Here is a 62267-nt window from a genome sequence, read left to right as displayed (position 1 = left end):
AGTTCTTCACTTCCACGTACACCAGCCGATTACCTCACGTTTATAAATGCCGACTGTATCTAGCAGTTTTGTAAATATATATTCATCATATATGCATGCCATGATCTTCTTGGGCATACTGAATTTCAATCTACCCCTATATATATATATATATAATATGATGCAAGTTTCTTTGTTTTTTATTGTACAATATCGGATGTGAATGCACCCTTAATTATGATAGGTAGGTACTCATGATGATATATAGTTGTGAACTTATTAAATAGACTACTTAAATTCATATATAACTGATTGATAGACATCAGATTAGTACTGATCATTTATAATGATCATCATAAGATTAATATATTATATATATTATAAGATAAATCATAAAAAATTGCTTATAATTATAATTAATTGCCAAACGACTGCATGGTAGCTAGCGGCCGGCCAGCTAGCCTAGGGATTTAAGCTGCAGACAAATTTTGCCATTTTGAAGACTTGAACGCTTATTTTCGCCGATTAATTAACCTAGCGGCCGTTTCAGTCTGCTAGCTTAGTCTATTCCAAACATTAATTAACATCTCGCCCTCATGATACAATATTAATGCATGTATTATTAATTACCATGTAATATATAGCCTGTGCTCATGCACCTTTTCGATTGATCATGATCAGTTGCATATGCATGCATGCAGTAGTACCAGTTCGTATTAATACTGAGGGTCGGAATAATTATATATATATATATATATGCTCCAAATGTATAAGCATCGCACATGTATTTTATAAAAAAAATGAATCTCATTATGAAAAAAATATGAAAAACTCACTTTTTCTTAATAGAATCTATTTTTTTTTATAAAAGATTAATTTATGCGAGACTTATTTATTTAGAATTTGTCTCTAACATTATTTCGGGGTGAGGGCAGAAAATCTTCTGATCATCTTCTCATCGGCCATTAATGCCTCACCATGTATGTAAGACCCACATTCCTATGCATGCATGCATGCCATGCAAATCATGTATGTCTCCCTATGTTGATTATTTAATATTGTCTCTCGAATTATACTACATACATTCACTTTTATTTATTTTTTGTACATTTTGAGAATGTCATTGGCTACATTATTTCTTTTATATTTTAAAAAAAGTGCAAACAATCATATCACTAAAGTGTATAAGAAATATGTAAAAATGACTTCACACAAAATTTTTATTGTCTCTCTCATTATGAGAACATACTAAAATGCATGTTCACCATTACTAAGTGCCTTAATCAGAACTAGTTTACATAGTTTTTTAGAGGAAGAATATACTAAATAGTTGGAATCCCATGCAACTGCTTCAGAAACCAGCTGATAAAAACCAATGTACTCGAGCCTAGAGAATAAATATAGTTAATTAATTAACCACCCCCTCTATATATACATATATATTATATTATATGGATGGTTATGGTTTTTTAATATTAGTTATAGTCATTATATTATTTTAGGATTTTATGTGGACTACGTGAAAATCTTTAATTTTCACTATGAACCAAGGGACCAGAGAGTAGAGATAAAAAAGAAAATAAAAATCACAAAAAGAGCAAGATATATGTATTGAAAGGTCCCTTGTGTTTCAAATTGCAGCTGCAATCAGATAAAAAATAAATAAATAATCATTTGTGTTTCGAGAGTACTGCTTATGTCTGGTGGCAGACAAGAAGGCCCGGCAACACTGGTTGATCACATATAAAATGACACGTATGTCGGCTAGCTAGTGGAAACTGAGGTGTCCACTCTCTGATCCGTAAAGTGAGGAATGGAGATAAACTCTTCCACGTCATCATTATCCATGCTGCAGGCCAGGCAAGGGACGAGAGCTCTTTGGCGAACCTACCTAAGAAAAACAAGACGAGAGATTAGTCACCGTAGTATATTTCACACATTATGATTTTGTTCGATCGGGTCGATATAGAATTTTTTTTCTTTTATAATCCGAACGTAATTAATTAGCTAACACGAATTGACACCCTAATAAATAAATCTACAACACACAACTCATCTCAAAGGTCTCTTTACAATCCACTTCTGTCAATGCAAGCATGAAACTTTTCTTTGTTTTGTTTTTTGTTTTTTTTTTTCATAATCCATAGTAGCATGCAAATCGGCCGGTAATTAAGCTAATTACCAGGATTATATATAAGCTAATTAACTTAAGCTCAAAAACTCTGAATTCAAAGTATAGGTTGCGTTGAATGAGAAATGTTTAATTACAGTACATAAATCTTAGAGAAGAAATTCATGTACACACTGACATGTTTAATTGGATCCATTAAATTATAAAACTCTTTCTATTATAAAATAGTATAAAATAGTGGATTTATTAAACCACTTCAGTATGCAAACTTTCTTGTATAAGACTTATGTTTAGATTTGACACTTCTTGATTGAGTTGTGTTGCTAAAGAAGAAAATAATTACTACAGATGAAAAGAGATTCTATAAAAATAAACTTACAAACTGACGTAATTTTGTTTTAAATTTACTTTACAATAAAAATAACTTTACAATCTGATAAATCATATCAAGTCACATCAATTTGTGAAATTCTTTTTGTGTAATTCTTTTATAGTTAAAGTATTTTTTTCTAATTGTTCTGGTCTATAATGTTCTAATTGTAAGGGATGATGAACAATGCTGTAATATGTTTTCTAGTAATGAAGCACTATTTGCGGGGAAAAAAAGTATTTTTTCTAAAGAATAAGGCCATATTTGAAATTTAGATTTAACTGAAATCAATTCAATTCAGTCTAATATCAAATTAAGTTTAACATTTAAACATCTGACTCTCAAATTACTAAACTTATCTCAACTCGAAATCTCTTTACAAATGAGAACTACAATTTTTTACAACCCAACAACTTTATACGAGAGATCCACAACTTTTTTTAATTTTTTATAAATATATCTAAATTTATCTTAACATTCAAACATATCTAAACTTTTTTAATTGAGTCTCACAAAATTTATTTTACTATCTCAATTTAATATTATTTATAAAAAAAATTAATTAAACTCATCATCTAATTAAACGGAAAATAAATTAACTTAGATAAGGAATCGAGCCAAACCTCATTACCTCATGCAACAATTTATCAATGAACCCAAGTCCACACAAAGGTAACAAGGTTAATGGTGAAGTAGGCTAGTCTTGATTGGGCTAGCTAATAAAGATGAGCCCACCCCACTTACGTTTCTTTTCATCAGTATTCTCAGGCACGTACGTGCTTAATTATTTGCACCAAATAGTCATAAAAGGCTGCGGCATCTTCCACTGTTTGTACTTATTTTCTAACATACTGCTCATCTCAGCTTGCATGGCCTTCTTTCTGCCGTAGCCGAGAACTTGGATGCCAAAGTTTCAGCGTCACCGAATTAGATCACGAGCTAATTTGAACAGGAGGCTAGGCCCGTGTTTGCCTAGTCAAATCTAGCTACAAACGATATGCGATCTTGTCAAATCATGCATGCATGCACCTTGGCCACCAAGTTTCGTTACCCCCAAAGACATCCTCGAATGGCAATGACGGTTTTTTTCAGAAGGTGCGTAATGACCTATGTACGGAGGGCTGGCTGACTGTTGGCTAAGGTTGGAGATCACCCAGATATTCAAACGCTGTAAACGGTCAAATCTCAAATGGAACTCAGATCAAGCTTTGTAAAAGTACTCCTTGTCATCTTGGGAGTAATATTATAGGAAAAATTTTTTTACCATCTTTATATTTTATATATTATATTTATTTTAATTTTTTTTTTTATTTTTATAATAAATATATAGTGTGTGAATAATATTATAATCTTGACAGAACGGCAGTAATATCAAGAGAATCTGTCAAACTTTTTTTTGACCTTTCCCAAAATAAAGTTTGAAATTCTGGTTAATCAGCATTAATATGCGGTATATAATACATGTCCATACGCGTCATTCGATCTCAACTTCCCCCGGCCAGCAACTTCCTCATCACGTAACCTTGTATTCAAGGTATATATTAACCTCTTAAATCATATATATATATGTAAACGAAAAATGATATTTGTAGTCTTAATTGTGTAAGCGGCATGCAGTCGATTTAAAAAAAATGAATTAATATAGAATTCGCATGAAAAAAAACTAATTTTTTAATCGTGGGCCTCACTCTTTTTCAAAGCGATTACGCGGCATTTATAATTTCACGACTGTATGTAGCATTGCCGTATGTAAACTCCTCCATAGATCCTACCTAAAAAAGTTCACCAATTTTAAACTTCGCTATACACTATCATTTGAGAGAAATCTACGTACGTACCTGGATTATCATAGCTTTGTAAACTAACTCATACTTTTAATTAGTCAGTCATACAATATTTCTCAGACATCATGGGCGTGAACAAGTGGTCTGTGCTGACTCGCCTTAGCAGGGCAGTGAGGAAGGTGATAGGCCGTGCTTCTTCAAACACTAACTGCCGACTAAGTTTCAATGATCAGCCAGGCTTGAGAGCGTACACCGACGATAGGTTTGATTTAGATTCTGAGGATTCTGGGTCTTCAACTAGGCCGGGGCTAGCGCTACGGAAGATGATGAGTTATCCTAATTCCGAAGATGATGTTGATAAGAGAGCTGAGATGTTTATTGCTAATTTCCATCACCAACTTCGGATAGAGAGGCAAATTTCGCTAGAACTTCAATATTGTCGAGGAAATAGCTTCAAGGCAATCTCTCCATGACAGCTTTTTCTTTCACCCAGTTCTGATATGATGTTGTTTTCGTTTTTGTCCGAAGGAGGCATGTTTGATTTTTATTAAAAGGTCTCAAAACTGTTGTATATGGGGATTTTGATTTTGAAGAATCCTGCGTCCGTTTGGTGGTCAACATGATATAGGGAAAGGCACGAGAATAATAGAACTTCGCAACGTCGAAATTTTCGAGTTTGAATTCAAGTGCGGCCTGCATGCATGGTTGTGGGATTCCACGTTATGTTCTTTCTTTCCTGATGTAAATTAGGGCACCGTCGCACGTTAAAGAGCTTTCTTAGGTATTTATGTAAATTAATTCCAATTTAATCTGTGATTTGGTTAAATTGGTTTCGTTTTTCTTTTTGTTTTTTGCTCTTTCCTAATTAGGAAACCTTCAGTGAATTATGTTCGATGCATGCGTTTTTGCCTACAGCTTGGAATTGTTTTCTCCAATAAAGCATTTATAATTATTCTATTATAAGTCTTTGTTAACAGCATTATATATTTAATATAAACATTATAATTTATACCATCCACTTTGACTTTTTGAATATTCTCCCGCATGCATGCATGCTCTAAGTTATAAAATTATTGGCCATCAAATTAAAAAAATCAGGTTATCCTTTCAAGGCTTCAAACTGCTTATCCGCCATAATTAGATCATCAACTTGTGATTATATCCAATATATATTCAGCAACATGACCCGTGATGTGCATGATCAGCTCCACTGGGGAGGAGATTGATTTCAATTTCAAACATATATAAGATAAGATGATGAGCTTCGTACTTTGTGATTGACCTGTAGATTAATTTCTTATATCATTATTCAAAACCAATAAATTTCCGTGCGGAGTCCGGAAGATTTTTAATTCAACACGTGTTTCCAGAGCCCTATTCTGGGCTGGGGTAGAAGTACCAGCATGCATCAGCTTGATCTTGGATAGATATATAGCCCGTTTTCAAGGTAAATGGCATTGCTTTTTATTCAAGTACTGTGAGCAGTAAGTAAGCTAGCTGAAGATATTGAGGCCACCCATGTTCATGCAAAGACGCCTAATTAAGTAAAGTAGACCGAATCAGTACTTTGGCAATGTGCTAGCAAGACCAAAGTAGCTAATAATTCATGACTGTCCTTTTCGAGGCTTGGATTTTTTTGGATCATTGAAATTTTTTAGAGTTTTTATACGCATTTTAAGGTCAAGCATGAGAGTACTTATCAGTTATCAATTAGATACATAAAGTGAGAATAATGTTGTATACAAGTCTCAAATAGATAAAATTTATATATACAAATCCTTTGTAATAAAAGTGGATCCCACTAGTAAAAAATAGTTTTTTTTTTTTTTTACACTTTTTTTTAAGTGTGGTTCACTTTTTTACAAAAATTTACACTAAATTTGTCTATTTGAGATTTGTATAAATCATCTATCTAAAATGAGTTTCATAATATCTATCAATTTTGGTATAAATCTTTGTATATGTTAAAAAAAAAAAAAAAAGTAAAAACTTCAATACGAGTACAACTAAATACGTATATATATTTATATGACAACTCATGAAAGGTTAGCTAGCTCAGCGATCGATGCTGCCTTCTACCATAATATATATATATAGAACACATGATGGCATATGTCGACGTATCATATTATAAGTAAGTTTATTGATCAGTCCATGCCTTTTTCCCCTCCATGATCACCTCGATCCCTTACATTAAGGAAAGTCAAAATGCATTGTAGCTAATCTTATTTGCACGAAATTGACAACTAATGCATATGCATGCGTTTCATCTAAGAAATTCACGAATGGCCCTGCATTCAAAACCTATTCATACACGACACGTATATATATACACGCACAGTACCTCTCACTGCTTAAACCATATCAGTTCTAATATCTGAAGGGTTCAATTGTCAAATAGAGTCATAGATCAGATGAAGAGCACAAGGCTTGACCCGAGACGTTCTGTAGTTTCTGCTTTCTTCTTGATCACCTTGTTCCTTTGCATCTTAGCGTCCATCAATGAAGTCCGATTTATTAGCCTGTTGAAGTTTTGTGCTCTAGCCAATTACATGCAGCCCTCACAATCCTATTATAACTCATTATCATCGGAAAACTTGTTAGCCTCAAATGCTAATTCCTCGGATGATATTCGAATACTCATTGGCATTCTAACACTTGCAGACAAATACCACCGCCGTCACCTCCTCCGTCTCGTCTACGGCACACAGCAAGCTCCGGTGGGTGCCAAAGTTGACATCAAGTTCGTGTTCTGCAACCTAACAAAGGAGGACCAAAAGGTGCTTGTTGCATTAGAGATAATGCGTTATGACGATATCATAATCCTCAATTGCAAAGAGAACATGAAGCAGGGTAAGACTTATACCTACTTTTCAAGCTTGCCAGAAATGCTAACCGACAGTACTACAAATGTTGGTCCTTACCCACCATATCATTATGTCATGAAAGCCGATGACGATTCCTATTTCAGGGTGAACAATTTGGTGGAGTCTTTGAGACCATTGCCTAGAGAAGACTTGTACTATGGTTATGTTATTCCATGTCCGAGCATGGATCCCTTTGTGCATTACATGTCGGGGATGGGCTATTTGGTTTCCTGGGATATAGTTGAGTGGATTAAGGAATCTGATATTCCTAAGAACCATACGATAGGATCTGAGGACAAGACTTTTGGGGACTGGATGCGAGAAGGGAACCGTGCTAAGAACAGGCACAATGCTAAGTGGTCTATGTACAATTTTCCAGATCCGCCCACGAGATGCACGCACGAGCTTTGGCCAGACACGATCGCGGTTCATTTGTTAAAGGACCAGGAGAAGTGGATCCGGACATTGAAGTATTTCAATGTCACTGCTAGTTTGAAACCATCTAAGTTGTATCATATCCCAGCTTATAGCATCAATTCCTGATCACTGGCTATTTTTGTTTTGTTATTTTCATTGGAGATTTCTATTCATAGAATCGGGTTGCAGTTATGGGCTTTTGTTGTCCGAATTTAGTGATTGTTTCAAGGGGTCCAAATCTAAAATTTCTTAGCCACGTTTCTGGTCTCATAAGAACCACGCGAGTGCACAGTGTATATGGTTGATTAATGGGACGACATGAAATTATGATAAAAGTTCATTTTATCCTTATTTTCAACAAGTGAAGTGACTTAATGTGATTCATCATATTGTAAAGTTATTTTTATTATAAAATAGATTTAATAAATTGCATAAAATCACGTTATTTTGTAACTTTATTTTTATATAATCGTTTTGTATCACATGTACGTAGCACTTATTTCTTATATATAATTATGTTTTTATGATTTTTTAGAGAATACTTGAATGGGATAAAATGAAAAATTTGTAAATAGTAGTAAAATAGTTTGAATTATGATATTTTATAGGATTTTGAAGAAGAGAGGAGAAAAAAAATTGAATAAAAATATTATAAAGTTAAAATATTATTAGAATATATATTTTAATATTATTTTTATTTTGAGGTTTAAAACTTTTAATTATTTTTTATATTTTATTTAAAAATTTAAAAAAATTGTAATGATTCTTTTGAAAGTTTTTATTTTTTAATAATATTTAAAAAGAAAATAAAATGGAGTTAAATCAAATGAAACAAGATGAAAAATGTTATCAACCATCCCCTTAATCTAATTTTATTTTATATAAATGTGTGAACGAATCCTTAAAAAAAAAAATTTCAGGTTCCACAATTATTTTAAGGGAAATGCTACACAACCTCCCAACACTCTACACTTCACTTTTTTTCAATTTTTTAATTTTTTTTAATATTTTTTTTGAATTTATTCTTTTTAAATTAATTTAATTCTTTTATTCATTATTTATATATTAAATATTTAATAAAAGATAAAATAATAAAAATTAAAAAAAATGTGGAGTGTGGAGTGTTGGAAGGTAAGTACGCGATGGTGACTTGGCAGTCTCACCGACCAATTAAGGCTCTTACTGTAATTACCGTTATCCAATCAAAGCTCACGCACTCGCTCGCTCTGGGGCGATTTAAATAAATAGACGGCTCTTGCCTGAAGCGGGGTTGCCTACGCCGCATCAGGGTTTCTTCGACGGCGTTCACTTCCAACTCCGTTCTTACAGAAATTACACCGACTTCTCCCTGTATGTATTCATATCTCTCTCTGGGGCGTGTGATCCTAATGTGCGAAGCTGCTTTCGAAGTGAATAGATTTGAAATTTTGAGACTAGTAGTTTGGAGCTTGCTCTGTTGCTACTTCTTTTACGATTATATGTGGTTATGCTGATTGATTAAAATTGGGGTTCCTTGTATGGCTTTAGAATTCTCCAAATCAAGTGTCAGTCACCATTTTCACATCCAAAAAACTGATTTTTTGATTATCCGATTTGCTTTCATTGCGATGCACCTGCCGTTTTAATACGTCCTTTGCAAAACATTTTTATGGGTATGTTACATCGCGCCCAGTCCATCTTAGTTCATTACTTTACCCTCAGCTACATTCTTGTTGAAGGAAGTGCCATTTGAGCTAAAGCTACAACTTACGGTATATTATGACATTTTTTGGCACAGGGTGTGGAACTAATCTCGTTCTAATTGAATATGGCCAGTGGTCCAGCATCATTTTCAGATATAGGCAAAAATGCAAAAGGTATCCCCTATATGAAACCGTCCTACAGGGTGTGTTCTTGTATGTGTTTTTGGGCTTTAGATTTGGTTTATATGGGCTGTAGAGCCCTTTATCATTGAATTATTAGGAGATCTCTGTTGTTTCATTTCCTTGCAATTTTGCCCACAGTTTAGAAGATCTATTAGTGCAAACATTTTTTTTTAAAGTTGCATTGTTTATCATGTTCTATAAAATTTGATCTTGTGGCATGAGTAGCATTCTTGAATTGGTTTAAAAAAATTGACAGTTAGTTGCAACAATGCAAAAGTGACATGTCGTAACAGTGATAGATTCAGCTGCATATTTTATATATTCTATCAGGAGGATGGAACCTGTATATAATTTTGGAGGTTTTAATTTTAGGTTTACCATGGATAGAGTTTCTTTTCTTTTTCTCTTTTCTCGAAGGCAGGGTGGGTAGGTATTGTAAATTTTAAGGTAATCTAGCTGAATAAACCTCCCAGAATGTATCGATGAGACTGCATTTTCCATGTTTCTAATGATTGTAAGGCTGAGGCGGACATTTGGATGGAGTAGAAGGTAAAGTAAACAGGCGTTAATGCCCCTGCATCTAACACCCCTGTAAATGGTAACTGTAGTTACAAATGACTCATGTTTCTAGGAAAGAGAAAGAAGTTGCCAGTAGCCGGCCAAGTGTTCAAGTGAATTCAACAGCTAGCTCCTGTCTTAATTCACAGATCGTTCTACTGATATAATATTGCCCAAATCAGGCCTAATCCAATTTGTCGAATTTTCTGCTTGTTGCATCTGATGAGCCGCCTCTGAAAAATATATTTATGAGTTCTGACTGGCAAGACTTGACCTGTAAAAACCAAGTAAATCTGCAAGGGTTTGAACTTTTGAGAAATGTGATACGCATCCTTGTAAATGGAGCATATACAATATTTGAGCCTATGCAAAGTAATGTACTATATGATTGGCATGTAAGTCATGGTTGTAGAATATTATATAGTTGATTAATTTTCTGTGGGCAGGAAACTTTGATGGATAGAAGGTACATAAAATAATTTTTAAAAAAGGAGAGTCAATAATAAATGTATATATAAATATATTAACTAAATTTGTATGGCAAGGTTTGAGCCCAAGTAAATGTGCAATTCTGATTTTGAAAATAAATGGCACAAAGATGGTAAATTACATGTTTGAAAAGCCTAGCATTATCATTGTGTTAATGAAGTAATGAGAGTCATTGCTCTATGTTGTGAACCATTATCAAATAGACTCTTATATATTCTATTATGCGTCAACTTGGAGACCCAAACCCCTAAGGGTTGGCTAAGTGGTAAAGGCCTTGGTCTTGGAGGTATGCTCCCTCCAAGTCTAAGGTTTGAATCCCATTGGATGCAAACAATCTCTAAGGGCCATTGGACTAGGGAAAAATCTCCTTAAATTACCCCAAGTGCACTTGTGGGAAAATCCTGGCCAAGGGCCTGTGCACCTCCCGGGATTAGTCAGGACGTTGTTCTTGGACACCGGGTGCCAAAAAAAAGAACTTGGGGACTATACAAAGAAACCAATCCCATGCATAATTTTAATCCTCTTTGATATTGCATACACTATGAAGAGCCTTACATCTACATCGTTGGCTCTGTGCTCCCATGAAATTGATTCCTTTGTTGCTGTGTGCCATCATGGATTATTTTGGAGCATTCAAACTTTGCGGTATCTTGCCTCGACAATTTTAATTGTGTTTAAATTTGCACCTCTATGCAGACCTGTTGACCAAGGATTACAACTTCGATCACAAGTTTACCCTGTCATTGCTGAGCTCTACTGGGCTGGTATTGTGTGATCCTATTTTCTGGTTTTAGGTTCCTTATTTTCCAAAACTTATGTTTTTGGTTAGAGTGGTTGACTTGTTTGCTAGAATGATCTGGATTATTTGTTATTCAACTTGAAAGTTCTCGCATTTCTTGAGGATCTAAGTCAATATTCTGGATGTGTATTCTTGTAAACATTATATCCAAATATGTTTTTCAAAAAATATTTGGGATTTGTATGTAAATATTTTATCTTCTGAGTTTTGGTCACCAAAGCCAATTATTTTGAACAATGACTTTTCTTTTTCTCTTTTTCTTTTCTTGAGCATGAAGAATGACGTTTCAATTGGTCATTCCTCATGTTGTGGGACCTCAATGCGAAAAATACTGCTCTCTCATTTCTGTTTTCTTTTGCAAGAACAGTTTTTTAATCTTCCTCCCTCTTGCATATGATGTTGTCTACCTTACCCTGTTTTCATACTTGACTTTTGTATGGCAGGGACTTACAGCTACAGGTTTGAAGAGGGATCAGTTTTTTTTAGGTGACATAAGCACCCTGTACAAGAGTGGAAACACTACTGTGGATGTGAAAGTTGATACTTATTCTAATGTAAGAGGCTAAAAACCTGCCTTACGACAATTTTTTTTTTTCTTTTTAACTATCGTTGTCAGGGTACTAGGTGTGTCCATTATTGGCCCATATGTTGTATTACCAACATCCGTTGTCTACTCCCAACAGCTTTAATGTATTTCTAATTTACCTATTCACAGGTGTCTACAAAAGTGACTGTGAGTGATATCTTGCCAACCACCAAAGCAGCAATTAACTTCAAAATCCCTGATCACAAGTCTGGCAAGGTCAGTAACATACAACTGAAAACGATTTGATTGTATTGGAATCATAGGGTTAGTTTATTCATAGATTTATTACTAGTAGGTGGTTGGATAATGTATGGATGTATAGGTAGTTTTTTCCATATGTTTCCTTCCCTTACCTGTCCCATGGTCTTCAATATGTCATTTTATGTTATAAAAGGTTATGTTTTAGAAACCTGTAGGAGCTTTTAGAAGCCCATTTATTTTGGCTCATATTAGCTATTGTTTTAGAAAGTCTTAAACCGGGGTATGGATTTCTATATAGATGATTTTAATGATTAAATATAAAATTCGGTTCTAAGCTACTCTGGAAATATTTGACATTTTCTCTGCATTGTACCTCAGCTGGATGTTCAGTATCTTCATCCTCATGCAGCAATTGATTCCAGTATTGGACTGAACCCAACACCTATTTTGGAGCTTTCAGCTGCAATTGGGAGCAAGGATCTCAGTTTGGGTGGTGAAGTTGGATTTGATACAGCTTCTGCTTCCTTCACTAAGTTCAATGCTGGGATTGGCTTGAATAAACTCGATTACTCTGCGGCAATTTTACTGTAAGTGTAGAAGAGTTCTTATTTTCTTTGCTTTAAGTATGTTTTTCCCCATGTTTTTATGTTGTGTGCGTGTGTACTCTTGTGTTTCAACAAAGATATTCTCTGGTTTCAGGCTTACATTTGAGAGAACTTAAAATTTGGTTGGTTTTAGTCAGATCCAGAAACCTGCCAAGAAACTGTCTCAGGGTTACCTGGAACTCTTTTGATTTGTTTTGGAAAGTTCTGAACTGGTTGAAATCTGGTTGTTGAATGTTAATATATACCAATTCATCACTTCAAATTAATTATTCATGTGTACATGTGGCTTATGACGATTGACAAGCACCCAGTCAACGAGATATGAATTAGACCTTACCAGTGAGCTGAAAATAGGAAGAAATTCCACTCCATCGACAGGATTTTGCATGCCCATAATACTTATAAACCAATTGATCAGTACGGCTCTTTGGAAGTCCAAGCTGGCTAATTTGGTCCACGTAGGTGTCCATAGAGAGTTACAAAAAATGAATTTTATGTTGTATTGTCAGAAAGTGGTCCCATTGATGAGTGTTGTGTGTGTTGGTTAAAATGAAGTGTTGCTTAAGATTTATGACTAGAGGATTATGTGGATAATTTCTTTGTCGCATCCTTTTGCTCAGGTGAAGCGGGAAAAACGCCTTACCTAATTAGGATTCTGTGTATGACCCTTGCTGCATTTGTTGAATGATCACCAAAAACTGGCGGTCATGTAACTTTGATTTCTATTCTTTTCCCAAACAACTGTCCTTGGGAGCATATCATTTTATTTGAAAAGGCCTGCTTAGTATTGTTTATGAACCAGACCCTCATGTTTATGCAGGACGGACAGAGGACAGGCATTGAAAGCATCTTATATTCATTTGGTGAATCCTGTCAATGGAACAGCAGTTGCCGCCGAAATGACTCACAGGTTTTCTACCAAAGAAAACAGTTTTACGATTGGAAGCTCGCATGCACTTGATCCGCTAACTGTTGTAAAAACACGCTTCTCCGACAATGGGAAAGTCGCAATGCTCTGCCAGCGTGAATGGAGGCCGAAGTCACTCGTTACTTTCTCAGCCGAGTACGACTCAAAGGCCAATAACGTGGCCCCAAAGTTCGGTCTTGCCCTTGCCCTGAAGCCTTGAGATGGGCAACTGTTTTGGATCCTTGTTTGGCAATTTGAATTTAGCAACTTCGACACAATTCCTGTCTATTTCTTTCCCAAAATTCCATGAGGGTATTATGTGTAACGTTGAAATTATAATAATTAGTTGGTGTAACGTTAAAATGATTTGAAACAGTGATAGGGAAAGTGGACCCATTTTTGGAGGAGAAAAAAAAGGAAATTATAATGATAATGATTTATTTTTCGGTCCCATTTTTCACAGTGCATAATTTGTGTTGGAGTTGGGAATAGGCGTTTTTCCCTAAAGCTGAGCTTTCAAGATGAGTAGTATATTAACTTTTTTTTTTTTGTTTCTCTCTCTTACTTTCTTGATTGAGTGATATTTGAGCTATATCACTGGCTTAGTTGCAATTTAAAATGTATTTAGGGCTGGTTTGTATATACTCTCCCTTCTTATATAATAATTATAATTTTATTAAATTTTTACATAAAATATAATAAATAATTTAATTTTTTTAAATTATAAATAAAATTAATATTAAAAAATTATATTATAATAATATTTTATTTAATTTTTAACAAAACATCTTATTTTATCTTACCTATATAATTAAACGAGTTTTAATCCTCCCTAAGTATTATTATTTCATCAAATATAATAATTTGATATTATATTTTTTATTTATAAAAACATCATAATTTAAATATATAAATATTACAACTAGAGTTGGTCTTCGTTTTATTTAAAAAAAAAAAAATGATGGTAATTCTAACACTTTATAATTCAGTAAGAAAACGACCAGTCCTCTCCTTCCCGGTTCTCTCTCGCTAGATCCGCAACAACCCTTCCCTCCCAAAACCCAAAAAACTCCTCAGATCCGGTAGCGTCCCTTCACTTTCCCGAGAAAATCACAGTAGAAAAAAAGATGTCCCACAGCGACACCGTACCCCTTCACCCTTCATCCCAATCCGACATCGACGAGATCGAGAACCTCATCCACGCCAGCGTCCAATCCGCCCCCGCCACAGTGCTTCCTGCCCGACCGCCCAGCCCGCCGCGCGCCTCTATCCCCGTTGTCTCTTCCTCACCATTCTTACAGTCCAATCTCCCTCCACCACCGCCACCCTCTTCCAACCAAAAGGTGCCATCTGTCCCCGAACCTCCTCCTCTGCCATCCTCTAGTATCGGTGGGAGTGGGTTCGGTCCGGCCCCGAACACGCTTACGGAGCCGGTATGGGACACGGTAAAGCGCGATCTGTCGAGAATCGTCAGCAATCTCAAGCTTGTGGTGTTCCCGAACCCCTATAGGGAGGATCCCGGCAAGGCGTTGCGTGATTGGGATCTCTGGGGCCCCTTTTTCTTCATTGTCTTCTTGGGTCTAGCTCTCTCCTGGTCTGCTTCCGTAAAGAAGGTCTGCCTGTTTTTTCTTTGTTTCTTTTTCGGTTTAATCAGCCTTCCAGCATAATTTAGCTGCCACCGATTCAATAATGATATATGACTAACATGGTTTAGTTTTTTAAATTAGTTCATTGGTCAACGAAACCGAGCTGACACAATTAATTTTAAAGATGGATTTGGTTTTTATATGAGGTTCTGAGCTTAGCGATCAATTATGGTGAGGTAAATGAATGTTACCTGGGAATGAGGCTTTGTCATTCAATGGTAATGGCAGTTTAGGTTGGCGTAGGCTGTAAACGAACTGAGCGAACAGCTCAAGCTCAAATGCCATAAACTTCAATCTAGATCCGTTCGTTTATTAGAACTCTCTTTTTTTTTTTTTTTAAGTAAACGGTAGTATTAATAATAATAGGCATAGCCCAAGTACACAAGAAGGTATACAAGAGTTAAGACCTATCTAGGTGGCTATAGTAGTCACTAGAAAATCATGTACATTTAGGGCATTAAAGTCTATAGCTAGAGACCACAGGAATAAAGTGCTGAAAAATAAGATACGAAGCTCCTCAGTTGTCTGCTTCTTATCTTCGAATGTTAGTTCATTATGCTCTTGCCAAATATACCACATAATGCAGATAGGTACCATCTTCCACACATCTTTGATTTGTAGATTGCCCCCGGCATTGCCCAGCTGGCTAATAATTCAACTACTGACTTCGGCATCATTCAATTTATCCCTACTTGACTGAATACTTCACACCACAAGGCTCTAGTTGTCTCACAATGTAGCAGGAGATGATTCACTGACTCACTAGCTTTCTTACATATATAACACCAATCATTAATGATTACCCGACGCTTCTGCAGATTATCGGTAGTCAGAATCTTATCCAGGGCTGCTGTCCAAATTAAGAAAAGTATTTTGGGCGGTGCTTTATTCCTCCACAATCTTCTCCATGGAAACAGAGCATTAGGTATAGCTGTAAGGGCCTTGTAATAAGAGCAAACCGAGAAAGTACCCTTACCCGTAGGTTTCCACCACAGCTTATGTTCATGCAATCCATTCGGCTTCATAGAGTACACTAGTTTGAAAATATCCGTGAAATTGTTTACTTCTCAATCATGTGCGGCTTTACAGAAGGTGACATTCCAATGAACTTGATCCCTTGAGCGAACCAAAAGGTCCGCCACCGAAGCTTCTTGATCGCAAGCCACTTGATATACAGATGGAAAAGAGTCCTTCAGTGCCTCCTCCCCACACCAAATGTCCCTCCAAATCTTATACGAGTGCCCCTCCCCCACCAAAAGTTTATTATGGTTGGCAAACGTCCCCTATCCTCTTCTTATTTGCTTTCAAATCCCCACTCCATACGATCCATATTAACTTAATTGAATAAATTTTATGATTTTTAAAATTTTATAATAAAAACAGGCTAAGTATTTAAAACTATGAGAAGAAAGCATTTTCCTTATGTGGTATGCATTTTCCTAAAATAATTTTTTACGTATTATATACATATGCATATCTATATGCTATAAACATCTTATGTAGAATAAAATGGGATTGTCAAAATTAAGAACAATCTCATGAACACTCAAAACCGAGGGGAGGGGATTGCAAGTTACATCCTCTATCATGTAAATGCTCAAGAACAACAGAGTTAACAAGCAAGGTTGATTAGCGTCATCTGCTAAATTACCTATAGCTGCTATGTGATCATCTCCATTGTAACATTTTGTGTGAGTGGATGTAGCTGCTATAGTAGTAGGTTGAAGTCCATATTGGAGCCAGTTTTTTTTGTTTTTTTTTTAAGTTAATTTATTCATGATAATTAGTATGCTTTTGTCGTTCAACTTTATGAAGACCCTTTTCTTTTGTGATTGAGGTCATGTAGGCATAAAGGGACATTTTCATGAGCTTTTTAATTATTCAATTCGGTTTCAAAAGAAATAAACTGTGGGGTAACCCTATTTTTCAGTTTAAAGCCTAAATAATGACAAAGTATTTTTGAAGTGTTACTTGTAAAAAAGAAATGTATTTTTCAAGTGTCTTTCGTGGTAAGCTTGTATATTAAGTGATGGTTGCTTGTTTCTGATTTTGTTTATTTCATCATGTTTTCTTCTTTTATTATAAATGCTACATGCTAAGAAAATAAATCAGTAAGCATTTGTAAGTATACTAATCTTGCTTATACATGCTATTTGTAAAGCTTTCCATCAGATATTTGAGTCAGGTTGACCAAGGGAATGTATTTTATACAATATTTTCGAAATTAGAGGCTTTCTTCCAAGAACTAACACCATTACTTATTGGGTTAACATCTTGCCATCTTGCTCTTTGGTATTGCAAGATACCTATGTATAACCAGAAATGATTGCATGAGATGATGTAGATGATGGTCAGGATGGTACTTTCTTTTTTCTTTTATTCTTGAATATGCGAGGAGATAAATGATGATACTAATAAGTATTTAGGGGATTTTAGGTTCAGTGTACTGCAGTGACAAAATGTAGAAATGAGATTTTCATGGTTTATTCTTTATTTTTCATGGAGTATGCAGAATTTTTATTGATGGCCTCAATGTTAACATAATTTTTTCCTTACAAAATACAATGGTGATTGTTACACTCTAGGTTTACATTTTGAGTTGCAATCCTATGACAATTGATGGTAATAATCTTTGAATATGTAAACAGTTTTTTTTTCTTTGAATATGTGAGGAGATAAACGATGATACTATTAAGTATTTATGGGATTCTAGATTCTGTGTACTGCAGTGTCAAAATGTAGAAATGAAATTTCATTGTTCATTTCTTTTCATGGTGTATGCAGAATGGTTATAGGTAATTAAGAGGTTTTTTTTCTTTTATAGGTAAAAAGATGTAGAAAATGACTCACAGATTATGTATATATGCCAATTAAGAGTCGTTTTTTTTTCCTTTTATAGGTTTAAAGAGGTAGAAAATGACTCAGATTATGTATCTATGCCAAATAAGAGGCATGTCTTCTTTTCTTTTTTTTAGGTTCCGTGCTTCTTTACTTATCGTATATCCTTTCATTTATTTAAAGTTAAATCCAACTCATAGTAGTTAGCTCACTGACTCATTAAAAAAAATTGTTTGCTCACTACCAACACTCTTCTATATTCTCCAGTCTGAGGTTTTTGCAGTTGCATTTGCGGTACTTGCTGCTGGTGCTGTAATTCTGACGTTGAATGTACTGCTACTGGTAACTCTCTCTCTCTCTCTCTCTCTCTCTCTCTCTCTCTCTCTCTCATGCTGGGTTAACTTTTGGTTTAGTTACAAGTCTCCTTCCTGCTAGACAAAAAATCATGAGATTTGGTGATCTGGTCTTTGATTCTGTATACAACAAGTTTATGAAAAATACCCAGATGTCTTTAGATTGAATTTTAGAGAGTCACATGCTTGCCTACTTTCCTTCAGTAAATAATTAAAAAAAAATGAAAAAGACCGGAAAAAAATTGACACTTTGGCTGAGGTTTTTACATTCTTTTATTCAGGGTGGACATATAATCTTCTTCCAGAGTCTGAGTTTGCTGGGTTACTGCCTGTTCCCTCTTGACGTTGGAGCCCTAATCTGTCTGTTGAAGGACAATGTGATCCTGAAAGTGATTGTGGTAAGTGTTACATTGGCGTGGAGCTCCTGGGCTGCTTATCCTTTCATGAGTTCAGCAGTCAACCCCAGGAGAAAAGCCCTTGCCCTCTATCCTGTTTTTCTCATGTATGTATCTGTCGGTTTTCTCATCATTGCCATTGATTAGTACACGAGCTGTGCCCGCTATACAGATTCCCTTGAGCATTATAAATTCAATTTGGGTTATAGAAAAATTCATGTAATGAATTGTTTTCTTTTCTTTTCTTTTTCATGGTACTGTAATTTTTTGACTTCTGAGTCATGTTTGGAGGCAATTCTGTGAATATTCCGAACTAGCTATATGAAAAGGTATACAATTTGCTTTTAGCCTACTCTGTTACGCTTTGAAAAGGGGAGATCTGAAAGGGGTCTATCTCAATATTTTTACGTTGGTGTGGAGTTTTTCCCATTGCTTATTAAAAAAAAAAACTTTTTATGCTACCATTCGCAGCACTTAGTTTGTAACTAGGCTCTCTTTTGTATACTTTCTAGGTACTCAGGTTTTGTCTATTTACATAGATCAATAAAATTTTTTACTTCTAAAAAAAAGAAAAAAGAACTTTAAAAGTTTCTCCTATCGATCTGGGTACCTAAGAGTGCTCAAGATTTGGGTGTGCTTATGGGGTATGGGCAAGCAAATACTGGAGAGTTGGTTTGTCCTCTGAAGTTCCGGCCCCAATAATGTAGCGTAGCTCATGGAGTTTCTGGCCTCATTAAGATACATGCCCAAAAACATGACCTTGCAAGTCATTCGTCAATGCTAACAAAGCCATATAATTTAATATACGTCCCGAAAAGATGTAGGCAAAATAAGAAGAGATGACTGTGTTTCGAATTTTATTTTTTAAGTGGGTTCTATTGTTAAAAAAATAATTTTTATTTCATATGAATATCAGATTATTTATGCATTTTTTTTTTTAAAGAGTAGGTAAGACTGCACATTCTTAAAGAGAAATTTTATTTGCAGTTCTCACATGGGAACTGCATGTGCATGTCTTTTATTAAAAGAAAAAATATATCATTTTAAGAGGGATATTTTAATAATTTTAAAAAATTTTAAAAATAAAATTGTCTATACTTATATTGCAATTTTCAAATAAGAAGATTATACGTAGCATTGCTCCATTCTAAAATTATAAATAGCATTTATTATATTTAATTTACTTTATATCAACTTGCTTGTATTCTTTTCATTCCTCCCTTCAATTAATTATTGTTTGCCTAGTAAAAAAGAAGTTCAAACAGACATTTTCAACATTCAAATTAAGTTTCAGTATTCTAATTTTCCACGTTTACCAAAGAATTAAAACAATTCTAAAATGTCGTGTGGATTAATTATATCCACATCTATTATAAAACGACGGGAAAAAAAAAAGTCAAAGTAGGAGAAATATTTGTGGATATACATAGCTTGAAAATTATGCAAAGATGACCATAGAGATCATCAATCTAGTTTTCTATGCCCCAATGCAAATGCCTTCGCCTCCGTGATCATAGACTAAATATATCATTATCCTTATGTTTCATTGTCAACCATCTCCCCATGATCAGTTCGTATTATGACAGCATTAAGAGAATTTTCAACATAACATATATCTACCAATGATGCATGTAAAAGTAAGCAGGTCTCAACATATATCTACTAATGATGCATGTAAGAGTAAGCAGGTCAAAGTTTCCAACTCCAAGCAATTATCTAATGGATGTTTGGGGTTACCAGATAAATTTATGGAAGGCTGGATTGTCCTATCTAGGCTATTTTTGAATATGTCAAAGTAAATCCGAAAGAAAAGTCCTACAACTATAAAAAAATCTTATAAAAGTAAAATTACAAATTAATATTAATATATAATAAAAATAATTTTACAATTTAATATATAATATCAAATCAAGTTAAGCTGGGAATTTACTTTTATGAAATCTTGTTGTCGTGACTTAAAGCATTTCTCTCTCTCATACAACGCCAGGCTTAGCAGTTGTTGCTGTACTGCTGTTGGGAGTTTCAAACTATTTGTGTGTCGATTTTCTGAGTAATCATGTGAAACAAATAGAAGAAATATTTGGTGATTGATAGGCACCAATCTGTAATTCATGGGGGGGAAAATATGAAAAACCAAACGGTGATTCTGTATCTTTCAATAATGCTGACATACGATGATGAAAAGATTTCTTTCTTTCGGGAAGAGTAATATCGAGCAGTACTTGTCGTTTGACAGATGAATCGTACGGATTTAAAAATCGTGTAGCAAAACGTTGAGATTGAAAGGATAAACTAAAAGGAAAAAGATTCTCTTGGGTTAATGTCCGAATTCGATGATCATAACTTATATATATGGTTTGTAAATACAGATTTCATACGCTAGCTACACAGTGACTGCAGTGTAGCAGACGAGACGCATGCAGGACAAAAGGAGCAAGTGGTCTGGTCTGCAACTGCAAATCGCAATTCATGATCGATCAATGACACAGTTTTAACGTAACTAATGTTTGGTTTACACGGACAGGGAGATGTACGGTGAATCGTCTGTGATTTGTTTTTACTTTTTTTTACCGTTTTGTTAAAACTTCTTTTACTGCATGTCTGGCTGGGACGACGAATAATATTGTGACCACCTCTATGGCTTACTTACGTGTGGGTGAAGGCTGTAACTTGTACGGCCATACTGAAAGAAGACAGAGAGGCAGGGGTTGCCAGGGAACTGAAATGCCTGCTTTCGCTTATTGGTTGAGTCTCTCACCAGCTGCTCGGCTGTACCAAAATTCATAATTATGCAAAAACAATTCAAGATAATGTCCTTGCATGTGTCATTTTATTAAAAATACTAAATTTTTTTGTTTAAAAGATTTTGTAGATAGGAAAAATGTCAGACTTCTCATTATAAATGTCAGACTTGTCATCATACTAATTTGATATGATATTCTTAATTAATTTTTAAATTTATTATAAGTATGTAAACAATGAAAATGAAGGTGAAGAAACACGATTCCTAAACAAAAAACCTTAAAAATGGGTTTGACATGATCTGTTTGCAACTCTACTCTTTACCTGTTGCCAAAAGAAATCGGATAATTGGAGCAAGTTTTGTTGAAGGAGACACCGTTAATAGAATGCTGTAAATCATTTATAAAATAATCTGGAGATGGAGCCTTCCGCATCTTCCTCTAAATTCATCCTCAATCATACGAAAAAATTAATCTTAAAATCATACTTTTTAGATTGATCCAAGAAGAAAACCTGAGGCTCTGTCTCCGACCATTTATTGTTATCTACTCTTTTTATTTTTTGTATTTATGGCAATGATACTCAATGTTGTCATTGTTGCAACTCTGTATTCATTATCATCATAAATACCTGCCCCTTATAAATAATGGAACACCATAACAAATCTATGCATTAATGGGCTCTACACGAGGGAACAGCACAATATACCCAATAAGAACAGGACATCTGTAAAAGTCTTTTGGCAAAGCTTTAGGCCTCGAAGAAAGGGTATTTCATGTTGATTGGTATAACAGCCATCTTAATTTAAAAGATTTTCTCCGGATAGTCAAGCAATCCGGCTCTATATATATACATAAAGAAAGCTTTGAAATTTTAGAAACCGTGTATTGCAGGTAAGCCAAAACATCAAAATGGGGCTCAAGATATAATAGTCCATTTGTGCTTTAATGATATTCATTTCTGTTTTTACTATCTCATATGTTAATTGTCTAAGTTGGGTGCAAGTTTCACATGACAAATAATTATCATTAAAAAAAGGACTGAGGTTCTTAGATCGTGGACACTGTTTTTATGCATATATCCATCCACTCAAGTGGTTTTTTGTTGGAGTGTATATTGTTTTGCAGGTCTGCAGCTCAGCAGTAATCCTCTTTTCTATCCCACATTCATTGTCCCTTTCCATGATCTTGAAATATATAAGTCTCTCGTTTCACAGCCCCCGTCCTTCATATCAGCAAGAAACTTATTCAAACCCTTCATTATAGTGTACAGGAAAAACTCAATAAAGGACCAACAAAAACCTCTGTACATCACTTAACTCCAACCCCAAGCCAATGGGACCCCCCCATCTCTGATCTCTTCCCAACTCAAAAAACTACTCCAGAGACCCTTTTTGTTTTTTTTCACTCTTCCTTCCTCTGCTGTCCTCTTTGTACTTGATATCACTCCAATATCGGCCAGCTAATCCTCCAAAAGTCCTTGGGCCCTTTTTAAAGGTTTTAACCTTTGCGTTATTCCCCTCTCCTCCTCTCTGTCCACGAATTTCCCAGTTCCCGCAGGCCCTCAGAAGAATTCCAAAACCCACTCACATAGTTTCTCAACTTTTCTCTATAAATTGAGCAGAACCCATTATTTTCCTCAAACCTTAAAAGAATCTCAGGCTTTCTCCTCAACATACTACACTTACCCTGTTTACCTCAACTCTTAAGCATATTTTTGACAAAAACCTTTCTTCCTTATACACCAACCCAAGACTATACCGTAAAAGCTAAGAATGAAAGAGTATTGGACCCCTTTTGCCTCTCTTCTGGGCGTTTTGGCCTTCTGCCAAAGCCTAATCCAAGTAGTCTTTCCACCTGAACTCCGCTTCGCCATTGTCAAGCTCTCTAACCGGATCTTCCACGGGTTCTCCTCCTACTGCTACTTCGACATCACCGAGATCGACGGCGTCAACACCAACGAGCTCTACAACGCCGTCCAGCTCTACCTCAGCTCCTCAGCCTCCATCACCGGCAGCCGCCTCAGCCTCACCCGAGCCCTTAACTCCAGCGCCACCACCTTCGGCCTCTCCAACAATGACTGCATGGTCGACATCTACAACGGCGTCACCGTCCTCTGGGAACACGTCGTCACGCAAAGGCAAGCTCAAACTTTCTCGTGGCGTCCTTTACCAGAAGAGAAACGAGGCTTCACTCTCCGAATCAAGAAACGCGACAAAACGCTGATTCTTGATTCGTACTTGGATTACATAATGGAAAAGGCAAACGACATACGTAGAAAGAACCAGGACCGTCTTTTGTACACAAACTCGAAAGGTGGATCCTTGGACTCAAGGGGACACCCGTGGGAGTCTGTTCCGTTTAAGCATCCAAGCACATTCGAAACCTTAGCCATGGACCCGGTAAAGAAGCAGGAGATCATGGAGGATCTCATGGGCTTCGCCAACGGTCAAGGATTCTACCAGAAGACTGGGCGGGCCTGGAAAAGAGGGTACTTGCTTTATGGACCGCCGGGGACTGGGAAATCAAGCATGATCGCAGCCATGGCAAACTATCTGGGTTACGATATTTACGACTTGGAGCTGACCGAGGTGCATACCAACTCGGACCTGAGGAAGCTGCTGATGAAGACGAGTTCCAAGTCCATAATTGTCATCGAAGACATCGATTGTTCTCTAAATTTAACGAACAGGAAGAAGGCTAATAGTACTAGTTCGCCCGCTAGAAGCGCTTACTATGATATGGGTGAAATGCGAGGTGGGGGTGGCTCGGGTGAAGATGGTGGGAACAATACGATGACGCTGTCGGGATTGTTGAATTTCACGGACGGATTATGGTCGTGCTGTGGGAGCGAGAGGATTTTCGTGTTCACCACAAACCACATCGAGAAGCTTGACCCGGCATTGTTGAGGAGTGGGAGGATGGATATGCACATATTTATGAGCTACTGTTCATTTCCAGCGTTGAAGATACTGTTGAAGAATTACTTGGGGCTGAATGAGGTTGATTTGGAGGTTGCGGTCTTGGAAGAATTGGAAGGTGTCGTTGACCGGGCAGAGATGACTCCGGCGGATGTTAGCGAGGTCTTGATCAAGAACCGGAGTAATAAGGAGAAGGCGGTGAGGGAATTGTTGGAGGCGTTAGAGGTGAGGGCAGAGACGAATGCGAAGACAGGTGGGCCAAGGGAGAGGGACGCGGAGAATGTGGAAGAGGACGAGGAGCAGGAGAAGAGGGCCTTGGAAACTCCCAAACAAGGGTGTGATGAGTTTGAAGAGGAGAGTTGCAAGCAAAGAAAAGCAAATGATGAGAAAGATGATGATATGACAAAGAAATGAAGCTTTCATTTTTTTACTTTATTTTTCCCCCTTTTTGTTTTCTTGTGGTGCGGAAAGTTAGGGGATAAATGGCATACTGTTCCATATTAAGAGCTTGAAATTTTTTTTTTTGGGTGTGGCAACCAGAGAAAGAAGGAAGAGTGGGGTGGAAATGAAGGGAAATCTTTTCTCCAGCTTAAAAAACATGTCATGTATATCCTTATTGTCTTCTTTGAATAATGAATAGATATGATATGTTATGTTCCATGATAGGGCTACTTTTCTCTTACGTTGCTTTGGGATCTAAAACCACATGCATAGATCCCTCGATATATATTGATGGAAGTGTTACAAGAAGACAGCTTGACATACGTTGTAAACTTGCTAGCTATCTGAGCTTTTTGTGACCAGCTGGAAGCACATGGGCATTATCAGTGATGTGTCTTGATGGGAGGGGGACATATTTGCTAGCTTTATTAATGTTTATGATCAAGGAATGAAGTTTTGAAACTGGGTAAAATTCTTTCAAGAATTTACATTGTCTTTTGAGAAGAGCAAAGTCATCTTGAAGAGGGATGGATCTTATCTCAGCATGTATTTGAAATGAGCAACCTGTGGAAGTTTTCTCAAAGTCATGAGTGGTTGTTCTTTCCACCAACTTTCTACTCTTAGAAAAAAGAGATGTATATTAATGTTAATCTTGGAGGAGACTTTTTGAAAGGAGAGAATTAGAGAGGTGAACAGAAATAAGACGAAAAGGGAGAAACAACAGGAGAAACGAAGATTTTGTGTTGGGAAAAAGGAGGATTGAGTTGCTAAAGCAGCTGGAAAGTCCTCACTTTTAATGAGAAAAAGTTGACATTTTAGTGTTCATCGAAGGAAGTGAGTTGTCAAGCCCAGAGTAGATTTCCACAGACATGGCGGGGGCACATAACACAACCTTTTATAACTCTTTTGCAGTGAAAACATGCAATTTTTCAAAGGAATGCTCACCAACCCTTCATTTGTTATACAGCTCAAGTGTTTATATTTTTATTTTTTTTATTAATTTTATTTTTCCTTTTTTTCTTATTGGTTCTGGATTTTTTTTAAAAAAAAAAAAGTAAAATAAATAAATACATAGAATTTGCCTAGTCTCTTTGTTTTGGGCTGAAGCAACCTTCAGTTTATTCAGATTTTCTTCAATTTCTATTGTCCATCAAAAAAGAAAACTAAAGACATGGGTGAGTGAGAGTTTCTTGATTCCATGAAGTTTTTATTCTCTCTTAATCCCTATCGATTTGCAATTTCCAAGATGCTTTTTTTTTTTAAAAATAGTACAAACAGTTCGCGTGTCAAGACTCAAGACTCAAAACTTGATTCCATAATTGAACTTCTAAATGCCATTTTCGTTTGAATGGGGAAGTTGAAGAGATTGGATTTTTTAAAGAAAGCAACCATACTGAGAACTTGAATAAACAGTTGACCATCTCCATTGGAGTAATGTAACATGCAAGCCATTTTAATATATTTTACAAACAGGCGTTCGTCTTATTTGAATTTAAAAATCATCCTATTTCATCTAATTATTATAATTTTTTCAAACCTTCAAATAAAATATAATAACTAATTCAATCTTTTTAAATTTTAAAATAAAAATTAAATTTTAATTATATTTTATTCAATTTTTAACGACACTTAATTTATTTCATCGCAACTCAACTCACTATCTAAACTTTTCCTTAATGGTACGATTAAAGATACGTTAGAATAGTACAGTGATCTCATATGATCTGTGAATAGTAATAAAAAATCATGAAAAATAATAATAAAATATTAAATACCGAAACACAATCGATTTAATTCTCTATAATCTTTATATAGTTACTCTGCCTTTCTATATGTTTAGACATTGATGTGACTTTGTGTGACTAAAATATAAGAGTTTAAGTTCGATGTTCTTAGGATTTTAACTTTGCTTGATGCATTGTCTTTATACATCCCACTACATCACATGGTCTTACTCAACAGTGGGTGTCATTATACCTACATTTTTTGTGGTAGGAAACTCAAAAATGCGAGAGAGAGAGAGAGAGAGAAACAAAATTATATTTCAATCCTTGTAGGATGGATATAAAGGGGTTAGTACGTAGTCCAAGTCAAAATGAGTAACCCAATCATGCACATCACCATCCATACTAACCAACAAACGCCACGATTCCTTTTTTCAGATCAATGCAAAGATTTTTATTCCGACGGTTCGCCACTGAGGTTTACCGGGTCCCACAAACCATAAATAGCCTTGTCTTTGAAAGCTCTTCCTAGTTCCAACACTACTTGCTTCAAAAGGACCGTACTCTCAATTCCAATTTGAGAACAATTCCATTCTCTGCAGAAACAAATGCCAAACTCATGACTCATGAGAATCAAATCTCTGGTTCCATGTTTTAGCCATAGAAAAAAGGTATAAAAAATGACTGTTTGCTTCAATGAATGGAGAAATTCTTGGAAAGCATATAGGATGCATGGAGTCCAGAAAGGTATAAACATTGAAGAAATTAAGGTCAGAATCTTAGACCAAAAAGGTTTAATTAAGACCAAGTGATGGCCTCCATTTTTCATCACTCATTCTCTCCAGTCAAAGATTGGATTCTTAGACCAACTAAAAAAAGTGAGCATATATGCATATATCCCTAATCAAGTTATTTTTTTGCATGAGTTGTGTTGCAATTCTAAGCATATTTTCGAGCACGTACGCTTTAAGCAAGATTTTTTTTTTTTTTTTTTCTCATGGGAAGAAATTTCTTTGCAAATATGAACCATCAAAACCATGTCAAATGAAAAATGATGGAAGAGAATAACCAACTATTTTGTTAAATTAAAACTCTATAATTATCTCTCAGTGCTGATATCCTCACCTTTGGGCTGATTGAAAAAGATAGGCCCAACAAGCTTAGCCTTGAGCAGAAAAAGTCCAATATGCAAAGAGTTTCAGGTTGTTCAAGGTTCAGGCCTGCCCAAGCCCCATTTCATCACCCCCCCCAAGAAACTCCTGCTCTCTACTCTGATCTGGTACTCTCGGCTCTTAAAAAAAAAAAACCTCTAAACACCATGTTCCCGAGTTATGCAGCTGCTGTACATTAATTACTATTCATCCCATATTCCACACTTGTTGTGATTCTTTTTTTTTTTTTTTAATCAGAATCAGCATATCTATCTCTTTTAATTTCTCTCTTTCCAAGTTTTTTCACCGAACTTATCTCTCTCATCGACCTCTCTCATCAAATCCCCCTTCTCTCATCGGGTTTTCTCTCTCGCCGAACCCCTTTTCTCTCATCGAGCTCTCTTTCTCTCTCCTCAAGCTCTCTCTCTCTTCTCGATCTCAATTTTGTATTAGTTTAATTTTCACTTTTTTTTCATCTAATTTTCGATACACAGGATACTGAGAATCTGAAGCTAGTTCTTGTGTTTTTATATTTAATTGATGAGTCCAATTTGTCACATCAAGTGTGTAGTATAGAATTTATAAATCAACTGATGAGAAGATTTACTTTTCCTCAATAGTATCATTATTTTTTTTCTTATATTTATTTTTCTTATTTTCACCAAACAAATTTCATTCTTGAAAAAACTTTCTGTTTTAATTGTTGGTTAGTTTTATTTTTTATTTTATAATAGATTTGGATATTAAGATGAGAATTTTTTTATTTTAGATAAAAGTTAAAAGTTGAATAAAATATTATTTTTTAATATTATTATTATTTTAAAATTTAAAAAATTTAAATAAAAATTTTTAAAAAATTAAATTATTTATTATATTTTATATAAAAATTTTATGAAAATTGTATCTTAGCTGGCAAAGTTGTGAATGGGAAGCGTGCCATCACTGCAACAAAAAACCAACCCGTAAATGATCCAACGTTACAAGGCCTATTATTAACAAACTCAACAGGCCCGACAGCTCGTTCCGTAAGAATCTCGTAATTGGATCCTATATCTACAGAGTTTTTAAAACATATTAATAAAAAAATACAAATAGGTTTTTAAAATATTTTTAAAAAATTAAAATATATTAGCTGTCAACTTTAAGGATAAACAGGAGACAAATTAGCATTTTTATAAAAATAATATTCCTTAAAATCACAGAACATATTGTAAAAAACTGAATAATACTACGTATATTATATCCAATTAATTTTAGTTAGAACAGTTAAAAAACGGAGGTGCAATAAAATAAAGAACTGCGAGGGAGAAAACAGAATCGCATCTCTCCCTCCCCCTCTCATCGTACGCTTTCTTTCTCTCTCCACCTTCTTTGCTTCAACTTAGCACGGAAGAGAGAGAACTAGGAAGTAAGATGTATGTCCAATCTATCTGTTCGACCACATGTTAGCAATTTGTGAAGCTCTCTTTTCGTTTGTGCACGGGCGGGTTTGAGTTTGCTCCCATAATTTTTGATTTTTTTGTTGGTGGTGCCGTTGTTGTTGAAGATGATGGTTGCAAACAGCTTCGATCTGTGGCAAAAGGACGCCTTCTTTTCTGCCGCCGAGGAGGTTCAAGGATCTGCTGATGTGTATGTTTCTCCATTCATTGAAAGTCGGCTACCTGAATTCAAGGAATTTTATGTCAAATTCTTCGCTTTGTGGGTTTTGGTGATGTGAGAGTTTGATGATTTGTCTGTTAAATTTTTAATTTTGAAAGGTTCGGTGATATAAGTATTGAACTTCGCAATAAGCGTTTGAAGGATTTGTATTTGAGTTCTCCGTAGTGTGGAGTTCGGTGATTCCAATGTGCATTACTGTGGGTTTTATTGCAAGGCTTGGAATGATTTCATTGCAAATAGTGTTTCAGAAATTGCATTAATTTCTTGTAGCTTTTTCATTGATTGTGATGTTGTTTCTGTATTAGTTAGTTGGAGGGTGGTGGACCTGGTGGTCTCGGGTTATCTACGTCCATTTATTTCTCTTTTTGGTTTTGCTCACGCGGTATGGTCCGTTTCTGTATGAGTTTCCTTTTATATTTCTCTAATGGCGAGGTTGACTTTGTAACTAATATTTTCATGTAATATAAAGTTTTATCCATATGCATTATGTATAATAGTTTTGATCTAGTATGCTTTAGGACGAAGCACCTCTTTGGGATTGGAATAAACGATTGATTATTAGTAGTTGCAATAAAATTTGCAAGACATGGTTTCCCATCTTTCATTCTTCACTCAAAGTCTGGAAAGGAAGACAGTTGCAAGCTGTCATGATATATCAACTATCAAGAGGTTCAGAAATACTTTTCAATACTCTTTTCGGACCGTCAAGTTTCCAAATCACCTAAAAACACACAAGTTCTTTACGGCATTCGATATCGCACCCTGCATGCCTGTTTTTAGAGCTATTGTAGGGAGCGGTATTGTGGACACACCCCAACAGTCCCTCCTTCATGATGACATTCCCGCAACTCGAACCTATAACCTTTGGCTCTGACACCACTTGTTGGACGGTTGAGTTGCCAATCCACCTAAAACCAATTGGTGTTAGGGAAGGTTCATTCAAGTATTTTATGGCGTTCAGCATGCACCCCACAAGACTGTTTTTACTTTTTAGAGCAGTCGCAGGGAGCAGTATTATAAACACTTCCCAACAAATACAATATTATCTTCTTTCACAAAATTCATTATTAAGGTTCTTTAGCACCATTGGCCTTATTACTTTCCCAATGATGAAGAGGTGCCTAATCCTTTCAGTGGAATGTATTGCAGTTAGTGTGTTCGTTTGATTTATATAGTATTGGTTGTACAGTTGACATTTGTGTTATATACATATTTTTCCCTTGTTTGTATTTCCAGAATGGAATCAGCATACAGGACATGGGTAAGAGAGAGGCGAGAAACGCTATCACCAGAGCATTCGGATGAACTCTGTACAGAGTTGCAAACTGCTTTAGGTACTTCCAAATGGCAGGTACATTACTTTTCTTGTTTCTCTAATTTCTGCATTCCACCTATTCCCTTCTCTTTAATTTACTTTCTTTTGTTAGTTCAATAGGTTTGCAAAGTACAAGGTAACTCTTGTATTACCTGTAGTTTGGTTTCTGGAGGATAAAGGATCACTCAACTTAAGCCAATGTTGGCTCTTTTATTTTCTAAGATCAGTTTTATGCTTTCATGGGTTTCAATCATCGTCAATTTGCGATACTTATCATTCAAAACACATCTGGTTTCTTATTCTACTTATTCTCACAAATCGAGTTGCATTTAGAAACCTAGTTTTGGTTTTTGCCTGTGAATCCCTTAAGGTGGTCATTCCTTGATCCTGCACTATTGGATTTCTTTTTTTGTATTAGTTGGAAGAATTCGAGAGGGCTGTCAGGTTGAGCTATGGGCGTCGTGGTGATGACAATACAACAGCTAGGCATAGACAGTTTATTGCTGCCATCCAAGACCAAATATCACATGTTGAAGCATCATTAAAGGAATATTTTTATGAGGAAGGAAAGAAATCCCTTCAATGGGTGAATCTAGATGAAAATGAACGTGATGAGTTAGCCACATTTCTCTCCGGCACCTCCCAAAGCTCGCAAAGCGCAATTGATGAATGTCTACAGCACAAACCTTCAAGGGAAAGCTCTCTTTTGGAGAACCATGCTCAGAGAAAACATGCAGACCTTAATTTGAATGCTTCCTGTAACAGAGGTTTTTCTGATGAAAGGAAAGGTTCTAGAGATGTTAGAAGTATTAGTAAGAATGGAAATCATGTCATAAAGATAGAAGCAAATCAAATTCATGGAAGGACAGATGATATCATTTTTCAAGCAGATAGAACAACTAATAATGCAAGGAGGACGTGGAGTTTGCCAGATTTTGGTGAATTGAAGATCATAATTCCTGATGAAGAAGAACCGATGAACAAACTAATGCCGAGTGTTGAGGACACACCTAAAGTAAAAGGCTCCAAATCTTTCTTTTGGAAGCAAAGCTGTGGGAAGTTACCGCCGGGGCAGGGTCCAGTTCATTTTTTCAGTCAGGTCAGTTGTTAATCATGTATTTGAAAAGGCAAAATGGTAATTTTCTTGAATGAAAAAAATATTTGAAAAGAAGAGCAATGCTTCTCCTTATTTTAAATTCTGTCATCTTCAATCATTCTTATTAATGTCATTTTTAAGAGGTTTCGTGTGTCAGTTACTAAAATAGAATGAAACAATACTTTAGAGAAAAAGAAAGAAAATCAGGGAATATAATACTCTCCTTTTTTGTGCTTGCTGTCAGAATAACTGCAATTTTATTATTTATTTTTTTTTAGTTTTTGTTTCTTTTCTTTTTTTTTGGTATTCTGATATATACATGGTGATGGTTAAACATGATTGCTGAATTCTCATGGAAATTTATAACTTCAATATGTTTCAGCTCTTTGGTTGGATTGGTGGGCTCCAGAGACAATTGCAAAGTCCACTATACTTATCGCTCCGTTGTTCTGTTCAAGTTACACTTGTTTTGATGCTGACTGTTTTTTTTATTGGTAAGCTCTTGATTTGCTTTAAATCTAGTTTTTTTTATTTATCATCTAGGTTTTTTTTAATCACACTACCACATTCTCAATAAGAATTATATTGTTTGTGTATTGATATTTATTCACTCCCTTACCCTACAAAGGATATTTTATCCACTTCACGCTCCAAATTCCCCTGTATATCATCGTAGTGGAAGTGTAAATATGAACTCGGGGATTAGAATACCATGCAGTAGATGGAAGTAAGACATTCGATCACTCTCTCTCTCTCTCTCTCTCTCTCTCTCTCTCTCTCTCTCACACACACACACACACACACACATGCAAATTGGATTTTATCTATCTATTTATTTATTTTGTGAAAGTGAAACATACGTTAAGTTTAAAGAGTTTATATGTATAAAATTTTGTTAGGATCAATGTTGCTATTTCTTATTTGGAAGACCTAAAAACCCATGTTTTGTTCTCTTTTTTCTCCTGCAGTACCTTTTGTATTTTATTCAGCTTGATTCAAGTGGGATTTTTATGACACGCCATCAAGACAATAGGTATTTTCATTGTCTTAGAAACCCTTTTTTATTACAATCCTTTTAGAGGGAGTGGAGCACTAATGTGCAATTATCTAGTATGGATACCTGTATGCTTGAAGAAGTGCTACTACTGCAAAGAAAGTTTACAAGAGTAAACTAACAAAGTGGCATGGTTTCATATAATACATTAAATCTACTTTACAATAAAAACAACTTTACAATCTAACATACCACATCAAGCCATGTCAATTTGTGAATTTACTTATGCGAAATCTATTTGTGGTTAAAACATTTCCAGTATGGTTATTGTCTCTATGTTGGCTTGTACGTTATGGATGCTACCTGGTACCTGCTACCTATCTGATACTTGTTAACTGCATTCAAATCTTGGAAATGCGTTACTAAACATGTGTCGGGCACCTCAATCCCTTCAAATCCCATGATAAAACCTTTCCCGTTGAAACATTTCTCGTTGGCTTTTGTTTTGAATGAAGGGGCACACTTCAAGTTTCTTTTTGAACAGTACCTTAACATACAGAGACGTGATTTACCACAATTCTCTATTTCTCAATAATGAAATAGAGCTAAGGTCACTGTTAATATGTATTGCTGTGTGTTTATCTTCAGGCATTGAAGCTGTTAATAAAGCAAGGGAAGTTTGAAAGGCCGGTGCTTGCGACTCTAAATTCTAGAACATCATCACAACATGCATGTCATAATGGAGTGAGCAAAACCACCGCGTTGAAGTGCAAGAAGCAAAACAGGCAACAGGAATTGGGCACCTCTTTATATTTATAGACAACTCAAAATGTAAATACACTTATGTTGTCTTCAAATGGAAGCTACCAAGAATATATCAGCATAGACAATCGATTCGGAATAAGCTCTCGACTTTAAACATGGTCAAGAACTCATGCTTATACGTAGTTGCATTGAATGTTTTCTCATCTCTTCGATTACTGATCATTGTTGTCAACCGAAAATTTTAACCATCACCAATTTTTTTTCTTTTTCTTTTTTTTTTTCTTTTTTTGATAATATTGATTTTGACCGTCACAGAATTGCCCCTTTATTTAAGTTATATCATCTATCATTCTTATTAATATGTAACTTTTAAATAATTTTATATGTCAGTGCTTGTGAAATAATAATGAATTACAAGTCACTTAAAATATATTATATAATAAGTATGATTAGAGACAATAAAGTTTTGGAAGAAAGAATTATTTCTAGAAAAAATGAGTGGAATATGGTAGTTCAAGCTCAAGCGAGCAACCCGCTAAACATGGTTTGTTAGTTGGAACATAAGCCTAGCCAAGTTCAAGCTCAACTAGGGGTTGGCAGTGGCAGCCGTACCGCGCTACCCCGCCCCCATCCACCACGCCCTTTGCATGGCCACCCATGCAGGGGTGGGGGCCCCTGCCTCACAGGGAGAATGCCCTGTTGGAGCGGGGGGTGAGATAACCCCAACGAGCCCCACCTCGCCCCCCGCTCAACTCCACATATATAAAAGAATATTTTATATATATATATATATAAACTCATTATATATAGACATATATAATTTATTAAAGACTTGAAATTGTATTCAAATTATTAGATTGCCTTGGCCTATATAAGATTGCTTAAATATATAACTATTGTATTACATTAGCTTCATCAAAACCATACTCAAAATTTGATAAAAAGTACATATTTTTCATAAATCTAAAACTTCCATATCTATAACTCTATATTGGATTAGCCATTAGATTCATCAAAATAATAATATAATATTATTTTTTTAATAATAATAATTTTAATTTTTTATTATTGAAAGAGTGAAAGGAAAACTTCTTACTCATACTTGTGCCTGGGCCCACCCAGCACATGCTGATGCCTAGGCTCGCAACAATGTTTGCATCCTCTAATCGTTGGAGGAATAAATGGGAATAAAAAATACATTTAATTGGTGAATAGTAGTCATTTAAATGTGAAGAAACTCATAGATTTATTATAGTTCAAAACTTCCCACTCATTCTTTTGACTAATCTAATGTAGTTGTGATTTGATGAAATTTATCATATTCTGCATTTGGCTACACTTTTGATGAATTCAATACCAACGCTCTAATGAATTTAAATTCTTTTTGTATTTATAAATTTTAATTTATAGATTAAATTATATTATAATTTGCATACAAAAATATTATTTTTGGTCTCAAAAATAATTTTTTTAACCGAATAATTTCCCGCACGGTACGCTTCGCCTCCCCATGGGGGTAGCACCTCTGGCCCACACGTTAACAGGTGCATGCTGGGGAGCTGGACGGTTCCGCAACAGCGTTCGAATTTGAAGTTTTGAACCCATTTGCCGCCTTCTCCACATTTGTACAGCCGCTACGGCTCGTCTCTGTCTAGTTTGGAGTCGATCCCCCCAAGTCCATCGTCCCAAATTAAAATGACCCCAGAGAATCTCCTGCTCCGTCCTCTCATCACCCAGAAATGTACCCTCGGCTGTCCCGTCCTCGACCGGTGTCTCGGTGGCGGCATTCCTTGCAATTCAATAACCGAGCTCGTCGCCGAGAGCGGTTGCGGCAAGACTCAGATATGCCTCCAGTTGGCTCTCACCGCCCAGCTCCCGATCCCCCTTGGCGGTCTCTCTGCCTCCTCTATCTTCATCCACACCGAATTCCCTTTCCCCTCTCGCCGTCTGCACCAACTCTCTCTCGCCTTCCGCTCTTCCCACCCTCCGATTTTCGGCGGTGATCCCTGTGATTATATATTTGTTCAAGGCGTGCATTCTGTGGACCAACTGCTCGGTATATTGACAAAGATGGAACAGTTTGTTGAGAACTCGAGAGCCCAGTTGCCGGTTAGGCTTATTGTGATCGACTCCATAGCTGCGCTCTTTCGTTCCGAGTTTGATAACACCCCGGTTGAGCTTAAGCGGAGATCGTCGCTTTTTTTCAAGATTTCCGGGAAATTGAAGTCATTGGCTAAGAGGTTTGGCTTGGCGGTTGTGGTGACGAACCAAGTGGTGGATCTGGTTGGGCCGGAGGGGATTAATGGGTTGAGGATTGGGAATCTGGCATCTTTGTGCTCGTCGGGAAGACGGGTATGTCCCGCTTTGGGACTAGCGTGGGCGAACTGTGTGAATTCAAGGTTGTTCTTGGCGAGACATGAGGAGGTCGATAAAGAAGAGAATGAGTTGGTGGATGTGAATCTGCAGAGCACACGATCAAGAAGGCGACTTCACGTTGTTTTCGCTCCTCATTTACCCGAGTCTTGTTGTGAGTTTGTGATAACAAGGAAAGGGATTTTTGGAGTTGAGAGGGAGCAAAATGCTGCAAAGAGGAACGAGGCTTAGGTCTAGTTCTTAGTTTTTGGGTCCTCTCATTTTTTGGTGCAGCAGTAGCAGAAATTCGAGCGGCCGGGAATTAGAGCGACTTTTCATCATCTCATTTCCTTCAGAATATCCCAGACCCAGTATCCCAACCGCAGACGCAACATATCTCATATCCGCATGAACAGGACAATCGGAATCGCTTTGGGTCCTTCTTCACAATATTCTGATCAGCCCTCTCCCTCCAACCTACCAACGGATTCAACATTTTGCTCCAGACCCGTGAGTGGTTCCCACCAGCTCGTGCCCTCATTGCTTTCGCCGCCTCCCAACACAACAGCCATCCCTCCGCTGCTTCATCCTTCAATGCATATGCCAACTCATAACACAAAGTGCTTAAAACTAAATATATCGCTCCTTTCACATGTTCTGAGAAAGCAGTTTTAGAACAATTTTATTTGATTGTGAGCATCTGAAGGCGCGAGACTTTGGTTTGACATGCAAGGTTCTGCATTATTGCAATTCACTTATGTGCAGGTCTAGAAATTGTCTGCATAATTCTACTAATGTTTTCTTTTCTATTTATGGGATTGAAGAATTGGATAAGCAACGCCATATTCAATTTGGGGTTGGTGCAAAATTGCAAATTGCAAATGGAGATGGTTGGATTTCATTCATTTCTATGGGAAGTGGGAACGTTTGTTGCAAGTTGTTCAACTTTATCTAGAACCAAAATTGTCGGGGTTGGTAATCCATGCATGACTACTAAACCGGAAATTCACTGCAAATAGAGTTGTAGTAAGTCATTTATCAGCGAACAGGCTTGTAATTGTGTCATTAATTAATACCAGAACGGTCTCTAAAAATATGAAATGAATGCCAAAATTAAAACGACAACAGTTAAGGTTCAAGGGGTAGTAGTACTGCACAGTACCATTCCGTTTCATGTTGTATTTTGCTTCAACACGATCTGTTCTTTCCACAAACACATGCATGAACACTGTAGATTGCCAGCATCATCGTTGGTGACAGCATAATGTCAATCTAAATGATTAAATACATACAGCAGCACTGATAATTTTTTGCTTCGTACGCCATAGTGTATGGGATTGGCATTGATACCACAAAACTTTTAGTTGAAAAAAGGCCCAAAGACTATCATAATTTGGCTTTTATCATGCTCGAGAAAGCTGCAAACAAGGAATGATAAAAGCGTAGATAATACACCCGATGGTAAAAGGTTCTATATATGTGTGCATTGAATACAAAATATATAGCGAGTGTTACATAATTACACATAACCATGCATGCTACATAGGTGCTCCCAAAACAGTGGCTCTGCACTCAAGTTAGTCACTGACAAAATTAGCAATAACTCCACTCCCCCTCATCATAGTCGAAATTGAGTAAAGGGGTGAAAAAGAAGTAGCCAGCGCATCACTCATCTTCCGTGACAGATGAATTTATGATCACAACGGTCGTGGTGTCTTTACCACTAGGCCCTCATTTTCTTTTTTTTGTCTTTTGTTTTTCTGTCTTGATCTTGTAGCATATGTGGACTTTGAACAGTTGTTTAATTTCCAAATTTGTCCCATGTATGTGGAATGATCATTGGGATAAGTCTTCGAAAAGGATAAATTGATATTTTAGCAGTCGATCGAGAGACATGATCGCTAGCTACTCATCATTTATATGTTTGGTTGTCCAAATCTTAAGTTTACTCGAACATTACAAGTAATGCTATATTTTAAGGTGAGAAAGTATTCCTTTTAATTGAAAATATTTCCATAACTTATATATTTCGATCCCAAACGAAATGTTGTCATTCACGTGGTCGGTCATGTCACACAAATCTCTCCTACATTTTAGTTAAAGAAATGTTAGATGCAGTTTTAAAATATATAAATTTTAAATGTATTCACTATTAAAAAATAATTTTTTCATGTTGATATCATATTTATCAACTTTTTTAAAATGAAATATACAATTTAAAATTGTAAATATCATTTATTTTTCTAATGAATGTACATAGCGAAGGGTAATTCCCATCAAGAGTTCTTCAGCGCAAGGTGTGGCATATTAACACTTCTTAGAAACTAATAATACTTCTTAAAGGGATCCTATTATCTATGTATTTCGACTTAATTATTATTTGTACAGAATCATCACTTCTTTCACATGACATTAATACATAAGTTAGTATCAATCAAAACAACCTATAAAAGTGTTTTAAATAAGGTGCATTTTTATAAAATAATTTATAAAAGTAACATTATTTTATATAAATATCTTTATTATTTTAAAATATTATATGGTAAAAAATGTTGTAAAAAGAATTATACTACTCTTATCTAAATATATAATTAAAGAAAAAGTTGAGACCCAATATTTAAAATTTAAATGGATCACAAAATAAATGCAGAAGAATATGATTTTTGTTTTCATAATGTCGGTCGGGATTCTCGTGATTTTCATTCATTTCTATGCCCCCACCACCAAACAACCATCGTCCGGCATTGTACAAAATTGTTCCTTCTACGTGAAGTCATAATTGTAGCAGAGAGGCTAAAGACGTAGACCTGCAATTCCAACTTTTCTATTTTACCAAAATACCTACACATCACATACGTGGCAAACCGATAAGCTGTATCCAGCAAGGGTAAACTTGTCACTAAGCTCACACGTGTGGAAAGCAAAACGACGCCGTTACTGCCACACTGGAATGGTCCTTGCAGCTCAATGCTCTGAGCAACCTCCAGAACCCCTTACTGGAGCTCCGGCGCACTGGTAGCTTACCGTGAACATCACGCGGCGCCGGAAATAGCGTCGAAGGACGATTCCTCCGAACCTGCCGGTTCTTCATATCACCAAGCTCCATCTCAGGCGGAAACTTCACCATTCCAAACATCAAGAAGTACCACCGAGGCTTTGCCGCCGTTTTAAGAGCCGTGTCGGACCTTCCCACGCTCTTCACCGATATATTCCGTTCTACTTCAGGTGTCGGTGATATCAAGGAGTGTGATCTTCGGTGGAGCTTCCTATAATCCAAAGCGTGGCTGTTCCTCGTCATGAGTTTACTAGTGCTACTACTGCTGTTGGAACGAGTTATGGGGCTATGTAGCTTGGATAATGGCTGGCAATATCTTCGGCGGAAATGGGCTTGTTTTATATGGTTTCTGTCGGTGATTGATATTTTGGGGGCTTGACGAGTAGTGGGAGGAGACTGTTCTTTGAAGGGTATGAGTTTCCCGCAGAAGAAGATGTCGTCGGCTGGACACATGTCGGAGCTGAGGTCGCTGAAAAACTCGAAGAAATCGGCCGGGGGCTCAGAGTGCGATCGAGGAGAGTGGTTGGACAAGCGTTTGGAGTCATTGTCGGTGTTGTTGTCGTCGTCCCTGCCGACGGTTTTGGGATATAGTGGAAGGTCGCAAAGAGAGAGCCGCTCTTCTGTTGCTGCTTCTTCTTCTTCTTCTTCTTCTGGGTTCGGAAGGTAAGGATTTCGAGGATTCTCTCTCATATTATGATGAGAGGGAGCGTCAGATGGAACCATAGATTAAGAATATCGTAGGGGAGCCTTCTAGTCTCGACATTGGATTTGGAAACGGATCATAAAGTGTGTATATATAACTCAATACAGAGAGAGAGAGAGAGGGAGAGAGAGAGAGGTGTGTCGTATTGATCATAAACGTAATTCACTTGGAGAATGTTATTTGTATACACTGGGTATAACCGATCCAATTTTTTGATTAGGTATAATTTTTAGAATCTATTATATGGATTTTGTATTTTTAAGAATTGATTTCGGTTATCTTATATTATTGATTTTATCGATTTCGATTTGATTTTTTAATTTTAATAAAGTGTTAATTTATATTATATATTAATATATCATAATATTATAATGTTACGACTATAAATTATAATATTATGCTAATATCATAATAGAATACTAATCTATATCATAGTATCATACAAAACTAATATCATATATTAATACTAATATATTAAGTTAACTATATTATGCTATAACTCTTATAACATATGATCAAACAAATTACAAATATTCATATTTAAGATTAATTAAGATTTTATGCTATAAATTATAATATAAAATTATTTTATATAATATTAAAAACTTAATTTGTATGTATATATATATTTAAACCGATCTGATCTGGTCTGGTCCTAGAAAGCATATAATCGAAACCGGACCAGATTTAACCTATTTTTATAATGTAGAAACCGGTTCCAAATCGGACCCGACCGATTTTTCAATTTAAACTTTTACCCCTAATATACACTACCATCTTCTCTCCACATGTCGATATATAACATTTCAGTTCTTAAATTCATTATTTTAGAATGTGAAACACTTTGATCACAAAAAATTTATATAAAAATAATCTTATAAATTGATGTAGTTTATTGTAATTCGTCATATTGTAAAATTATTTTTATTATAAATTAAATCTAATAAATCAAATGAAGCTACGACAGATTGTGAGATTATTTTATATTATTTTTTTGTGTATATAACAATACTCTTTTAGAATATAAAGATTGATTTAATACTTTGCAAACGGTAACGCTACACTTTTGTTTTAGAATATAAAGATTGATTTACTATGTTTTAAATTGAGAGAATTTGTATAAAATAATATTATTTTCATAAGTTATTTTACAAAATTGTCGCTCATTTAAAAGTTGTGAAAATGATTGTATATGTATTATTTTTTTAATCAATGATGTCTCAAAGTTTTTTTTTTTTTTTTAAAAGGTTAAAACAAAAAAGAAAAGGATAATAAATCATAGATTAGGGTTCATATTCCTTGACTGACCCATAGAGAGGACCGCCAAAGATCTAAGAGTAGGGCTGCAAATGAACAGAGCCGCTCGTGAACAATTCGAGATCGACTCGTATAAACTCGACTCGGACTCGATTCATTTAATAAATGAGTTGTTCGTGAACATTAATATTGGTTCGAATATTAAACGAGCAAAACTCGTATAATCTCGACTCGATTCGGTTTAGGCTCGTGAACAATATTCGTATAAACTCGATTCGACTCGTTTTGAACTCGTCACAATACTCGTAATATTTATATATATATATATATATTTACATATATTATTATTTTATTATATATATTTTATATGTTATGTATATTATTTTTTATACTTTGTATAAGTAATATATATAAAAAATAATATATGTTGTTATTTTAAGTTTATGTATAAGTAACATGTTTTATTATTTTACAATAATAATTTATCTAGTTTATAAAAGAATTATTGAGTCAAATATAAAAATTTTATAAAAATAAACAATTCTAATTGATTGCGACACTTTCTTAACTAATCATATTTTGATTATTTGGCCATATTTAATATTACTAGTAAAGGCAACGTTCTTTGGACGTTTGGCTAGTGCGGTGCATAATTTAGACTTGAAACTAAATTAAAAAAAAAAAATTTAACAGCATTTTAAATTTTATTTGTTTATATTTTTAATTCTTAATATAATTTTATATAAAATTCATATATGAATTGAAACAATTTAAATGAAGTATATGCTAATAGTTAAATAATGAAATTTTTTTATAAACATTATCATTAAATTTACAATAATTATAATTATTAATGTATGAATTAAAACAAATAAAATTTTACAACATTTCAAAATTTTTTTGATGTTTTAAATTCTTAATATAATTTTATGTAGAATTGATATATTAAGTAGAAAAATTTAAAACTTAAATTTAAGAGGAAAAAAGATTTTAAATTTTTAATAAAATTTTATTTAAAATTTAGACATTAAGTGAAAAAATTTAAACGAACTATATACTAATAATACATGAGCAATGATATTTTTTTATAAATATTATTATTAAATCTGTAATTAATCATCAATATATAAATCAAGAGAAATAAAATTTTACAACATTTTTAATGTAATTTCAGATTTTAAATTGTTAATAAAACTATAGTAAAATTGAAATATTAAGTGAAAAAATTTAGATCAAAACGGGACCGTTTTAAGCAAGTGCCACAACGAAAACGCTGCCGTTTAAACCCGTTCAACCCACCCCGTCCCTACCCAAAACGGCGCCGTTTTGACACCACCAAAACCCTAACTATAAAAGCAACATAAACACATCTCTCTCCCTTCCAGATTTTTCTTCCCCGCCCCCCTTCTCTCTCTCTCTGTTTCTCTCACTTTCTCTCCTCTGTTTCTTCTTCCCCTCCCCACCTTCTCCTCCTCCTCTTACATTTTTTTTTCTTTGTTTCTTTTCCTTTGTGTTTACATGTTTGTTTATTTTTTCTCTAGTTGCTTTGCCCTTTTTTTCTCCTTCCCCACTCCCCCTTCCGTTCTCTCTCTGTTTCTGCTTCGCCGTGCACTCCCCTCTTCTTCTCCTGCTTTTACATATTGTTTTGTTTGGTTTTTGTTTGTTTTTTTTTTTTTGTCCTTTGATTTCAGATCTGTGGTTGAAAGTTGGGATTTTTTTCGTCATTTGGGACGGTTTCGATGGTTTTTCTTGTCTTCTTGGAGTCTCTCTCACAATTTCTCAGTGTTTGTGAAAAATGAAGCCTTTGTTGGTTTTTATTGCATAAGAGGATAAGATTTTGTTTTTGGCCACTGATATGGTTTGAAAATTTTCTTTTTTGTGCTTAGTTCCGTCTTCATATTTTGGCAGACCTTAGAGAGATTAGGTCTTGTTTGGTTGCTGAGAAACGGTTGGTAGGACGAGGAAAGAAAGTTTATTTGAATCGATTTGAGTGTTTGGTTGCCGAGAAATTTTTTTTTTTCTGATTTTTTTCTTAGACTTTAGATCTGAACATATGTTCACAGATCTGAACACGTTCTTTGGTTTCTATTTTAGATCTGTCGAAGAATTTTTTTTTTTTCTCGTTTGGTTGCTGAGAAACGATTGGTAGGACGGGGAAAGAAAGTTTATTTGAATCCATTTGAGTGTTTGGTTGCCGAGAAATTTTTTTTTTTGTGATTTTTTTCTTAGACTTTAGATGTGAACACAGATCTGAACACGTTCTTTGGTTTCTATTTCATATGTATTGGAAAGTGACAATGAATCAATAATCAATATCTAGTTAAAATTGATTAAAAGAAATAATCTCATTTATTTATAAAAAAAAAAATCTCATTTGTGCTTCAATCAATTAAAAATAAAATAAAATTGTGAATAAGATTTTAACCGAGCTCGAGTCGAGCTACTCGAGCTCGTATAAATTCGTATATTTTTTGTACTCGAGTTCGAGTCGAGTTCGATTATCATTTATTTTATACGAGCCGAGCTCGATCAGAAATTTTCAATATTTTTCGAGTTCGAGCGGACATATATGCTAAACGAGCTCTTGACCTCTTGCTCGAATTCGACTCGATTCGGTTCGTTTGCAGCTCTATCTAAGAGCAGTAGTAGTGGTTTCAACAAACTTTAGCTAAAATTTAGCTAAAAAAATTCACTTTTATAAATTTTAGTTAGCCACTTTTTACAACATCAAATAATAGGCTCAACAAATCTTTCACTATTCTATTAAAATATTGATTTTGAACTTTGACTAGTCCCTTTCACTCAATAAATTTGACTAGCCATATAGCCAAAGGTTAAATTTACTATTCATTTGTTGAGCCTATTGTAGTATTTTATTTTACACTTTGATTATTCTTTAACTAAAATTTAACTTTGTTGAGCTCACTAATAGTTCTCTAACTGGTGGATTATAATCGAAAGTTACAAAATTTAATGTGAAGAGTGACATTCCTCTTAGTTGAAAAAGTAGTTACAAAAAATTCACAAATATCTTGTAACTTAACTATGCTTATATTGTCCCAGTTTAGCAATGAAGATGCTTGATAAATACAGTTCTTAAATTCGTACATACCAAACAGTATTTTATACCGGACCGAGAGATTTAACCCAAAAAAAGGACCGGCAAATGAAAATTCACTTTTTTATTAATTTTTTTCCTTTTATTATCAATCATTTTTTATACATTTTTAAAAAGTAAAAGAAAAATATTAATTCACTAATAATCACTTTTTTAATTATTTAATAAAATTAAAAAAATAAAAATAAAAATTTAATCAATCACTTTGATCGATTACTTTTAGGCCTGTGCAATGACCCGCTCAAGCAATATATTGGCCCGACCCAAGGTGACCCGCCACCCAGACGCATCAGAAACAATCCGACCAGACCCGTAATGGTTCGGGTGGAGTAAAACTATCAGTTTTTTAGATTTATATTTTTCCTCATCTCCCTGCTTCTCCCTTTCTCACGTAGAGCAGAGCACCGCCTACAGCCTTACCACAACTACGTATTGCTTGTGCTCCAATCCGGTACACCCACAAAGATGCTCGCCCTCCCACCCATCTCGGCACTGGCACCACCCCCAAAGCACACCAAGCACAGAGCCCCAAAATGTCTCAGAGTCTACTCCACCCTTGGGTTCCCTTCTTTTCACCCCAAAGATGCCGATAATTTCAGGTGAGCTTCTCGAATAATTGTATAATGAGTAGTTGTATGATGCCATTGATACGGAGCAAGAAAAGTCCAGTGGTTCTTCTCCATGGTTTTGATAGATAAATTTGGAGCATGAGAAACGAACATACCTCAGCAAATCGACTTGATCTTGGAGCTTTGGTCGAACGATGATGGTGAACAGCAAAGGAAAATGCCGATGGAGACTACAACAGAGAACAGCGATGGAGAACGCCACTAGCTAGGGTTTCTGCAGGCAGCTGAAGTGTTTGCCTGGAGTACTCGGTTGCTTGGAGACACGATCGAGGAGAGAGAGAGAGACTCTGTTGCTTGAGGTGTGATCGAGGAGAGAGAGAGAGAGACTCGGTTTCTGCAGGCGTGATCGAGGAGGGAGAGAGAAAGAGAGAGAGGTCTAGGTTTTCTGAAGGAAGATATAGCCTACGGGTATGTTTAAATGGTTCGGTTTCGCCTGCTATAATATTTGGATGATCCGCTTCTAATTTTAACCCACTTTTATCGGGCTGGTAAGGTCGGGCCTTTCAGTTTGAGCGGGCCAGGCTCATTTTTGCACATGCCTACTTACTCTTATCAGTCTAACTATCATTTTCATTTATATGTTGAGGCAAGACGCAGAGCGGCCACAAGAAAGCGAAGAGACCTTAAATTGGGCCTAGCACCACCCAGATTCGGCTGGGCACCGATCTGAAACCTTCTAACCCTTTAGGTTTTTTGAATTTTTTTTTTATGAGTATTTTCTTTGACTTATATATTAAGAATAATGTTTGATTTATATAAAAATATTATAAAAAGAAATTTTATAAAATATCATAATATGAGATTGTATTATTATAAACTATTAAAATTATTTTTTAAATATATAAGATTAAATTTTTTTAAAATTTTCATACAAAATATATTTCACAATTCAACTTTTTTAAAATATTAAAATAATAATAATATTAAAAATTAATATTTTAATAATATTTTATTTAAATTTTATCTTCATTCATCTTATTTAATTATTACATTTTTTTAAAAAAATTTCATATATAATATAATAAATAATTTAATATTTTTAAATTTAAAAAAAAATTAAAAATATATATTTTTTAATAATATTTTATTCATCTTTCTAACTTTTATCATTTAAATTTAAATGATATTAAATTAAGACAAAACAAACTAGGCCTAAATTCGCCGGATCCTCCAATCCCAGGTCGTTTACAGCATAACATTCAGCAGATTTATCCAAAACCATCGATCCCCTGCGCAAACCTCATAAACCCAGACACATTGCTCAATGGCCAATCCCTCAGGAAGTGTTTCAGGCAAAGGACCCATCACTCATGTCATCTTCGACATGGACGGTCTCCTTCTCGGTAGTTTCATCGAACTTTTATACTTTATTGCTATCTTCCTTCTAAATTGTATACCTTTCTCTCGTAATTTTCTTCCCCTCTTCTATGAGTGGTTGAGTTCATATTTTAGATCTATGTTTGAGCCAATATTTTTTTACCGACATAGCTAGATTCGAGTGGTTGTTCTCTGTTTGCCCAACCAGAATTAGTAGGACTTCCAAATATATATATTTTTTTCTTTTTTTCTTTCCTTCTTTTTTAGTTCTATTCCAAATGAGTGAAATTTCATGCAGGACGGAATCTGCCTTAACATTTCACACAAATGTCTTCTCCTAAATCCGGTAGTTATTGGCACTGTTTGTTGCTTATAAATAGTGTTAATTTTTAAGATTGTGGGTCTTATTCAGAGCTGCTGTAGCCTGTAATCCTAACGATGTGAATAAGGCGACTAGTTGCCATTTTGGTCCTACCCTGAGTTGTCTTGTCCTGAATATTTAAAAGATCCATATATAGCTCAAACTTATCATATGGTTGAATTGAGAATTATGTATACCACTTTTTGTGACGTTCTTTAACGTTTACAGAAGAGACATTGGACTTTCACCTAAGGAGCTTTTGCACCAGTGGATGTTTGCTGAGATTGACCAGATTCTTTCAAATTGTCCTTATGATTTGAACTATTATGTTAGTGAAACTCTAATATTTGAGAGCCAACCTCGAACTAGAAGTTTGACATTCTTGCGATAGTAATTTATCTTTTGTTGTTTTCATTGTTGTTTGTATGATTGAAATGGAATCGATGGGTTGGTGCCTAATATTTGTTGCCAAATTTCTAAGAAACTGACATTTGATTTGTATATTGCCGCAGACACTGAGAAGTATTATACTGAAGTTCAGGAAATTATACTTGCTAGATATAATAAATCTTTTGACTGGTCCCTGAAGGCAAAGATGATGGGAAAGAAAGCAATAGAAGCTGCTCGGGTCTTTGTTGAAGAGACTGGGATCAGTGATTCTCTTACTGCTGAGGATTTTCTTGTAGAAAGAGAGGCCATGCTGCAGAAGTTGTTTCCAAGTAGCGAGATCATGCCAGGTATTAATCTTTAGAGTATAATAATCTTCAAGCGGTTAGAGAAAAGCATTTACATGTTACTTTGGAGTCTCTCGCTTTTCTGTGACTTTTTTTCTAAAAATATTGCACGAGACCTTTATGAGCACAGTCTAATGAAAGATTACCATTATTTCCCTTGTGATTCAATCATTTAGCGAACAAATACAAGAAATTACTAAACAACACTCTGTTGTCTGACCCTGTTAATCATTAGGGATATTAATGTGCTATGCATACTGCGAGAACAATAATGCAGGTAACTTTTTCTCATACCTTTTTTAAGACAGACTTATCTGAAAAAACTAGTTAGGACTTGTTCTCAGCCAACTACTAGGCCCTAGCCAATGGGAGTATCTTGCATTTCAGGTGGTTTTATTGCATTCCATATTTTGAGATACACTGTTTATAAAAGGCCAACAAGATCATCCTTCCTTGAGACCAGTTGTTCTTTTTGTTAGAAGAGCTTTCTAGTAGGACTGGGCATGACCCCTTCAGGTTGGTTTCCAATTGACAGTCTTAACCCTTGGTGTCAACTACTGGAAACCATCCTTTGAAGTAACCTGTAACATACCTGTAGTCCCATATTAGGTGGGTATAACGCCCCGGTTCCGGATGGGTTGGAGAGTTACTCCCTATCACTTAAACTCACATTCCAACAATATAATTATAGACTCCAAATTCTCATTGCCATATAAAAATTATTGTTTCAAACAAACTACCTCAATGTAATCCCAAAATACCAAGTCATCATAACACGACAAAATTACTTAATAAAATTCGCCAATACTCATAGAAACCTTCTATGCTTAATCCACTATGCTTAAAATCATCTCACCCATGCTCCATAATCTTGATTCTCAATTGAAATATTCAAATTATCTGAAAAATATTGTGGAGATAAGGGGTTCAACAACTCAATAAACAAAGAACATATACTAGTATGTAAACATGAGCATTTAAAAAGTTCAGAATGTAAAACAAAAAATTTACTTTCGTAATGCAAAATTAGAACATTTGCTTTCAAAATACAGAATCAAAACATGTCATCATAATATCAGAGCAAAACTTTCATAAACATTCTTATTCAAAAATCCTGTAGCATATCACAATTTGAGACATACCTTCATATCATATCAGAGCATCACATTGGGACAGAGACCATGTTTAATTCCTATGGTAGGATTATAAACCACCATTATACCTGTGGCAGGACTGTCTACCACTATTATACTCATGGCAAGGCCATATACCACTATTATACCCTTAACAGGGCCGTATACCATTATTATACTTGTGGTAGGGCCATATACCACTATTATACCTATGACTGAGCTGTATACCACTATTATGCCCGTGGCAGGGTCTTAACAGAATGGATAAAAAATATAATAGAATCAGATACAGATACAGAATCAGAAAGTCATGCCAAAGGTTTTTGGATGCCACATCATATCAAAACAAAGTATTGAATAAATTTAGGTTATTTCATGTATTCAAAAGCATATTCAAAACATCTTCACTTAATCAACGCAAAACTTTTCAGATCTCATAAGCACTCTTTTTCACAGTTTAGAAACATAATACTAAAATAAGCTCATGTCTACACTAGTCATGATAGAGAATACTTTCTTCTTATACAAAGTTTCATGAGTAATGTAGAAGACATAATTGAGGTTGTTTTCATATTTTTTTTCAAAACATATCATGCACATATTCATAAAATCAACTTCAATAATTTCTTTTATGCAAAGTCTACTATAGGAACCCCGCTAATCTCGATCTTTTAATTTCTCTAAATTTTTTTCCACGAATGTGCCAAATGAATATTTTTTTGATGTCGGGAAAACTTGGCAGGGCTCTTCAGACCCACCCCGTGAATATTTTTTTCACGATTGTGCCAAACGAATATCAATCTTCACCTATAAAATAGACACGTAACTTACTTTAATCCTTAATTAAACATGCATTTTGATATTTAAGCCTGAGATACTAAAATAACCCATTTTTCCTGAAGATCTAAAATTTTCGTAACCCTAAAATATCACCACCTCCGAAATTAGTCGATACCCGCTTAATCTCTCCGACTACTACACTCTAAATTATTTTTGTAAAATAAAGTGCATGACTAACATATTTACTCAAATATGACTAAGCCCTTGTAAAATACATATCAAGTTTATTATTTACTTAACATAATTATAACAAAATCTATTAAAGTAACCAGCAGAATTTCGTATAATAAAAACAGACTTGATCCGATTTAGAGCGTTAAAAATAAAGCTAAACACCTACTATTTACTACTAGAATTCAATTGTAAATAGAAAATTTAATACCAACTAATATAATTTAAATCCATAACTATTTCCTGTTAAAAAAACTTTTTGGACTAATATAAAGTGAGACAAAACCCACTTAAAATAACATAATAATTTTCTGTAATCAAACTGAGGCCCATCTTAAAATCAGGCCCCACCTAAATTACCCATTCAAAACACATTTGTCTTGGTTTGTGACTAAAAGGGCATAAATGTAATTTAATCTCAAAAAGTTTACTTTACGTTATGTTAAAGCTTTGGGGGAAGTTAAACAAACCACTCTCATTTTATTTGAAAACAACCCAACTTTGTTGTGGGTAGAGGGCAGCAGAGGACTTATCGAGAGAAGCAACAAGTGGCGGCAAGTGGTTGGGAGCGGTGGCAGACCACTGTGGAAGGGAGAGAGAAAGTGCAGAGAGAGAGAGAGCTGCAAAAGAAAGAACGTGGAGAGAAAGACTTACGTTCGGTGGAGTAAGGTGGCATGGGAAGTAGCACAACTGATCTGTGGGGGTTGGCTGGTGCAGAACCTAGGACGGGTAGTGGTTGTTTCCAGTGAGAAAAGGTTGCTGAAATTGAGGGACATGGGGTCTTGTTTTCCCTTGGCAGTGCTATGTTTTCGTGTGGTGAAATAGGGGTTGTTGTGGTGGTTTACAAAGGGTGGTAGTGGGGGTGCACAACAGTGACTGGGTGGTGCGACTGGGTGGCCTGTGGCCAAGCTGTGGCATCGGTTTTATCTGAATGAAGGGGCTCACAACATGGAGGTTCTACCTATGGAGGACGCCGAAGGGTATTCTCGCAATGTAGCAGCTTGCTTCTTGGGGGCTTCTGTTCCGTGCAACATGGCTGAGGGGAGGAGGCTACAGGTGGTTGCTAGGATTTTGATGATGGTGGCAGGGTGCTAAGGGGGCGAGAGGTTGCTGGTGGGCAGTGGTTCAAGTGGCTAGCGGTTGTGTGGATTTTTCGTGCACTAGGGTGGTGACCGTGAGGAAGTGCAAGGGCTCTTCTAGAGTGGTTTAACCATGGGCTGTGGAGGGGTGTTTCTATGGTTTTGGCTTCCAACAAAAGGTGGTGGTGGAATGCTGTGGAGGGAGGGGCTGTGGTGCAATGGTTGGGCTAGTCTGGTGGTTTTCGGCTGGACGTGGGCCCTCCGTGGTGCACTTTCCTTGCGGTGCCATGGGGTGGTCGGTTGTCTCATAGTCAAGCAGTGTGGGTGAGTCTATTGTTTCATGCTATAGGGGGGAGGGGCTAACAGGAGACTGTGTGTGCAAAGTCATGAGACGTGGGTCTTCATGGTGGGAGAAACTGTTGTGTGTGAAATGTGATATAAGTTTATGGTTATCTATATAAGTAATGCTACATACAGTCTTGGAATTGCAAACGCCACACAATCGCTTTGAAAAAGAATGGGGTCCACGATTAAAAAGTTAGTTTTTTTTTTTCATGTGGGTCCCATATTAATTCATTTTTTTCAAAGCGATTGCACGCCGCTTACATAACCACGACTGCAAATATCATTTCTCTATCTATATATAGACGCTGTCGGAAATAATGAAAGGGGAGGGAGAAATCAATGTGCATGGAGTTAGGCATGAGTCTAAGGCAGTGCTTTGGGCTTAGTTCGTGGGCTTTGAATTTTGGGTCCATTTTAACTGGTTCAAAATCTCTTGAGGTTGCTAATATTTTTATGGGCCAAGTTCTCCATAATTTCCAATGGGCCTCTTCTCAAGTCCAAAATTAGTTCAATTCATCCAAAAATTCTTATGGCTTTTAGAATAATATCTTGGGCCACTACTAATTGAGAAGGGCCCACTTGGTCTATAAATTAGTAAATGAGCTTTAACTCATTTATTGGGCCCAAAATCATCCGCTAAATCCTGAATCCTCATGTCTAAAATAAATCCAACATCCTATAATATCTCCAGGGCTTTAGAAGAATATCTTGGGTCAATTTTTAATTATTTAGGGCTCACTTAGTTCATAAATATTAAATGTGCTTTTGTCCAAATATTAAGCCCAATAAAACTCTTACAATTTATCAAATTAATTTATGGGTCTGGGGTCTTTTCCAAAAAATTTATCAAAACAATTTAGTTGTAATCTTGACTAGTTCTTTCGGAGTACAAGTCCCTGTGTGCGTTAAGCTTTCCTTATGTCTTCACACGAACCAATTGGTTCACAACAACTACACTACATCAGCATCGATGACAGTTAATTGTATGGTCAGCTTGATTTGGCTCTGTCCATTTGTGCCCATTGTGTTTCTGGTTAAAAATATTTTTTTGAGCCCATCTATCATAAATATTTTTAACTAGAAACACAGTATACCTGGAAAAAAACTCAACATTGTTCTCCCAATTTCCCTTAGAATCCTTCTCGTCTTTGAATGCCAACATTGTAGCTTTGGTGCCACCACCTACCGTGAGGGCTTTGAACAAGAAGGCAGCGGGTATCAATCTGGCTGTTAGGTTTAACTTAAAAATTTCAGGACTACTTACTTATCATAATGACGACTGCCTGTATGATTTGAGTAGTTAGCTTTAGGTTGCAGCATTGACTAGCATCTTTGAACCACTCTTTTTTCTGTGGGTAAATTTAATACTACCAGCTAAAACAGAACTTCTTAGCCATGAACGTGCTATCTATTTCTCTGGTATATTCTTCGTCGGGTAATTTTCATTCACTTTTAGTCTGAAATCATTGGATATAATACAGTTATCTTAGTATTTTTCCTTTCTTTTTTACTCATATATAGGGGCCAGCCGCTTGATCAGACATCTTCATGCAAAAGGAATACCAATTTGCTTGGCAACAGGGTACAGTATACTCATCTTTCTCAAATTTAATGTTTTTATTGGTTTTTTTTTCCCCTTTCAAAATGAGATCTGGACCAGTTCTTTTTGTGGCACATTTTCAATTTATTGTAGAGTTGACACATCTGGAGTTTCAATAGCATCACTTATTTGAAGATGTGCCTTACAGTTCTCACAGGCGGCATTTTGAATTGAAAACACAAAGACATGGTGAACTTTTTTCATTGATGCATCATGTCGTTCTTGGTGATGATCCAGATGTTAAACAAGGCAAGCCATCACCAGATATATTCCTTGCTGCTGCCAAGAGATTTGAGGTATACACATCTTTCAATTTTTATTTTCTGATTTTGATTATCTACCAGAATTTTTTGTTTGTTTCTGTTTGTTGTTTCCGATCCTCATAATTTTTCAGTTTCTGACGTAAGAAAGACACAATCATAGCTCATGACAATTTGTGGTTCCACAGGGTGGCTCGGTAGATCCACATAAAATTCTGGTGTTTGAAGATGCGCCATCTGGAGTTAATGCAGCCAAGAATGCTGGGATGTAAGTGCATTTATCGCATCTTCTTTTCGCATGTAAAAAAATTTGATATAATATTATAGATATTTCATTTTGTGCATAACTTGTGCCAAAGTTGAGGAACATCTTTGAATTTGATTGTTGTTTTAAATTCTCATCCATAAATAAAGGTATGAAAAACTTATCACAAAATAAATAAATAAAGGTATGAAAATGAAACAAACTGCACAATTATTGACTAGGAAACATGTATACTTCAAAAGGGATGAGTTATCTGATTTATTCCAATTAAAGGTGTATTAGACTACAACCCCTTGCTGCTGTGATTTTAAAAAACTGCATATGATTAAATTTATATTCCAAAAATCAGAAACACGGGTTTTAATTCAACATCATAGTTTCTTCTTTTTCAATATTGCTAATTTTTCATAACATTTGATGTATATACAGGTCTGTGGTTATGGTTCCAGATCCAAGGCTGGATAGTTCGTTTCATGATGCTGCAGACCAGGTTTTGAGCTCGCTACTGGATTTCAGCCCAAATGACTGGGGCTTGCCTCCATACGAGGTTCCTGCAAGCTAAAAACTTGGATGTCCATCAACATATTGCAATGATTGCCCGCCCCAACTCTAAAACTTTAGGCACACCCTGATTCATATTTTGTGAGAATTTCAATCAACACATAATTTATCATGGGTTGATATTCTTGAAAAAGTAATATTTAAAGTGGATTGGATGCTTTGAGATTGATGGAGGAGTAATGCTACATCGCAAGCCCAGCATACTCATTTTGAAAAAAAAATGAAGTCTATTATTAAAAAAATAATTTTTTTATTTAGATCTCATATTTACCTTTTTTTTTAAAAGAGTACGCTAGACTTGCACACTTTAAAACTGTAAATATCATTTCTTTTAATCGAAGTACTGTTAGATGGTGTATTAGACTGTCATTCCTTACTATTATTATTGTCACAAGTTAAAGTAACACTGAAAGCCAAGCGTTTCCAAAATTTTGGAAAAACAAGAATTCATTCAAAATCTGATATGAGCGAATATCTCTGGATCTTACAAGTCAAAACAGAGCATTGCTTTGGATGATGCCAAAGTCAATATGTGGCACAAACTGTTAATTATATCTATAAACCAATTCCCATTAAAAATCATTAATGCAACGTCATAAAATGGGAAGTTGGCGAAAGTACTTCTGGTTGCTCAAAACAACTGGATAACTATATATGTAGGGTTAGGGTATACTTTTCTTTGTGAGGGTACGAATACTGGACCTATGACTTATATTTTGCATGCAGTGTACGAAGGGTTATTAGCTTATTGCGCCATTGTGTTGTTCAAAATGTACCCAAATAATATCCTTTCGTTGCATTATATCAAAAAAAGCACCTCTTCCTTGTCTTGTTTAACTGCATGCCCTTCTATAGTGTACATCGTATTTCTTTACTGGAATAAATTATTGTTAATGAAATTGGAGTCCCGTTCTCTTCATCTAAAAATAAATAAAAAAATTCTCATTTGTAATAAGTTTTGATTATTAGGAAAATGCAAGTATGTCCCGTGAGTTTGCCTCCTCATTTTGGTCGTTCATATATTTTTTTTATTTTTTCTTTACTTAATAATTAAGGAAATAACTTTTAATGTATTGGCGTATTTTTTATTTTTTAAAAATATTTAAATATGTTAAAAATGTAAATAATAAATAATAAGTAAAATTTTGGGCATGTCCAACGGTCAAAGTTAGGCGGCACACTAGCACCACCCTTATTATAATATGTTCAATGACTCACTAGTTTTTTAACTTTTTATAAAAAAAAGTTAAACACATCACAACATACTTTATATATTCAAACACATTTCAATCTATTTACATTCAAACATATCTAGGACCTACAAAATATTATTATTCACAGATCATCTCAATATCTAAATGTAGTTAATCTGTTAGTTTGGAAACTGTTGATGTCTCTCAACAGCTGGTTCTAGTATTGATCGAAGCGAGAAATTAGCCATCGAATAGAAAGGTTTAAGGACTAGATCAAAATTCTCGATCGAAATGTGGGATTTGTGTGCAGCCTATTCTGTTTTCTTTGGTCAGAGCTCTAATAATTTTGCTGAAATGTGGGGTTTGTTGGAAGGGGTTCGAAGTTGCCATCAGCTTGGTTTTAATAGGGTAGAGATTGGGACTGACTCTCAAATCCTTGTGAATTGGATCGCTAAGGGTGACTATAATATCTGATATTTAGATGACTTTTGGGATGAGTTTCAAATTTATTTTACTTCTATGGAGTTCCATGTGAAACATATTTTTTGGGAAGGTAATTCATTGGTTGATTTTCTTGCCAAAAGTGGAGCTAGGGTTTTGGATCTGGATTGGAAATGTAATAGTGATATTCTGCCAAGCAACTTAAGAGGCTTTCTTTGGATGGATAAAATTGGTATCCCTTATGTACGTATTTCGTAGTGCCTTTCCTAGTAGGATGCTTTTGGTTATTGTTTTGTTCATTTTCTTAATATGCATGCAGTTTCTTTGTTTTGTTTTGCAGCTTCTTTGATTAGTTCTTCTATTTGGTTAATTTTTTCCCTTTTGGGTATATCGTATTGTGGTTGGGAGATTTAGATTTTTTCGATCCCTAAGTTTAGTTTTATTTGATTATCTGTACACCCCCAGGTATCTAATGATGTAATTACGATTTTTCTCCGTCATAAATAAAGGCTTTCAATAAAATTGAGGTACCGTCCTCTTCTTAAAAAAATAAAAATAACTTTTGATCAAAAAGAGATGTAATAAATCATGATGAAGTTTTTTTTTTTTTTTTTTTAAAATGATGATCATGTTAAAACATTTTTAAAAAAGTCAAAGAATTAATTCTCCTCCAAAAGTCTCGTTCTGGTAAAAACCACCACGACTGAAAGAGTCACAGAATGTCACAGACCTAATTAAACACCTTTTTTATTTTTTTAAGAACACTTTTCAAATCTTCATTACATATATAAATATATATATATATATAATGAACAACGGGGTCGCCTTTGTTGGTTGAAGGGTTTTAATTAATTATAAACACATGCACACTAAGCCTTAATTGGCTACAAATTATAAATTAAAGCATCTTAAATCTTAATAGCAGTACCCTGAACTAATCACTTATTACATATTTATAGACATCTATATATATATATATATATCCTTGAGGTTAAATTAAGCACTAAAACTTATAAATGAAGTGGCATCCAATTAGATAGCTAGGTAGGGGTGGCTTACTTTGAAATTGTAAATACGCAGTACTTAATTTATTAGCAATTCTTAAAGTGTCTTAATTGGCATCTTATACTCAATGAGGTTGGGTTATAAATTTATTACTATCATGACGGCCATTATATATTCATGCATGCTTGTACTTGGTGGTCCATATATTATATATATATATATATATGTATATATATTTACAAAAAGAGATTGATCACAAATTGATACGGCTTCATAAATTATAAAGAGATTTTATAAAAGTAATTTCATAAATTAATGTAATTTTATATGATCTACTATATAATAGAGAAGTAACTTTATAATTTAACGTATCACATGAAGTCACGTCAATTTATAAACTTATTTTTATAAAATCTCTGTGTAATCAAATCATTTCTCTTATATATAGCGAAACTAGTACTAGATCGTCTAAAATGAGGTCGAGCATGCAATTACATGATATTGGCAGCTTCAAAGTATATATCATATTTTATATATAACAGTTTTCTACATATAAGTCGGTGTGTTAATACATCATTAATTATAATAGAACTCATAATTAGAACTTTATAAAAATTAAAATACCAATCATTTTTTAGCATAGTTAATATTGACAGAATCACATCTTCCCAAAGTTATGGATTGCACCACATCAGAAATTATTATTTCTAGGCATCTATTACAAAAGAATGTTTCCTTATATGTAAATTTTCATATTTAATTTCATTGTACATCTATATATCTTTGTAAAACACAATAATTACATTGAGTTATTCAAATACACATCTCTTTCTTTCTTAACATGGTATGAGGCTAGACCACGGTCTTTTAACGCCATGACATAATCATCCAACCCAACCATCCCTTTCCCTTTTCTTTTTCATCCCTCAGATTTTCCAAGCCTAACCCTTGTCAATGGTCTTCTAATCGGTGACAACTATCTCAAATGGTAAAAAGCCATGACCCAAGCCCTCAATACAAAAACAAACTTAGTTTTGTTAATGATACTCTCAAACCCCCTGCACCTAACACACTCGAATACACTCAATGAAACCAGACAAAGGATATGGTCCTTACCTGGATTATCAATTCGATCAGCCCCTCTCTTGCCAATTCCCTCAAATACCATACGGACCCACATGATGTTTGGGTAGATCTTTCCTCCCGTTTTTGTCATGGCAATAATGCCCGAATTTATCAACTCAAACAGACTATTTCTTCCCTACACCAAACAACCGGTTTCGTTCATGATTACTATAATCAAATAAAACAAGTTTGGGATAAACTCGATCATCTTCAACAGAGCATTGACCTCAAAGCTCTCTAGCAGTAAGCCAATGATGAACGGGTGTCCCAGTTCCTTCTCGGTCTCAATGATTCTTTTGCCTCCCTTCGCACTCAAATCTTAGCCATGGACCCACTCCCACCCATAAGCAAAGTATTTTCTATTCTGTTTCAGGAAGAGCAACAAAGATTACTCAACATCCAGTCACCTTCATCGGAAACTCTGGCCTTGGCAGTCCGACCTGGTGGGCGTCCAAAACCCCCCTTCAAGTGCACGGCTTATGGCAAAGAAGGACATACCCATGATCGGTGCTAGACTCTAGTGGGTTACCATCCTGGTCGCAACCTGAGAACCAAGACCCAGCCCTCCATTCTCAGCCCCCTTCTAGCATCAGCCAGCTCACCGTTGCTCCGTTGGCCTCGATTCCAGTACCTAGCTTGACACCGGAGTTATACCAGAAGCTTCTTGACTTGCTCATGCCATCCCCACCTCTGATCGAGTCCCCCTCAGTCAATTTCATTAATAACATTTCTTCCCCTTTCCTTGTTTTTCTCTTCAATCGGCGCCTTCATTGGGTGGTAAATAGTGGCACCAGCCACCATATCTGCCACCACAAGGAAGCTTTCACCGATCTCCATCCCCTAGCCACTCCCCATTCCATCCAACTTCCCATGGGTCAGGATGTTCCAGCTGAAGGTCTCGGCACTTGTATTCTCTCCCCATCTCTTACCTTAACTCATGTTTACTTTTTCCACTTTTAAATTTTAATTTATTATCTGTTTCCCAAATTACCCTCCACAATTCTTGCATTATTACTTTTTCTTTTAATAAATGCTCATTTCAGGACCCACAACGAGGATGCTGATTAGAGCGGGTGAATTATGCCATGGGCTTTACGTGTATTGTCCCAACCTCCCTATGCTTTTTGTTGCTCAAACCACTGCTAATAAGACTCTATGGCATCAACGTCTAGGTCATCCCTCTAGTTTTAGTATTCCTAATATTTTAGATTCCACTTGTATTCTTTTTTATTGTGATGTTTGTGATCGTTCTAAGCACACAAGACTACATTTTTCAAATTTTACTAATAAAAGTGTTTATGCTTTTAATTACATTTTTTGTGATATTTGGAGTGGATATCATACTTCTTCCTTATGTGGAGCCCATTATTTCCTTACAATAGTCGATGATTTTTCTCGCACTACTTGGCTATATTTGATGCGTTTTAAATCTGAAACTTGCACTAATTTAATAAATGCTCATTTCAGGACCCACAGTCGAGGATGCTGATTGGAGCGGGTGAATTATGCCATGGGCTTTACGTGTATTGTCCCAACCTCCCTATACTTTTTGCTGCTCAAACCACTGCTAATAAGACTCTATGGCATCAACGTCTAGGTCATCCCTCTAGTTTTAGTATTCCTAATATTTTAGATTCCACTTGTATTCTTTTTTATTGTGATGTTTGTGATCGTTCTAAGCACACAAGACTACCTTTTTCAAATTTTACTAATAAAAGTGTTTATGCTTTTAATCGGATTTTTTGTGATATTTGGAGTGGATATCATACTTCTTCCTTATGTGGAGCCCATTATTTCCTTACAATAGTCGATGATTTTTCTCGCACTACTTGGCTATATTTGATGCGTTTTAAATCTGAAACTTACACTAATTTAATAAATGCTCATTTCAAGACCCACAGTCGAGGATGCTGATTGGAGCGGGTGAATTATGCCATGGGCTTTACGTGTATTGTCCCAACCTCCCTATACTTTTTGCTGCTCAAACCACTGCTAATAAGACTCTATGGCATCAATGTCTAGGTCATCCCTCTAGTTTTAGTATTCCTAATATTTTAAATTCCACTTGTATTCTTTTTGATTGTGATGTTTGTTATCGTTCTAAGCACACAAGACTACCTTTTTCAAATTTTACTAATAAAAGTGTTTATGCTTTTAATCGGATTTTTTGTGATATTTGGAGTGGATATCATACTTCTTCCTTATGTGGAGCCTATTATTTCCTTACAATAGTCGATGATTTTTCTCGCACTACTTGGCTATATTTGATGCGTTTTAAATCCGAAACTTACACTCATTTAATGCATTTTTTTTTCTCTTGTCAAAAATCAATTTAATACCACTGTTAAAATCATTCGAACTGATAATGGCCAAGAATTTCTTTCTCATTAATTTCAATCAAATCTTTTTTATCATGGCATTATTCATGAATGTACCTGTGTTGAAACTCTTCAGCAAAATGGTGTTGCAAAGTGTAAACACCGGCACCTTTTCAATGTTGCCCGCAGTCTCCGTTTTCAAGCACACTTACCTCTTCCCTTTTGGGGTGATTGTGTTCTCACCGCGGCTTATCTCATCAATCGCACCCTCAGTCGTACTCTCCACAATAAATCACCTTTTGAGATTCTTTTCAACAAACCACCCAATTATGATCACCTTCATGTGTTTGGGTGCCTTTGTTATGCCCGTACTCTTCATGCTCAACGAGATAAATTATCTCCTCGTGCTACAAAATGTGTCTTTCTCGACTACCCAAGCACTCACAGAGCATACAAACTCTACAATATTAATACACGGTCTATTTTCAATTCATGGAAAGCTTTTACATTAACAATGTGTTGGGTGTATAGAAAATAAGATTTATATATAAAAAAATTATATATAATATGAGAAGTGTTACGGTTACAAAAATATCTTATAAAAATAAATCTATAAATTAATATGATTTTATATTATATATTAAGTCTACTTTATAATAAAAATATATTTATAATTTAACTAATTATATTAAATTACACAAGTTTATAAATTTATTTTTATAAAATTTTGTTAGGATTAAATTAAAAATTTCTCATATAATATTGCTGGCCATGATCTATGATGACGAGGAGGAGGAGGGTCTAGATAGGAGGAAGGTCCAGATTGCGCAAGATCCATTTAAAATCCTGTGCTGTTCACGGGGGGCCTTGACAGGCCTTTTGAGCTGTCTAATTAAATTAGTTACATTGAATTTAAAGCTGATTCTGTTGTGCGTCATTAGTCTTAATTAGTGGGTGCACCTAAAAAGGACGAACATTAACACGGAAGACATAGATCGAGAAAATAATAATAATTATAATAATAATTTTGCTGCTCATTATTTTTACAAGTCGTACACTATATTTATTTTTCTTTTTAATTTTTTTTAATTTTATTTTATTTTATCTTCTTAAATTGATTTCTTCTACTGGTAATCCATACAATACCGCTCATTTGGCAAAACAAAAAAATTGAAAATTAAAAAATTATGTATAGTGTATGATGTGAGATGATAAAAAGATTTTTTCAAAAAATATCTATATGTATATATAAGAAAATTTTATACATCACATTACTATTCTACTAACATCACACTATGTCACTACAAGAAAAACGAATTTTTATGACCAAAATTTAATGATCAAAATGACTATTTTCTATGATTTTCGTGGGAAATAGTCCTTTTAATCACTAAAGTTTGGTCACAAAAGCTCACTTCTCTTGTAGTGTGTAAAATATGATACATTTATTATAATTAGATGATCATTTATTAGATGTGACATGTTTAAATTAATGTGACTTTATATGATATATTTATATATTTATTTTATAATAAAAATAATTATATAATTTGACGTATCATATCAAATAACGTCATCTTATAAATTTCCTTTTGTAAAATTTCTACGTGACTGAATATTTCTCTTAATATTTACAAGTACTATGCATGGTAGCTAGGAGGCCTAGGCCTAAGGACTATAATTTGATTATATCTTTAAGGTTAATAATTAAATGAGTTACCATATGTCTGAATAATACTAGTGAAAAAACAAAAATCCATATATCAATGCACGTGTTTATTATATATGTATATATATGATATATTTCTTATTAGTAGTATTGAACTATATATATAATTATTCTTCTCAGCAGACCCTTAACCTATTTTACACCCCACACTTTACGTGGCAGTCAGACCCAATCACTGACAAAAATAAAATAAAATAAAACCAGCTCTTCAAAACTCGCCCCAAATGAATGCCCTTTCACCCCGAACACTCCTCTCTTGCCCTTTTCTCCCCTCTTCGTGCAAGCTCTTCTGAGTTTCTCCCCTCTTCGGTAGTAGCCACTGCAAACAGCGACAACCAATGAAAACACATCACAAGCTCCATTGCCCAAGGTTAATAAAGTAACAACACCAATTGTTGGTGATAGATTTAGTTGGTGGGCTAGTTTGGTAGTGACTGTGGAGAAGTGGTCTTGTGCGGTCTTGATAAGGATGTAGAAGAAAAGAATGATGAGGAGAGAGAGGGAAGAGATAGAAAGAAATGGGTTTTGGCTGAATAGGCAGGAGTAGTTGAGGAGGGTATCAGAGACGGATTTGGAGCAAGGGGATTTTTGGGTGAGAAGCAATCTATGGGGGACTAAGGAAAAAGGGTATGGGTGAGATGGGGATTTGAGGAGAAAGGAGGAGATGATGGAGACATAAAGTATAATGGCTTTTAGGGAAACGTTTTGCTACGTACAAGCAAAGTCGCGTATTAATCTGCGTACCAATACTGATTCATTCATATTCAAAATTTAAATTAGCATTACTTTCAATAAAATCTATTTTTCGATCAATCACATTAGATTGATGCACATATTAGTGCACATTTGTACTTACAACTAGATTTTTCCTTTAGAAAATGAGGAAGAGAGAAGGTCATGCCATGGATTGATTCAAAACGCACGTTTTAAGAAGAAGAAAAAAATACATGTCAAGTGTGTGATGTAGGTTGAATAATGGCTAATGTATGTGTTTCTCGTGTATATATATATAGTAATCGATCGTAGGAATTAGGTTGGGTACGGGACATGATCAGCATATGTAATATATATAGAAAAAT

The 62267-nt window shown here is 35.2% G+C and overlaps 9 protein-coding genes across 12 annotated transcripts; 8 read left to right on the top strand and 1 right to left on the bottom strand.

Moving 5' to 3' along the window:
* Positions 1–4389: 4389 nt before the first annotated feature.
* LOC122318722 lies at positions 4390–4737 on the top strand. The gene has a single exon (XM_043136306.1). It carries the CDS (start codon positions 4390–4392, stop codon positions 4735–4737), a length of 348 nt encoding a protein of 115 aa, XP_042992240.1.
* A 1941-nt stretch (positions 4738–6678) lies between these two features.
* On the top strand, positions 6679–7674 carry LOC122318721 (hydroxyproline O-galactosyltransferase GALT3-like). The gene has a single exon (XM_043136305.1). It carries the CDS (start codon positions 6679–6681, stop codon positions 7672–7674), a length of 996 nt encoding a protein of 331 aa, XP_042992239.1.
* A 1083-nt stretch (positions 7675–8757) lies between these two features.
* Positions 8758–14011, top strand: LOC122274759 (mitochondrial outer membrane protein porin 4-like). Of its 2 annotated transcripts, none has more exons than XM_043083780.1 (7): positions 8758–8898; positions 9326–9404; positions 11157–11224; positions 11703–11813; positions 11975–12061; positions 12425–12633; positions 13472–14011. In XM_043083780.1, exons 2-7 carry the CDS (start codon positions 9356–9358, stop codon positions 13776–13778), a joined length of 831 nt encoding a protein of 276 aa, XP_042939714.1. In that variant the 5' UTR covers positions 8758–8898; positions 9326–9355; the 3' UTR covers positions 13779–14011. The 2 variants fall into 2 exon arrangements, with proteins under 2 accessions (XP_042939714.1, XP_042939715.1); XM_043083781.1 differs by lacking the exon at positions 8758–8898 and adding an exon at positions 8925–9200.
* A 514-nt stretch (positions 14012–14525) lies between these two features.
* On the top strand, positions 14526–19137 carry LOC122319258 (protein YIP4b). Its single transcript, XM_043137247.1, has 3 exons — positions 14526–15171; positions 18310–18384; positions 18677–19137. Exons 1-3 carry the CDS (start codon positions 14686–14688, stop codon positions 18935–18937), a joined length of 822 nt encoding a protein of 273 aa, XP_042993181.1. The 5' UTR covers positions 14526–14685; the 3' UTR covers positions 18938–19137.
* Positions 19138–22767: 3630 nt separating this feature from the next.
* Positions 22768–25112, top strand: LOC122274253 (AAA-ATPase At5g57480-like). Its single transcript, XM_043083274.1, has one exon. The coding sequence runs from the start codon at positions 23307–23309 to the stop codon at positions 24864–24866; it is 1560 nt and encodes a 519-aa protein (XP_042939208.1). The 5' UTR covers positions 22768–23306; the 3' UTR covers positions 24867–25112.
* A 3923-nt stretch (positions 25113–29035) lies between these two features.
* On the top strand, positions 29036–33800 carry LOC122274165. 2 transcript variants are annotated; one of them, XM_043083143.1, is made up of 6 exons: positions 29037–29397; positions 30664–30778; positions 31161–31841; positions 32221–32332; positions 32807–32871; positions 33481–33800. In XM_043083143.1, the coding sequence occupies exons 1-5, from the start codon at positions 29315–29317 to the stop codon at positions 32830–32832; spliced, it is 1017 nt and encodes a 338-aa protein (XP_042939077.1). In that variant the 5' UTR covers positions 29037–29314; the 3' UTR covers positions 32833–32871; positions 33481–33800. The 2 variants fall into 2 exon arrangements, with proteins under 2 accessions (XP_042939076.1, XP_042939077.1); XM_043083142.1 differs by lacking the exon at positions 32807–32871 and having other exon boundaries at positions 29036–29397.
* Positions 33801–35100: 1300 nt separating this feature from the next.
* On the top strand, positions 35101–36850 carry LOC122318128 (DNA repair protein XRCC3 homolog). Its single transcript, XM_043135297.1, has one exon. The coding sequence runs from the start codon at positions 35293–35295 to the stop codon at positions 36199–36201; it is 909 nt and encodes a 302-aa protein (XP_042991231.1). The 5' UTR covers positions 35101–35292; the 3' UTR covers positions 36202–36850.
* A 1744-nt stretch (positions 36851–38594) lies between these two features.
* LOC122319058 lies at positions 38595–39843 on the bottom strand. Its single transcript, XM_043136933.1, has one exon. The coding sequence runs from the start codon at positions 39725–39727 to the stop codon at positions 38855–38857; it is 873 nt and encodes a 290-aa protein (XP_042992867.1). The 5' UTR covers positions 39728–39843; the 3' UTR covers positions 38595–38854.
* A 6035-nt stretch (positions 39844–45878) lies between these two features.
* LOC122317938 ((DL)-glycerol-3-phosphatase 2) lies at positions 45879–53738 on the top strand. Of its 2 annotated transcripts, none has more exons than XM_043135022.1 (6): positions 45879–46054; positions 46902–47126; positions 52213–52273; positions 52440–52587; positions 52740–52819; positions 53246–53738. In XM_043135022.1, exons 1-6 carry the CDS (start codon positions 45976–45978, stop codon positions 53376–53378), a joined length of 726 nt encoding a protein of 241 aa, XP_042990956.1. In that variant the 5' UTR covers positions 45879–45975; the 3' UTR covers positions 53379–53738. The 2 variants fall into 2 exon arrangements, with proteins under 2 accessions (XP_042990956.1, XP_042990957.1); XM_043135023.1 differs by lacking the exon at positions 45879–46054 and adding an exon at positions 46167–46374.
* Positions 53739–62267: the final 8529 nt, after the last annotated feature.

The sequence above is a fragment of the Carya illinoinensis genome, chromosome 8 (assembly GCF_018687715.1).
Source record: "Carya illinoinensis cultivar Pawnee chromosome 8, C.illinoinensisPawnee_v1, whole genome shotgun sequence".
NCBI classification, from domain to species: Eukaryota; Viridiplantae; Streptophyta; class Magnoliopsida; order Fagales; family Juglandaceae; genus Carya; species Carya illinoinensis.
The sequence above is the reverse complement of the archived record's forward strand: the minus strand, read 5'-3'. Positions and strand labels throughout refer to the sequence as shown.

Excerpts from the sequence above, each read along its gene's own strand:
- LOC122318721 (XM_043136305.1), top strand. The coding sequence starts at position 6,679 with ATGAAGAGCACAAGGCTTGACCCGAGACGTTCTGTAGTTTCTGCTTTC.
- LOC122318128 (XM_043135297.1), top strand. The coding sequence starts at position 35,293 with ATGACCCCAGAGAATCTCCTGCTCCGTCCTCTCATCACCCAGAAATGT.
- LOC122317938 (XM_043135022.1), top strand. The coding sequence starts at position 45,976 with ATGGCCAATCCCTCAGGAAGTGTTTCAGGCAAAGGACCCATCACTCAT. Across the intron at positions 52,588-52,739 it reads CTGCTGCCAAGAGATTTGAG|GGTGGCTCGGTAGATCCACA; the intron begins GTATACACATCT and ends GTGGTTCCACAG. Across the intron at positions 52,820-53,245 it reads GCAGCCAAGAATGCTGGGAT|GTCTGTGGTTATGGTTCCAG; the intron begins GTAAGTGCATTT and ends ATGTATATACAG.
- LOC122318722 (XM_043136306.1), top strand. The coding sequence starts at position 4,390 with ATGGGCGTGAACAAGTGGTCTGTGCTGACTCGCCTTAGCAGGGCAGTG.
- LOC122274759 (XM_043083780.1), top strand. The coding sequence starts at position 9,356 with ATGGCCAGTGGTCCAGCATCATTTTCAGATATAGGCAAAAATGCAAAA. Across the intron at positions 11,225-11,702 it reads TGCTGAGCTCTACTGGGCTG|GGACTTACAGCTACAGGTTT; the intron begins GTATTGTGTGAT and ends TTTGTATGGCAG. Across the intron at positions 11,814-11,974 it reads AAGTTGATACTTATTCTAAT|GTGTCTACAAAAGTGACTGT; the intron begins GTAAGAGGCTAA and ends ACCTATTCACAG.
- LOC122319258 (XM_043137247.1), top strand. The coding sequence starts at position 14,686 with ATGTCCCACAGCGACACCGTACCCCTTCACCCTTCATCCCAATCCGAC. Across the intron at positions 15,172-18,309 it reads GGTCTGCTTCCGTAAAGAAG|TCTGAGGTTTTTGCAGTTGC; the intron begins GTCTGCCTGTTT and ends TATATTCTCCAG. Across the intron at positions 18,385-18,676 it reads CGTTGAATGTACTGCTACTG|GGTGGACATATAATCTTCTT; the intron begins GTAACTCTCTCT and ends TCTTTTATTCAG.
- LOC122274253 (XM_043083274.1), top strand. The coding sequence starts at position 23,307 with ATGAAAGAGTATTGGACCCCTTTTGCCTCTCTTCTGGGCGTTTTGGCC.
- LOC122319058 (XM_043136933.1), bottom strand. The coding sequence starts at position 39,727 with ATGGTTCCATCTGACGCTCCCTCTCATCATAATATGAGAGAGAATCCT.
- LOC122274165 (XM_043083142.1), top strand. The coding sequence starts at position 29,315 with ATGATGGTTGCAAACAGCTTCGATCTGTGGCAAAAGGACGCCTTCTTT. Across the intron at positions 29,398-30,663 it reads GTTCAAGGATCTGCTGATGT|AATGGAATCAGCATACAGGA; the intron begins GTATGTTTCTCC and ends TTGTATTTCCAG. Across the intron at positions 30,779-31,160 it reads TAGGTACTTCCAAATGGCAG|TTGGAAGAATTCGAGAGGGC; the intron begins GTACATTACTTT and ends TTTTTGTATTAG.